The 71,316-nt window shown below is 47.4% G+C and overlaps 3 protein-coding genes and 1 long non-coding RNA gene across 27 annotated transcripts; 2 read left to right on the top strand and 2 right to left on the bottom strand.

Annotated features, from left to right (window-relative positions):
* Nucleotides 1-19,013: 19,013 nt before the first annotated feature.
* On the top strand, nt 19,014-24,451 carry LOC120665806. 24 transcript variants are annotated; one of them, XR_005671350.1, is made up of 7 exons: nt 19,019-19,500; nt 19,828-19,920; nt 21,338-21,417; nt 22,549-22,606; nt 22,690-22,767; nt 22,955-23,772; nt 23,895-24,451. It is a non-coding gene; the product is annotated as an uncharacterized LOC120665806 (long non-coding RNA). The 24 variants fall into 24 exon arrangements; XR_005671341.1 differs by adding an exon at nt 19,689-19,721 and having other exon boundaries at nt 19,017-19,500; nt 22,549-23,772; XR_005671342.1 differs by adding an exon at nt 19,689-19,733 and having other exon boundaries at nt 19,017-19,500; nt 22,549-23,772.
* Nucleotides 24,452-42,488: 18,037 nt separating this feature from the next.
* Nucleotides 42,489-45,788, top strand: LOC120665805 (inactive receptor-like serine/threonine-protein kinase At2g40270). The gene is made up of 6 exons (XM_039945484.1): nt 42,489-42,920; nt 43,085-43,130; nt 43,673-44,208; nt 44,325-44,515; nt 44,662-44,794; nt 44,913-45,788. The coding sequence occupies exons 1-6, from the start codon at nt 42,806-42,808 to the stop codon at nt 45,503-45,505; spliced, it is 1,614 nt and encodes a 537-aa protein (XP_039801418.1). The 5' UTR covers nt 42,489-42,805; the 3' UTR covers nt 45,506-45,788.
* Nucleotides 45,789-46,098: 310 nt separating this feature from the next.
* Nucleotides 46,099-50,990, bottom strand: LOC120665804 (importin subunit beta-1-like). The gene is made up of 3 exons (XM_039945483.1): nt 50,718-50,990; nt 46,753-49,184; nt 46,099-46,674 (listed from the first exon to the last, which is right to left on the bottom strand). Exons 2-3 carry the CDS (start codon nt 49,161-49,163, stop codon nt 46,479-46,481), a joined length of 2,607 nt encoding a protein of 868 aa, XP_039801417.1. The 5' UTR covers nt 49,164-49,184; nt 50,718-50,990; the 3' UTR covers nt 46,099-46,478.
* A 3,633-nt stretch (nt 50,991-54,623) lies between these two features.
* Nucleotides 54,624-58,722, bottom strand: LOC120665803 (pentatricopeptide repeat-containing protein At2g30100, chloroplastic-like). The gene is made up of 2 exons (XM_039945482.1): nt 57,930-58,722; nt 54,624-55,847 (listed from the first exon to the last, which is right to left on the bottom strand). The coding sequence occupies exons 1-2, from the start codon at nt 58,605-58,607 to the stop codon at nt 55,074-55,076; spliced, it is 1,452 nt and encodes a 483-aa protein (XP_039801416.1). The 5' UTR covers nt 58,608-58,722; the 3' UTR covers nt 54,624-55,073.
* Nucleotides 58,723-71,316: the final 12,594 nt, after the last annotated feature.

Here is a 71,316-nt window from a genome sequence, read left to right as displayed (position 1 = left end):
CACCTCTCCAAATCCACCGATCGTACGACGCAGAACCTTTTCTTCTTTACAACACTCTTCCTTGACACGTGCCAAAATCTGGTGTCAACACATGCCCCCCAATTTCGGAGTAAAATGCCCCTTTTACTTTGAAATTAATCTTTGTCATGATTACGCTGCCGAACAGTCTTTTCATTTACTGCCATCTCGCTTCCCGTGCGGGTGGCGAACAAAAATCTCTTCTTTGCTCTTAACCTTTCACCTTCTCATCCACACAACGGGAATCTGCCGATTCATCTTCCGTATTTTTACCCACACACCCCCAAATTAAATCCAGGGGTAAAAAACTGCACCGGCGCACGCAACCAATTCACCTTCCCCCCTCTGGGCTATAAATTACCCCATTGGCGCTATAGTTTCTCCATCGGCCAGAGCTTTCTTTGCCTTCTCCTTCCTCAGACTCTCCCAAAAACCCCAGCCTTTCTCTCTCCCACCGAGTAGATGGCCAGCAACAAGCGTGCCGGCGAGGGTTCCTCTGGCGCTCCTCCACCGCTCCGTCCTCGCCTCGGGTAAGACGATTCTCTTCCTCGCCAATGCTACATCTGAGATCTGTATCTGACCACCTTCTCATCTCTGCAGAGACATTGACGTCGAGCTCCCCGCCAACTTCCAAGACTTGGATGAGGGCACCCAGGGGTTCATTCACCACCTCCTCCGCCAACGCAACGAGGCCCGCCGTGACCTTGACCCGGCGCAGACGGATCAGGTCGTCATCCGTGGCCAGCTCACCAACGCCGACACCAAGGTCGCAAGTAAGTCTTCCTAACCGCGTCATCTTTGGTGATCTTCCCCGAGTTTCTGCTCTAATCTCTTCATCTCCCAAACTTGGAGTCGCAGGTTCAGACCCTTCTGGAAGCTTCCCGAGTCGCCATAGACTCGGTAAACGCAAAGGGGAGCACCGTCGCCGTACGCCTCCGGAACGTCCCAGCCCAGGTCAAGGAGGTCGCTCGCTACGGAGCTCACGAGGGCACCGCCAGAGCCATCGCCGTCGTCTCCACCATGTCCGGGGTGGACTCCCGGTAGTGGGAGCCGGTCTTCCCCGAGTGGGGCGCGCGGCGAGAGGCCTTCGAGGAGCTCGTCGATGATCTCTACTATCCTGCTGATGCCATCATTGGTGACGTTAGCTTGGATGGGGTCGTCGGCAACCTCTTCGGAGCAGAGTCAGACGAGGTTGTAAATGTAACAGCCTATCTGGCTCTTTTGTAAATATAATCAATGGACGGGCCTCCTCCCCTTTCGTTTCCTGCCTTCATTCTGCTTCGATTTAATTTTTGTCTTGCAATCCACGATCATTGCACCGAACAAACCAACACATCTTCACAATCCAAAGTCGAACAGAAAAATCTGAACCAAACTCGAAACACGCGTTTGGATTGTATTTTTGATCTAAGGGCGATATATGTCATATCGGCCATGAAAACACTCAAACGCATTACACTACGATCAAGTCTCTTCTTATTTTTGCACTAAAGGCGATACCTTTTCTGTATCGACTATATTTGAAACCAACCGATTGTTTTGTACAATTGGCTATGCATCTACCCAGACACTCGGGTAATACTTTTTCAAATACTTGCCATTAAGTGCACTAAAAAAGTCTTCTCCTTCCAAAGTCTACAGGATGTATGCATTTCTAGGAACACATTTGCTGATCTTGTATGGCCCTTCCCACGTTGGAGACCATTTGCCGAATTTGGGATCTTTTGTTCCTATCGGCAATACTAGTTTCCACACCAGGTCTCCTTGGTCAAAAGACTTGGCTTTGACTTTCTTATCATACCATCGTCCCACTCTAGCTTTATTAGCCTCGATATTGATGAGAGCATTCAACCGATGCCCAGCCAAATCTTCTAACTCGTCTTTCATCAACGTGACATAATCCTCGGCCGTCAACTGATCTTGAAACATAACCCGTCTGGAACCAAGCCGAGTCTCCCAAGGAAGCACAACTTCATGCCCATAAACCAACTGATACGGAGACACTTTGGTAGCCGCATGGCAAGACATCCTGTAGGCCCATAAAGCTTCATTAAGAGTTGTATGCCACTTCTTTGGCTGCTCTTCGATCTTCCTCTTAATCAAATTAATGATTCCTTTGTTAGAAGTTTCTACCTGACCATTGGCTTGGGCCTAATATGGAGAAGAATTCAACAATCTAATTCCCATACTTGCAGCAAACTCCCCAAACTCCTCTGAAATAAATATGCTGCCTTGATCAGTCGTGATAGTTTGCGGAGTACCAAACCGATAAACAATATGCTCCTTCACAAACTCAATCATCTCTTTGGATGTCACAATCTTCAGAGGAATCGCTTCAACCCACTTGGTAAAATAATATGTCGCTACTAGTATGAATTTATGATTCTTACTGGATGGTGGATAAATCTGTCCGATTAAGTCAATCCCCCATCCCCTGAATGGCCACAGCTTAATAATGGGATTCATAGCCGATGCTTGTGCTCTCTGCACATTATCAAATTTCTGACACCCTTGACAACCTTTATAATAAGTGAAACAATCTTCTAACATGGTTGGCCAAAAGTATCCGTTTCAACTGATCATCCACTTCATCTTATACGCCGATTAATGTGAACCACAGACACCTTCATATATCTCTCCCATCAAGAACTTAGCTTCCTCTTTGTCAAGGCATCTGAGCAAAACTCCATCAATCGTCCGGTAATACAACTCTCCTTCAAGCAATACATATTTAGTTGCCTGAAAACTGATTCTTCGGCTTATTTTCTTGGAGGGATCATCCAGATAATCTATAATTTATTTCCTTCAATCGTCATTAGGTAATTCTAATGCCATCACACCTTCCATCGGCCGATAACCAGAAGCGTGTTATGCCAGCCGATTAGCATCACCATTATAAAGCTTGGGTACATGCTCTATGGTTACTTTTTTGAATTCTCTCAGCAATCGGCAACAATCCTCATGATAAACTCGTAGAATATCATCCTTACATTTATATATGCCGATCAACTGATTAACCACTAACATAGAATCCGCAAATATTTCTACTGCATCGGCCCAAATTTCTTGCAACAACCGAATTCCTTTAAGCAAAGCCTGGTACTCAGCCTGATTATTGGTAGCAATAGCTTCTATTGGAAAAGACAACTCAAACGTTGCCCCCCGAGGCGACACCAAAACAATGCCAATACCAGATCCAACTCCTCATGATGAACCATCAAAGAATAAGGTCTATGGAACTAGATCAACAACTCCCAATTCTGGCCCACAATGTTGAACAACAAAATCGGCCATGACTTGCCCTTTAACCGCTTTAGCCGATTCATATCTCAGATCAAATTTTGACATGGCCAGAATCCATTTTCCAATTCTCCCATTCAAAATCGGCAACGAGAGCATGTATTTAATAACATCATCTTTACTCACCACAACACACTCAGCCGATAACAGATAATGCCTAAGCTTGGTACAAGAAAAGTATAAGCAAAGACATAATCTTTCAACAGGAGAATACCTAGTTTCAGCATCCAAGAGTCTTCTACTGACGAAATATATCACACGTTCTTTTCCCTCTAACTCTTGAATAAGGGCCGATCTGATAGCACGCTCATCAGGCGATAAATATAATTTAAACAGCTTGTGCTTTTCTGGCGGAACCAACACAGGAGGCGATGTTAGATACTGCTTGATTTCATCCAATGCCTTCTGCTGTGTTTCTCCCCACACAAATTTCTGATCGGCCTTCAACTTCAACAAAGGACTGAACGGCTGTATTTTACCGGATAGATTAGCAATAAATCTCCGAATAAAATTAATTTTGCCGATTAGAGATTGAAGTTCAACTTTTGTTTCTGGAGCCACTACATTGTTAATGGCTGTAATAGTCTTCTGACTAATTTCGATTCCTCTTTCATGAACCATAAATCCTAGGAACTGACCAGCCGACACACCAAATGCACACTTATTAGGATTCATCTTCAATCCATGTCTTCTGATACATTCCAAAGCTTTACGTAAGTCGGCCAAATGTTCTTGATACCCCTTGGATTTCACCACAACGTCATCAATGTAAATCTCAACAATCTTGCCGATGATCTCATGGAAAATATAGTTCATGGCTCTCTGGTATGTTGCTCTAGCGTTCTTCAACCCAAAAGTCATGACAATCCACTCGAACAAACCGACATGCCCTGGACATCTGAATGCAGTTTTATGAACATCTTTCTCAGCCATGAATATCTGATTATATCCATCATTTCCATCCATGAAACTGATCACCTTATGTCCTGCAGCAGCATCCACCAACATATCGGCAACTGGCATTGGATAACCATCCATCGGCGTAGCTTTGTTGAGATCCCTGAAGTCAATGCACACACATAACTTCCCATTTTTCTTGTATACAAGAACCACATTGGATATCCACTCAGCATATCTGCACTGCCTGATGAACTTTGTTTCTATTAACTTTGTGATCTCGGCCATTATATCTGGTAAAATCTTAGGGTTGCATAGCCTTGAACCCTGCTGATGTGGCCGATACCCAGGTTTAATAGGTAACCAATGCTCGACAATAGATCGATCCAAACCCGGCATCTCATAATATTCCCAACCAAAACAATTTTTATATTCTTTTAACAGCTTCACCAACTCTTGTTTATACTCTGGGTCTAAATTAGCACTAATAAATGTCGGCCTTGGTCTATCTCCATCTCCAATATCTACTTCCTCCAGCATCGGCCGACGTGAACCCGTGCCCCAACTTTCCTTCATCTTCTAGGAACTCATCCATTAGGAACGGTTAGGGAAACCAACTACTTGGATCGGTAGAAGCATGGTAGCTATGTTAACAGATGCAACCGATGATCCTGATTGCTGACCATCATCGGGCTTTGGCTTGACACGCCAAACCTCTGACATGATCCTTCTCCTGGGAGCCTCCTTTCTCTCCTCTTCCAGTGCCTCTGTCTGATGCAACCTCTGAACTCATCTCTTCTGTGATCTGGTCAAACCTACCGGGCACCATCGAGGCCGATTAATGCTATCATGAACAGTCTCTCTCTAGATACCTACGATGTGGGTATTCATCTGAAACTTGGGCATCAGCAACTCGTTCAACCTGCTCATCGGCAGAAATCCTTCCTCCTGCAGGATCACGCAGCATGGTCCTCTCCCCCAGCCGATCACTAACTGAAACCCTGCCCCCCCCCCCGCCGATCATGTATAGAGATGCATCTATCATCACTTCTTTCTCTGATGATCGGCCCTCGAGACCTCTGGTCAAAATGTGACTTCTTGTGCGATCGGTCTTTACGGTAGAAACCGTTGCACTCTGGACAGTTATCCACTGTCGGCAGAGTTAAGCCTTCTTCCCAATAGTACACAAAGAAAGGACATCTCTAGTGCCCTTCATGCCATCGTGCAGACTCTTCTCTGTACTGTCTCCTTTCTTGATCACGTTGAAACTTGTTCAGCAACATCTGAGACGTGACCTTCTTCCTTGGTGCTGCTGATTCTTCTCTTTGCTGCGGCTCCTTACCCTTGGCTTCATCGGTTGTTATTTGTGCTTTAGGATCAACAGCTCCAGATTCTTTGGCCGATTGCAATGTGAGCACCTTTGTTTGTAGTGCATTCCCCTTCTTTCCAACATCCACCATGTTTGCTGGAAATGGATGCCCATCAATTTTCATTGGCTTTTTAGGCGTCTCGAACTTGAGCCTACCCTGTTCTATAGCCGATTGTATTTGTTGACGAAACACTTTGCACTCATTTGTATCATGAGATGTTGCATTGTGCCACTTGCAGTACTTGATATTCTTCAACTCTTGATCTGTCGGGATCTTATGATATGGCTTCAGCTTTATATGCCCTTCTTACAGCAACAGGTCGAAGATCTTGTCAGCCTTAGTGATATTAAACCCATATTTTTTGGGTTCTTTGTTACCAAAAGGACATGAAATCGGCTTTTTGTTGTCCTGGACCCATTCAGCCGATCCCACCATCTGGTCATCATCTGAATCAGAACTGTCTGAGCAGTCAACAAAATTGACTTTCTTCTGGAAGTTGCTTCTCTTCTGCTCATACGGTCTGGCCTCCCCTATCATCCTGTGAGCCATTTGACTGATGCTGCAGAACTCCTGGGAAGCATACTTTTCCCTGATGTGTGGCAGGAGTCCTTGGAAGGCAACCTCTGCAAGCTGCTGATCAGATAGAACCAGACTAAAGCACCAGTTTTTGACATCCCTGAACCTCTGAATGATAGAGGCGACTGATCCATCATTCCTTTGCCTCAAGTTGGTCAAATCGATCAGTTTCATCTCTTCTATACCAGAGTAGAAAAACTGGTGGAACTATTTCTCCAGATCAGCCCAAAATATAATAGAGTTGGCAGGCAACGTCGTGAACCATGTAAAACCAATCCAGAGAGAGACATAGAGAACAATCGCACCTTCAATGCATCGTTCTGAGCTGCTTCTCCACACTGCATGATGAACCTGTTGATGTGTTCCACTGTGGAGACCTCCCCCTATCCAGAAAAATTGATGAAATCTGGAAGCTTGTACTTGTGGGGCAATGACAGTTGATCATAAGCAGCTGGATACGGAGTTCTGTACATCAGATTCTGCTGCTTTGGCTTCAAACCAAACTGATCTCTCATCACCTCAGCAATCTTGGATGCCCAGTCAATCTGATGACCATCAGCTGATGCTGCCTGTGGCGCTGGCAGAGTTATTGGCAAGGTTGCCGATACTGGCTGGACATTCGGTGTGGCCATCGGCTGAGCAGCCGATGCGGACTGTGCGACTTGCTGAGGGGATTTATTAGACGATAGTTGGTAGAGCACCATCTCATTACCATGACTACTCTGCGCTGACCTCTGACTAGGTTGTTGTTGTGCCACAGGAGGTATATTGGGCACGTTCACGTGACGCACAAATCCAGTCGCAAGATCATGGAAAACCCAGGTGACTCCATTGGCATGGGAAATTCTATTTGCCAGAACTTCTGTAGGAGACTTGGGTTGCAGTATCATCGCCGGATTCTGTTGTTGAGGCGTCGACCATGGGGCCGACACGTTGCTTGGGCTTGCTGGCGAAGGTATTGATGCAGGTGTAACCGACGGCTATGAAGTCGGTGCGGCATCTTGAGGCTGGGCCGGCTGAGGTGCTGACGCATTGACTTGCTGATTCATCGGCTGAGAAGCCGATGTACTTGGCTGCCCTGTTGGAGATGGAATCATGTATTCTGGAGGCATACCAAATCCGGTGGTAGGATCCCAGCAAGTTGGGTATCCTGACATGAAGCTTCCTTGTGCATATGTAGCCATTGACGTGGAGCTGGTGTACACAGGAGGAAACTGAGTTGACGCTACAGTACTAATCGGCTGTGCATCTATGACATTCCCATCTGCCTGAGCTTGGAGGGTCAATCTGCGATGTCCCAGTAGCTGATCTAGTAAGAGAAAAGATCATCTGACTGGCATGTTGATAGACCGGTCCTACAAAACTAGGTGTCCCCCTGTCTTGCAGCGTCTTGAGCACAGCATTGTGAACATGGTTAACCATGATCGGAGCATGATTCACAAAAGCTTGTCCTATCGCTTGATTCATCAGATGTATAACCCTGTCCTCCTTCTGTGACTCATCATAGGGTGGAAGAGTAGGAAAACCATACTTTTTGATTATCTCTCCACTCCTATAGGTACTGAAGGATAAAAGGCACCACTGCTCGTAGGCATCAGTGGCCGCCTTATGTTCTGGTTTTTACTCTTCCTTCAGCTTATCCTTGTCGATCGGGATCTGGTTCTGCGGAGAAACCTTTCCCTTCTCTTCAGTTGACATCTTTATGTTTCTTGTCCCACAGGGCGTGCCAAAAGATGTGTAGACGCGAAACGATCACACACCAAGCCCGAGAGCCCGGTAAGCCAAGCTCGGACTGCACTTGATTCAAACCAAGGCGTGCCAGCAAACCAAGTCGCTCGAATGTGAGGCATCCTTGATCAGCTTGAAAGAACTTGCAGAAAAGAAAAAGGATGGCGAAGTCACCGACGAGAAAGTAAATTGCAAATAGTAAAGTTTATTTGTTTGGATGTGTATCAATCTTTACAATAGACGGGGGGTTCATATTTATACCCACGCTAACACAATCCTAGCCGATCACGGCAAAGCACGATTCTATCTTAAGAAACGAAAAACTATTCTAAAAATAAGATAACTCTTGCCAAACCAAAACCAAAATATCTGGTCAATCTCCTCTTCTTCGGTCAACAAGGTTTTCAACCGTGACATGCAACCACCTCTCCAAATCCACCGATTGTACGACGCAGAACCTTTTCTCCTTTGCAACACTCTTCCTTGACACGTGCCAAAATCTGGTGTCAACAGCCACCGGTGCAACATGCCAGTCTAACCGGTGACAACCACGTCAGCTGTCAGAAGGCCAACGGATAGTGCAGAAGCTGTGAGTGACCGGTTGCACCGGTGCCCTCTCACCGTTCTAACCGGTGCACTGCGCAGAAATTCTCCAACGGCTACAAATGGCTCTATGGAATTGGTTTGCTATATATATGCCATCCCCTGGCCATTTTGGAGTTGCTGGAGTTCAGGAATATCACACCCACACCCAAGAACATCTCCAAGCCATCCATGAGCTTAGTGATTATATCTTTAGTCCTTAGCATACATTTGAGAGTGTTAGTGCTAGGTTAGCTCTTTAGAGAGTGTGAGAGCAAGGCTTTGAGCCTTTGTACTATGGTTCTTTAGTGAACCAACAAGATATCTTGGTGCGCCGGCAACGTCAACGACCCTCCGACTTGGTGTGGAGCGGCATGGACGATCTTGTGCGGGGGACGAGGAGACCCATATCCTTTGTGGAGAAGCTCCTTAATTGAAATCGGGATCAAGGTGACCGTGGTTTTGATCACGGAAGAGATTTCATGTGATGACCACATTGCCAAGGAAAATGATGAGCTCAAGCAAGAAGTAGAAAGGGTCATGAAAAACTTGGCTAGATTGAAGGGTAAGAGCATCGTGAGCAATGTCCAATCTTCTCAAGATAACCGTGAAGACATGGTGAAGAAGTTTGAGAAGGGGTCCACCGTGACTTTCTCAAAGTGCCATCAAAAAGGCCACAAGTCCAACAAGTGCTCTCAACCAAAGAAGAAGCTTTCGGATGAGAAGAACAAGAAGAAACTCACAATCAAAAGTTTTCTCATCTACACCAAGCCAAACCGGAGGAACAAAAGCCGTAGCACTTCCTATGTGATCAAAAAGAAGACAAATGGTGAGGTGGTTGCTCACAAGGTTGGAAAAGCAAGAAAGGAGTTGGAATCACTCCATTTGGGTGCCCAAAGATGTCATCACCAATATAAAGGGGCCTCAAATGGTGTAGATTCCAAAAGAAACTTGAAGCCAAAGAATGGCTTAGGGGGATTTGGAGGCTTGGCTAAATAGAAGATGAGAGATTCAAGCTAAAGAAGCCAAACTTGCATCTTGGACATTTGTTGCCCAAGTCCCTCATAAGATAATGTTAGCTAGATTTCAATTCAATCATCATGTAGCTCCATTGCCAATTCTAGGTTGTTTGCATTGCATCGCCTAGTGTTATATATGGTGGGTTGCTTGCGTCATGCTCTAACCCATGAGCAACTTACATGGTTTGGTAAGTGTGTAGAAAGCTACACAAGGTTATCCTTCATGGTACATGGATTTCATGAGATATGTTTTTCATTTGTGTATCATGAGCACAAGCTATAGGGTAAACTTCTCATTGTTTTCAAAAACAATGTGCATACATTTGATCAGTAATTCAAACACTAAATGCACACATTTAGGGGGAGTTCATCCTTTGGTTTGTGATTTTGAGACTAACATGTTTTCAAGTTTATCTTTTGTAGTCTCTTTCCGGAGTTAACACTCTAAGAGAATATTGTTCACTCTCAATGTGAATTAACTATTCTACAAGAGTGATTAGATAAAGCGGTGTGCTTTCATGCATATTGAGGCATGCTCTATTGAACTTAAATTTCCATATCTAAGTTCATAGGCTATGTGCTCATATATTTGCTTACCATGGTGTACCAAGTGTTCTTCATTTCAAGACTTTCAAATTGGTACATGCAATGTAACTATAACCCCCGGAGTTATACATGGTCTAAAACACCTTCAATTGGTATCTCTGTTAATTCTTTGTTTTTATAGAGCTACCTCCGTGCATGATATGATCTAAGTTTTCTATTTCAAATGTCTAGTTGTGCACTTAATTTTCATATTATCATTTTGTGCACACACTTTGTGGAAAGCTTAGCTCATGTCATGCTAGTTTTGTTTTTTTGTGATCCACCTTAGTAATTGCTCAATTAGTATCTTCATTGATATCATACAATTGGATCATGATTCATGGAACTAACTCCCTAAGCTACTAATTTTTACCTTTGAGTTATATTGTTTTGCAAGACCTTTTTAGGTGATTTGATTCCAAAAGGGGAGAAGTTTGAGTCAAAACAAGAGAAATATGGATAAAAACCTATTGGTTTTGACAAAGGGGGAGAAACGAAGCAAGTGATCAAAGCTAATGATCACAACAAGAAGAATGAAGTGATCAAAGTAAGTGGTGCAATTTGTCAATTTTTGCAAAATTTATGCTTGCTTTGATTGTGTTGTCATCAATCACCAAAAAGGGGAAGATTGTAAGGAACATGGGCCCATTAGGCCATTGTTTGTGATTTTGGTGATTGAGTGACACCGCAATCAATGGGACTAATAGGTTTTTCAAGTGAATATTTATAGATCCCAGGAATGAAGCAAAAAGGCCAAGCAAAACAAAACACGAAGAAAGAACTCAAAGAAATGTCGAATTGGATGAGTTCTACAGAAAACTATAGCACCGGATGAACCGATGACCAAGCACCGGTCTAACCGGAAGACTTCGGATACACCAGAGCTCTATCACCGGTGCAAAGGGCCGTGCAATGCCCAGACAAGTGGAGAAGTCCAAGTCGCACAGGTTACACCGGTGGCGCTAATTTGAGGCATCGGTGCAATCACCATGCCATCACTCAGAGAGCATGTTTGGCGTGTAAGTGAAGATTGTTCAGCACCAGTTACACCGGTAAACTACCGGAGCAAGGCACCGATGCAATTTCACGTCAGGTGCAGAAGATCTCTTCAGGATCGGTTGAACCGGTGAGCCACCGGTGCAACACGCTGGTCTAATCGGTGACAGCCACAACAGCTATCAGAAGGCCAACGGATAGTGTAGAAGCTGTGAGTGACCGGTTGCACCGGTGCCCTCTCACCGGTCTAACCGGTGCACTGCGCAGAAATGCCCCAGCGGCTACAAACGGCCCCAGCGGCTACAGCGGCTACAAACTTGGTGGGCTATATATATGCCATCCCCCGTCCATTTTAGAGTTGCTGGAGTTCAGGAACATCACACCCACACCCAAGAACATCACACCCACACCCAAGAACATCTCCAAGCCATCCATGTGCTTAGTGATCATATCTTTAGTCCTTAGCACACATTTGAGAGTGCTAGCGCTAGGTTAGCTCTTTAGAGAGTGTGAGAGCAAGGCTTTGAGCTTTTGTGATGTGGTTCTTTAGTGAACCAACAAGATATCTTGGTGCGCCGGCCCCTTGGAGCTTTGAGGCTCGCCGGCAACATCAACGACCCTCCGACTTGGTATGGAGCGGCGTGGACGATCTTGTGCGGGGGACGTGGAGACCCCCATCCTTTGTGGAGAAGCTCCTTAGTGGAAATCGGGATCAAGGTGACCGTGATTTTGATCACGGAAGAGACTTGATTACCGAGTAGCGATACTCTTAGTGAGTGCTTCAACAACGTGGATGTAGGTGTGCCTTTGTGGCTAACCGAACCACGAGATAAACACCCGCGTCGAGAGTTTGCTTCCTCCTATCCCGCTCTTTACGTTTCCGCATTTTATACTAGCTTCCTTGTGTGCCTTTAGTTTCATAGAGTAGTATCTTGATAGAAAAGGCTATAGGTTGCTAAACTTTTTTGGGATAGGGGTTTCACACTAGACAAGCCATAGTTGCACATATAGATAGCTTGTTTTAGTTTAATATTGTGTAATTTAGTTGGAGCCATAGGTTAAGGTTTTAAGTTGTCTAATTCACCCCTCCCCCTCTTAGGCTAGAGCACACGATTCGATCTTTCAGCATCAAATGAAACTGCATGAATGATGGGGGCAATTGCATTTGGGGAGCTCGATCCAGACCCCTTCCGGCACAATCGCTGTCTGTTGGCCCAAATTCAGGGCCAACACACGATTGCCCTAACGCGTGCAGTGAGCTAACGCCCATGTTGAAGCACCTCTGCTCAGGCCAGTCGGATCGGTTATAGATACCGATCAGATTGGTTTCACCGGGAAGACCAGCGAAACTCCGACGAACGCTCGCCCGGAAGGTACCCCGTCAGGGCAAACGTGTGCAAGGTTGTTATAGGATCGGCAGGCTACCTAGAATGAATTCAGACATCATTGAGTCGAAGGAAGAACATCAAATAGGGGTTGGAAAAAATAAAAGATGTTAAAAAGTAGTAGATTGTTATATTTTTTATCAATTCGATCCGTCAATCAACCGTGACCCTTAATATTTATAGGGTAGGGAGGACTTGCCCCACAAGAAATCCTTTTACATATCTAAATATATAAAATCCTTAATTGTACTCGGATTCTGCATTGGACCTGTCAGACACACCGGTCAGACCGGCTGTCCTCAGGCGGGCTGTCCGTCTAAAGACCACAGACGGTCCGCAGCTTGTTCGGATGTCTGATCGTCGATTTCAACTATGAATAGGCTAGAATATTCGGATGTCCGAACTTGCGGACAGTCCGCACATAGGACGTGGACGGTCCGCTGTAACACCCTAATTTAAATTTCAGCATTTTATAATAAATATAATTGGTTTTATTTAATTTTCTAAGGTTTATTGTGTTAGACTGGCATTTAATCTAAAATTTTGTTCCTTAAGTAATTAAAATTTTATCATAGGTTTAAATCTTGATGTTGCATTCATGCTGGAGCATCTCTTTTATTTGTTTGAATGTTAGTGTTGAATTCAAATTTGAATTTGAATTCGAATAGTATTAGTTTGGTTTGAATTAGAAAAAAAGAATAGAGGAAGAAACCAAACCCAAACCCAGGAAAACCCAACACAACCCAGTCCGGCCCATCACCCCCCCTTCCCTTTTTCCCGAGCCCAGCACAAGGCAACCCAAACCCCTCCTTCCGCTCGGCCCAGCCAGTCCCCGCGGCCCACGCTCGCGCCAGCGCTTCCCGTTCCCGCGTCACCAGGCCCAGCGAGCCAGCGCCGCTTCCTCCCTGACGGCCCGGCCCCGCACGCCAGCGTCTCCGCCCGCTCAGCGCTCGCTCGCGCGTTCCCCGCCGCCGCATCCCGCTGACAACCGGCCCCGCGACCCAGCCGGCCAACCTGGCAGCCCGGCACCCGCAACGCGCGCTCGTCCGCCTGCGCCCCACTCCTCTCCCTGCGCACCCGGGCCCACCTGTCGGCGCTGCTCACCCGCACCGCGCTCGCCTGCTCCGCCACTGACCGAGCGGCCCCACCCGTCAGCTCCACCTTCCTCGCCGCGCAACGGCCGCGCCGCATCCCCGTGATCTCCGGCGACCTTCCTATTCGGGCGCGCCCCCCCAAGATCCCCGGCGCCCCTTCTTAAACCAGCCCACGGACCCCCTGCACCTCATTCCACCCCACCGCCGCCCCAAAACCCTAGCCGTGCCGCCCGTGTTCCCGGAGCCGGAGCAGAGAACCTGCGCCGCCGTGGACACGCTCTTCCGCCACCGCTCCGCCTCCGCAAGTCGACGCCATGACTTCGCCTTGGAGTCAGGAGCGCCGTCGACTTCTCCTTCCTCGACTTCGACCCCAGCAGCGCCCTCCTCCGCGAACGCCGGTCCCCGCCGCGCCGCCGTACCTCACCCCCAACCCCGCTGCGCTTCATCTCCGCCCGATTCGGGCCATGGTGAGGACCGTCTCCACCTCCTCTCTCTTTTGCGTTAGATACTAGAGCCTGTAGGCCACCCCGAGGACCCTGCGCGCCGCGCCCCGGCGAGGTTCGCCGCCGCACCCATGTCTCGAGCCCCAAATCCTCTTATCTGAGCACACCCATGGATTACCCATGCCGCAATAGAGCTCCACGGCCAAACCCCATCCCAAATAGCCCCCGGAATGCCGGATTGGGCATCTCCGACGAGCCCGCCGCCGCGGGAGCCCTGTTCCCGGCGATTCCCGCCGCCGCCGTAGGCCACGATGGCTCCCCGCCGTCAGATCCGAAGCAAACGCCCAGGATTAGATCCCACGTACCCCTTCGCCCGGGACCGACGGATCGAGATCCAACGGCCTGGATCCAAGGAACCGGTTCGGCCTGTCTTTTTTCTAAAGAGACCCCCGGTTTTGTTAGAATCAACCCGCAGTCCGATCTTATTCAAAAATAATTACGCAGAGGCCCTGTTTTTAGCACTTAGCCCCCTGAGTTCTTTAGAAATAGAACCCGCCATCCTTCCAGGGCTTTTTCACGCGTTAGACCCCAGAACTAACCTTTAATTATGTTTAGGCCCTCGGTTTTAGCAGAAAGGTCCCTGGAACCCTGTTTTTCTTACAAATGAGCCCCTGAACCTTGTTTTAGGCCTAGTTTATGCGTTTTAGCTCCGTTTTTAGCGTTCTTTATGTCCACGCGATCGTTATAACACGTAGAACAGTTTAGGCTTAGTTTTTCTTGCTGTTTTTATGTATTGATGTTCTGTTTCTTAGTTTTTGTTAGTGTTTGCTTGTATGCTTATTATTGTGCATTGTTTTGGCCATGTGTTCGTGAGTAGACGCTGATCCATCTGAGGAGCCCCAGTACCAGTACCCGGAGCAGCCGTCTTCCGAGCACTTTGAGCAGCAGCAGGAGCAGTACGAGGAAGGCAAGTATAACATGAACAACCTATCACTTTTAAATACAATTTCATACTGCATTTTAATACTATATGCCTATAAGGATTTCCTAGCCACTTTATATCCTTTATATATACCTTTGGGTTGCATTTTGGTTAGTTGTGCTAGGTTGCTGCGCTATAACACACTCGGGTCCTTTTTAATTAATTTGATTAATGGTTTACTTGAACTTAATTCTGAGAGTGGCCCTCTGTGTGGATGAGTGGTTCACGTCTCGTTAAAAGATGGTTTTTGTAGAAACATGGTTTAGGGGGCCAGCACGGTGCTTACTGCCTGGTTGGCCACTCTCCATAAGGACCGGTTCATAGAGCGACAACCTGGGACAACAGCGCTACCACAATGCTAGAATGGGATAGACTTGGCTTACTAATTAGGTCTTTTTGATTTGGAGTAACTTACCTGCGGGGCAAGAGTAGTAAGCTTCAATGGTCCCTGCTCCTCCGGCTGGTCTGTGCTTGGTTTGCGCACCTGTGCTTGTACCCCCGTGAGGTGGGCCCCATCGTCGCTGACCTAACTCTCGCGGTTACGTCTTACCAACGAGATTCTTTGTAACGGCCTCGTAGTGAGTCGCTAGTCATCTCACCTAAGGAAGTGTGATGAACCTCTAGCGTAGCTCACGACTTGTGGGTAAAGATGTGCAACCTCTGTAGAGTGTAAAACTGGTATACTAGCCGTGCTCACGGTTATGAGCGGCCCAAATCCTCCTTTTGATTAGTGGGGTTAGCTCCTTCCGACGAGGGGGTGCCTCTCGGGGTTACCTTGGTGGCTTGGTTTCGGTTTGGTTCTCTGTAGTAATATGATTAATTTTGATTAATTACTATGTAACCGGGTTAATGGTAATTCATCAACTCGTAGTAAATAGCTTTAATAAAATTTTGCCAAGACATAAAAGCTAATGCAGTCAGTCAGCCAACCTTAGAGCCTCATAGTTTGTGTTATACTTGTTGAGTACAAGTTGTGTACTCACTCTTGCCTCTTCTCTACTTTTTCCTCTTGGCTACGCTACTGCTGCTCAGTTCCTGCCGACACGAGGGAGTTCGTCCAGCGCTATCAGGACTACGAGGACTTCTAGGTGTTCGTCTCCCAGTCGACGTCCCTGTGGCGCCCTGCTCAGCTTCGGAGAGTTCTTTTATCGTATTTGTACTTCGCTTCCGCTGTATCAGACATTCTTGTCATTAATGTAATAAATAACATTCGTATTCGCTTTATTATGTCTTTTTACGTGATATGTGCTATGATATACTGTTCATTCTGTTGTATATACGTGTGACTTGATCCTGGCACGTATATGATTGCTCGGTTTATGTCCTTTTATAAACCGGGTGTTACATCCGCACCTTCAGAATTAACAGTAGAACCAGGTCAAAATGTTTGGATGCATTTGTCTTGTGGACGGTCCACCTATAAGTACCGGACAGTCCACATGTTTGGATGTCTGGACATGAACGTCACTGTACGCCTGCTAGAACCAGGTTCAAACATCCAAACACCCGACTAGTGGACAGTTTGCTTTCTAACACCGGACGGTCCGCGCCTTCGTATTTTGCTGGGACTAGGTTGGGACATCCGAACATCTGACTGGTAGACGGTCCGCCTGTGAATACGTGATGGTCCGCTCCTTGACTGGTCAGACCGCCTAGGAGTACCGTTCAGACCGGCTTATTTAGCCTAATCTGGTTTGGTGTCAATTTTGGTCATCAACATAGCCCCCCTGTTTTTTTGGCAAAGCTTGCTTACCAAAAAATAAACTTCTGGACCAAAATTGTCTAAGAATGATGGTTGACAATACATCGACCATTTATTTTGTGCTAAGGGTGACAAAAATTATCATCCATGACTTGCTTTAGTTGAATATGAAACAACTTGCTTCGGTCGCCATACTTTTTTTCTGAAATTACTGACTTTGCTGGCACAACCTCTGCTTGTTGCTCCACAGATTCTTTCTTGTGCATCCATTGCAGCTTTCTCTTCCGAGTGCGAGACAAGCCCGAGGGGCACCACCTCGGCTGTAGATACTTGGGATCTTGCTTCATGCTTTTCTCATCTTCCCTGCTGCAACCAATATCTTTTTCTACAAAATTGTTGCTAGCAACAATCGATCTTTGTGATGAACAATAACTTCGAAATATAGAAGGATATTGAATGAAATATGACTGCATATGCATCCTAATATAATCCAAAAGTGTATAATAGCAAGGATACGACCAAACCCAGCGAGCAATCAGCCCATCAAATAAATAAGGTGCAGCAACATAATTACCTTGATCCCTCCCGTAAAGCACCGATTAAATTTGGCTTGGGCCACCCACCTTTGTGTCCCCCGCTGAGATCCAAAACATGTATTGTACCAAGCAAACTGTACACAGGAAAGCAACTCTTTCAAAATCAATGGCTGGCAGACTCCTGATGATGCGATTTTTTATTTTTTTATTTTTCATTTTCGTTTTTTACAAAAATATATTTTCGTTTTCAAAATTTACAGAAATATACCCCGGCCGCCCCGCTGTCGGGTGGCCGGGACCTGGTTGCCCCGCTGTACGGTGGCAGGGGCTTTTCTGCAAAAAATTTCGCGAAGAATTTGTGCTAAGGCCCCTGGAAGACCGGTCGCCCGGCAGCGGGGCGGCCGGCTGCCCCTCCACTATTTAAGGGTTGGCTGCCCCCACCCCTCATTTGCATCACTAAAATTCCAGAAAAAAGAAAAGAGAGTGGGAGGGAGAGAGGCGAAGCCCTGCCGGATTTTCAAACCGGTGACTGCAGGTAACCAAAATTCTTCTACGTTTTACAAACAGTTTATGTTGTAATTATTTTTGTTGACACAGAAGATTAGCAAGCAGTTTAATACAGCTTCCACTATTTCAGGTATCCGCTCCCCCTCATCAACTAAACCTTGCGGCTCAGGTTGAATGACATGCACGTTCTGATCTTCTTTTTCTCTTACCTGATCAGCTATACCTTGCTGCTCAGATTCTATGACATGCATGTTCTGATCTTCATTTTTTTTGTTACATTGATTGGTTCATATGAGATGATGTACTTGTGGACCCTTCACCGAAATGACCTACCTTCTGGTGAATCTGAATTAGCATTGCAAGAGACCATCCACGGTTAAGAGCTGCTTGCATGTAAATCCGTCATTCTTCGCTGTTTGTTATAAGCATCAACTCCCAGAAATCCCCTTCAGTTGCCCAATTCGTCACAGTCTGAACGGTTAGGAAATATGTCTTTGGATTCACATTGAATATCTCGTGAAGCTATTTGCGTATGGAACCAAAACTCCTCTTAAGGGTTTATCTATTCCGCACTCTTTGCATTCAAAAACTGATAGATCTACTCCATACGCATCATGAGAAATATAGTAGTCACCTTAATGAACTTGAAAACGAAGCTTGCTCTACATATCTGGCCACACAATAATGCTATTCATTAAACTGATTGCTAATTTACTGTGTTAATAAAAATAATTACAACATAAACTGTTTGTAAAGCGTAGAAGAATTTTGATTACCTGCAGTCGCCGATTTGAAAATCCGGCAGGGTTTCGTCTCTCTCCCTCCCTCCCTCTTTTTTATTTTTTTCTGGAATTTTAGTGATGCAAATGAGGGGTGGGGGCAGCCAACCCTTAAATAGTGGAGAGACAGCCGGCCGCCCCGCTGCCGGGCGGCTTGGGCCGGCCACCCCGCTGCCGGACGACCGGTCCTCCAGGGGCCTCAGCGCAAATTCTCCGCGAAAATTTTTGCAGAAAAACCCCTGCCGCCCCGCAGCGGAGCGACCAGGTCCCGGCCGCCCGACAGCAGGGCGGCCAGGGTATATTTCGGTAAATTTCGAAAACGAAAATATATTTTTTTAAAACAAAAATGAAAAATATAAAAAATAAAAAAATCGCCCTGATGATTGGCTCATCCCATCCGACGGCCCATCTCCACCGGATCATCCCTCCCTTCGGATCGTTTCGCACGCACGCGCGCGTTCGAACCCAGCCGCCTCTCGCGCGCCGGCTATTTGAAAAAAAATCAAACGAGCCTTAACCCTTCCTCTTCCTCTCCATCGTGCCAGACCGCCGGCCCTAACCGCCGCCGGCGCCGCCCCTCCCCGCCCCCCTCACCTCAGCGCCCCTCCCCTCTGGATCCGGCGAGAACGCGACTCGCAGCACAGGCCGCGCCGGCCGGCCTGTCTCGCGGAGCGGCGGCTCCTCCCCTCCGGATCCGGTGAGGGCCGCGGCGGCGGGGGCGGCGGCTGGGCGAGCAGCGGGGGCCGCTGCTGCAGGACCGGCGGGGCACCCCCCCATCTTGTCTTCCTGTGCGGGTGCCCCTTCTCTCCCTCGCCTCACTCCTCCGTTGGCGCTGGTGAAGCGGCGGGACGCCGGCCTGCCGGCCCCTTCCCTCCAGATTTGATGGTTCGACCTCCACGCCTCCTCGCTAATCTGGATAGGAAGGATGGCCATGCTCCTATGCTGAAGAAGGGAGAACTGCTCGTGCGAATGAGCTTAGCCAGATCCTTGCGTGAATTAAGGTAGTGCTCCTCTTCGGCTCTTCCTGTCCTTTTTCTCTTACTGAATCATCAGTTGTGTATAGAATTAAAATAAGCTATACTGTTAGTACAAAATATGGCAAGGTTGTCCATACATTTAGCAGGGAGATTTTTTATTTGGGTTGTTTTCCTAATCTGAACTATTGTTGTGTCTATTACTGAGATAATAGGAGGATGTATTAGACTATGCACCCGTTCTAGAGGTAAGACCAGAGGTCTGTGCAATTGCCCTTTTTTTCTTATTGAATCCTCAATCATGTATAAAAATAAAACAAGGTTTTAACTGTAATAGAAAATGTTTTTTTGCAGGAGAACACCTCTTGCGTTTTGTGTGGGAGAACACCCGTTGCCCCAAATCTCTGGGGAAGTCAGCGAATCCTCGAAGCAAGAGGTACAGTACTGGTGAGTGAGACTTCCACCCCTCTGATTCATTAATGATATAAATAGCCGGATCCAATAATTCATTATTTCTATCACCATCCTGTGAGGCTATGTCATGTTTGAATTGAGAAATCAGCAGCAAGTTATCATGACGACGTGATCTGGAAAAACAACTCTCCACTGATTGCTTCCTCAACCTCCTCCTTTTTCTCTCAAGTTCTATCATATAAAAAGTTTCTTAATTTTGGATAAGCTACTGAAAACTTATTTGTAGTCGAAATGGGTTAGTCACATGTTTAAAGGAAATGACTGCCAGCCTGCCTGTGCGCCGGTTATTTTCAATGTTCGAGAAAACGTTATTAAACGTACGTTTAATCGTGCCTAAGCGCTAAACGGACCCCTAGCGCGTTGATTAGGCCCTATGCGCCGATAAAAACGCTGGGAGGGCGGGCTGCCGGCGGGAACTTTCGCGCGCGCGGGTAGATAAAGGCGCTGGCGGCTAGCATGGTTCGTAAGGCATCGAGGCACTCCTAGGGGACAAGGCGTCCTTGACGCCATGCCTATTTCCGTGAAGGGAAGGGATGGGGGGAGGGAGAAGAGCCAGGGAGGGTGGGAGAAGAGGAAGAGAGGAATAAGACTGATCACCAACGGCAAGAAGCTGCAGCCCCTACCGGATTCGTCGCCGTTGGGCCATGGCAGCATCGCCTTCAGTCAGTTGCGGCGGCAGTTGATCTGCAGAGGAATTCCGAAGGCATCAATCGATCTGCAGGGGGAGCGCCAGTGGCGGCAGTCGATCTACAGGGTGAGGAGGCGGCATAGCATTTGGGGTGTGGCGCAGGCAGAGAGAGGCATGGCGGCGGCAGGGAGGAGCGGCGGCGCTGCTGCGAGAGAGGAACGGGAAGACGAGCGGCGGCGGAGATGTGGCGCAGGAACACGAAGACTCGAGACTCGATGCTGAGAAGACGTGTAGTGTTCAGGTCAGATGGAGATGAGTAGTTATGGGCTGGGTGGTGGGCTGGGTCTTACCTTCTCCTTCCCTTTTTCTCCTTTTTCTTTTTTCCTTTGTCATTTCTTTACTGTGATATATTGCTCCCACTAGTAAAAAACAAAAAACATGCAAACGTTTAATCGCGTTTAATCTACGTTTACTCAGCCTAGGCGCTAATCAGTGGCCTAGCGCACGCCTAGCGCCTAGCGTTTTCTTGAACCTTGGTTATTTTTCTTTATTGGTGTGAGATGTGACATGTTTCTTTTGTCCTAATGTCATCTGAATTTTTATTCATTGTGTATATTAGCCTTAGTGTAATTTCTTTTCCAAGCATGATAATAAGAATAAGTTCACACCCAAACTAGCCATAGATAATCTTAATGAGCCGAAGCATTAGTTTGCAGGAAAGGATTTTATTGACTATTGATATCCAAACCTTCTGGTTTGCAGGTGTATTAGATTTGGAGGAGCATATGGGTAGTCAAAGCTTTCAACATCTTGCACGCTAATGAACTTGCCGGTGATTTAAGGTATGTCTTTCTCTGTCTAATACATGACCTTTTATTTTCTGGTGCAAGTATTGCACATAAGGTAGAGCAGTAGACATTGCTTTTTTTAGTTCAGTCTGCCCCCCCCCCCCCAATGCTACCACATTAATGCAGACCTTTTATTGATTGGGCTTCCTACTGCTACTCTATGGTTAGTTTTTTTTTTGAGTGCGCTAAACTTTTTTTATTTCTTAAATTGTTAATCCTGTTGTTTACTTTTGATTGTGGAAAGAAGTCGAGAAGGCTATCCATCAGGTTTAAGAGGCTTAGTATGGTTGAGATCCCAAGATATTCTCTCCGTTTGCCTAAAATGCTGCTTGCAAAAATATTCTCTCTGTTTGGCTTGAATACAACATGCAACAAGACTTATTTCATCATTATTAATTGCCTATCATTTTTCAGATTTCAAAAATGTATTAGGAGAGTGTGCGGACTGCCCATAATATGATTTCATGCATTATAGGACAACTTTTGCGATGGTTTTTGGTTGCCAATGTGTATATATCATGCTTGGTTGTTTAAAATGATACCCGTAGAATTAGCACGGGCAAGCAAAAGCAGTCGAACTGAATTTTTTTCCTGGTTTCTGCTTGATCGAGATAGAAGATGGTAGCAGTAAGCAGTGTGCTACTGGATAAGAACAGAGCCAAGCAAAGAGCCAGGTTGCTTCTTGCTATGTGCTACATGGGTCTCTTAGAAAATATCATAATAATGCTTTGACAGAGTAGAGCAGGTGCATTCTCTTATGGGAGTGTCGTTTTAAATATATTAATAGTTGCATAGAGTTTGCAAACCTATGTTTATGAGTTCTTCCTCTGACTCGTTGAATGGATCTGCAATAGGTGTTCTTGATAATAACCCTATGAGTCTATGACATATGTTATGTTTTGGTTGTTTTCATGTGCATGCTTCAAATGACACACATAGCTTATAAGAGCTTTGATGGAGCAATATTTCATTGTTGGTCGGACACTGCTATACCTTGGTAGATAACCAGATTAATCAAGCTATACCTGGAATTATATACTTGTTGATTGTTTATTTTTTAAATTTGACATTTTTTTTTGGCAGAAACTCTTTAGTATTTTGATTTTTCTGTGTTGTCCATGCTAGAAGCATTGTGCTACAAGAAAAGCAAATGCATCTGCCTCAGTACGAATTTTGTTATCAGGTACTCCTCTCACCACCTCCCACCGATGCATGCCAAGTGCTTGATAAAATTACTGGATGATAGGATTGTACTTTGATTGTCAGATTCTGGATGAAATTACCCATGAACAAATTGTCTTTGATTGGTTTTGAGAGAACAGTAAATTTGCACCACTGCTAGAGGTGAAGTTTAAGCTTCTTAATAATCAGTTTATGTATGCAGTTATATTATATTAGAACATATTATTGCATTGAATAGCTTTGTGTTCTTTTCAGTAATGCAATGATGGTCCGCATAATGAAAGAATAGATTAGGCTATCCATGTTCTTTTCGGTAATTGTCTTTGCTAAACATTTTTGTGTGGATTAGTTGTGTATTTCCATGTGCAGCTTACCGAGAAGCGATGCGTCTGGGCAGGAAGTCCCCCGATGATGTGGTGCTCAACAACATGTCTTCCAGGAGTCATGCACGCTTTTTTGCCGACCCAAGACCAATCCTGCCTGCCTCTACCTGCCATTCAGATTGGTTATCCCATCCCATATATTTCATATTTCCTCTTTGATGTCCACCGTTGTCTGTGGTGATCTACCTAAGGCTCTAAGCACTCAAGGCAAGAGAGGTTGGGCTACCATATTTTCACTTCAGAATAAATCAGGTTAGTGGGTTGTATTTCGATTTTCTCATTGTGCTCTAATTTAATATGCATAATAGGTCTCCAAATTTTCACTTCTGAATCTTTGAGGCGCATTGGCTTTTCCAGGCTTTTATGTGTAATTGGACTGAGATGTAGTAAATTGTTGATTTTGTGCTAGAAACACATGGCAAAGACTGAAGAGGAAATGAGTAGAGCAGTAATATTGCTAGATTTAGTCATGATATATATTTAAATACTTCACAGGCAGTTCTCTGAATTATTCTTTCCTTGACATCGTATGGTAAAACTTATCACATGTTGTGCTCACTATTTGAACAAGTGGTTCCAGTACATGTGTTGTTTCCCGTGGCCCAAACCCTAAAACTACCCACATTTTTGGAGATCATGTTTTTAAGCTTCAAGCTGAGCACCTGATGCCTGGTGAAAGTAAGGATAAAGAGAACATGCCTCCTCTTGTGAAAGAGGGTGCCATGAGATTCTGTACTTTTTGCAGTGAGAAGCTGAAATAAGGGAGAGATATCTACATCTATCAGTAAGTGATCAAGTGTGGTAAATGAACCACTGTTACGGGTGTTTTTTTCCGTTTGCTTAATAGACATGTGATTCTTCTGATTGTTGATTAATGTCAGGTATCCTGTGTTTCATAAATTACAGGGGTGACAAAGCCTTTTGCAGCACAGAGTGCAGGGAGAATTTCATGGAAAATGAGATGGAAGAAGGTGAACCCATGATATATCATCCTGCACCTCCGAGCAGCTCACCTTTGGACAATGGTCCTATTTTCCAACTGATCCGTTGAGTGAAAATTAGCAACAACTTGATATGGTCGTATCTGAAGTGCTGTCTGAGGTTAATAAGTTGCAGCCATGGATGTGATCATGTTTGCGGAGTTGTTGCCTGAAGATTTTGTTTGTGCGGCTTACCTCACCTATTGATTTCTTTGTTTTGCGTACTAGGATCCTCAAATTTTTTGGAGGACTTGAAGAATGACTACATCTCTGGTCATATTATTATCTTGATCGGAGAGGGGCGTGTGCGTATGCGTGTCTGAACTTGAGTTTGGCTGTTTGGACCTCATTTTCAGTGGCTGTCGGATGTTCGACGCTTCTGTTACTATCATGTATCTGAACCTATGTTTTCAGTATGTATTTCGGAAAGGAAATGGTAAACTGTGATATCAATAAATAGTCTGCAATTTATCCGTGGCGTTAGCACGGGCACCTTACTAGTATGGGTAAGAATCTGATTGATCTCGACGTCCTGATGATGGCTTCGCAGCTTGCTTCTTTTGTTTTTGGGTAGCTCCCTTCTCATATTTGGCCAGGAGCTCTTTAAAACTTAGCCTTGTTTTGTTCTTAGTTTTGGATGAACTCCCAGGCTCTCTGGATACACAGGTCAGACGGGTCTGAATACCAGTTAGACATGTCGGTGCACCGCTCAGACCAACTTTGGAACCGGTCAGACCGGTTGACTTGCTGTCAGTCTTCTTCTTTTCACCTTTTCCCCCAAGCATTGAAGCCTTTGTTGCAACTTGAGGGGTCTTTTTTTGTGTCACCTTCTCAGGGCTTTCATTACCAATGATTACATTCTTTCCTTTTATCGATTCGGCTTGACTTAGCTGAATTAACACTTTAGGATTTCTCAACTCAAGTGTATGTATAGGAAAAGGATTCTAATCAACCTGCATCGTAAGAAGAACCAATCGTCCTTCATTTGTCGCCGATTGAATTTGCTTGTGGAAAATATTGCAATCATTGGTCGCATGTGAGAAGTTATTATGAAATTTGCAATATACTCACCACTTCAGTTCCTCAAGCACCGGTATGGTATGCGACATCTTGATGCATCCATTTTTATACAACTCATCAAATATTCTATCGCATTTGGATACATCAAAAATAAACTTCTCTTCTTGCTGATTTTTCTGAAACGGCCTAAGAGCAGTACAAGCATAAGATTTGGCTTGGGATGGCCAAATGAACTTAGCAGCATAAACCTCTTTAGACTCATCATCCGGACAATCTGAATTGCACTCAGAGTGTGCGTATTAGAATGGTGGTGTCTATGGCTATCTTGAGACTCATTACTTTGGCTTTTTATAGCCGAAGCCCTTTGATGCATCTGAGTAACAGTAAAGAAATCATAGCTCTCTAATCTTTCTTTGATGTGAGAGCATAAACCACTAAAAGCCAAATACGCAAAATCCTTTTCAGCAATATTTACATTAAAACATCGGGTTTTTTTTGTATCGCGGAATCTCCTTATGTAATCATTAACATATTCATCACGCATATGTTTACCCGATGTCAAGTGAGAAAATTTAAGTTCATTATACCCATAGAAAAAGTGATCATGGAATTTCTGCTCTAATTTTCCCATGAGCTAATAGAATTAAGGGCCAAAGAAGAAAACCATAAGAAAGCGATTCAAGTTAGTGATAAAGAAAATAAGCGCATTTTTAATTCGCTTATAGAACCAGTTTCTCCTAATTGGGCAAGATATTGACTAATTTGTTCAAAAGTGCTTTTACTATCTTCCCCACTGAATTTAATAAACTCAGACACCCTAAAACCAACAGGATACTAAACCGAATCAAAAGAAGTAGGATACAGTTTTTTATATGCACGAGTTTTTTCTCTAACATCTACCACAAAATTTTCTCTAAGCAAGTTAAATCATTCTTATATTTAACAAGTTTTTATCAAAACTACTCAAAGAATTTGGCTGTGTGGGTGTAGATGCATTGTGCTGGTTTAGAGTTGCATGACTGTGAGGACCGGTTGGACCGATTGCAACCGGTCAGACCGACTGGGCTGAATAGATCAGACCGGACGGGGGAGTCGATCTAACCGGTACCTGCCCGCTTTGCCATCTTTGCACATATCGGTTTAACATTTAATCTGACATAGGACCGATAGGTGCCATAGTACTTCTCGGGGGTACTGGTGGTATGTAAGGAGGCACAATAAGCTTGTTCGTCCGGCCGGTGTTGGTGTTGGTGTTGGCACTCCTTAGCCTAAACGAATTACTCCGCAAGCACATAGAGACCGATTGTAGCTTTCACCAGAGAGTATACCTGGGATATCGAATCCAAGGAATGATAAGCTTCGACTAGTGGTCTAGAACGATTCAGCCGGACCCGCCAAGGAGAAGATGTACGAGGGTAGATGGTTTAACTCCGGATAGATTTCCTAATTACTAAGCTATCCTGCTAGATTACTAACTTGATCTGCCTCGGCGGCCTAAGAGAAGGACTCAGACTGGGATGAGAAGGGAGTCCAACGTCCATCGGCAACTACTGCTATGAAAACACCCGAACGTGGTGGTCTACGAGGGACGGACAAGGCTGTCACCACTTTTTTTTAGAAAAAAGATTATAAATCCGGCCTCTATGACCAGGGGCATACACAGCAATTATTACAACATTTGCAAAAACAGAAAATGGCACACCAGTCTCTAGAAAGATAAAGAACTACTGCAAAGGTTGTCACCACTTGCCGCCTACCACTGCAGTATCGTGGGGTGGAACACAACCCAAGAGAGCTACCCAAGCCTGGGCACCATGCCCACAGCTATCGAGCTACTTACTCCTACCGTGTACATAGGCAGAAAGTAACCTCAGATAAGTAGAATTTGCTACTTACGCAGACTCAGGATCCCGCAGATCAAAAGAAGTAACTAAACAAGTAACTCAGGTAAAAAGTAAAACTAGCGAGACATTGAAGATAGACGAGGAACTTATTTGGATATATAAATTCCCCCGAGGTGGCTTACAAAAGTAGGGTAAGGTCGAGAGAACTCGACTCCGCCCCTTTAGCTCGGCTTCCGCCAAAGCTCTCACCTCACACTCTCCCTATTCTAACAAGGAGATGAACTAACTTTGAGACTCTTCTTTCTCCAAGTGGTGTGTGTTATAAGTGAGGGGTGAGAGCCTATTTATAGTAGTTGGAGGTCGGTAATTGGCCGATAGCTGCAAGAATACGCTACCCCTTACTTGGCTTCAAGTCCATGCGAAAGGGCTAGCTCAGAGGCTGATAGGTGGGGCCGGGCGGCCTCCTCTAGGCCGGTCGGCCTGGGGGTGTGGCCACATGGCCACCGCCTTCGCGTGGATGCTCCTGATGCTCTTTGCATGTCGGTGCTTCAGGTACTTGGTCCAGAAACGGTTTTCATGGGCCGGGCGGCCTGTACAAGGCTAGGCGGCCTGTGGCCTGTGGTATCTCGACCCTCTGTTGCACCGTCATGATCCTCAATGGCTGGATGTTGTTTCTGGAGGTGGCCCCGGGCTTGACACGTCTCGTTTTCTGATTGTGGACCCGGATTCCCCTTTTGTGCTTAGGAACTCAAGCCTTCCGGTTCCAAGTTGTGAATTCCAAGTTGATTCATGTTGGATTGGCCTGGATTCTCCCTCAAGATCACTCTAGTAAAGTTTCCGAAATTCCACAATTGATATGCCGGTCGGTCGGACTCAGGCCTTCCGGTCTAAACATTGTCTGTTTTGGCTCAATTTTGAATATATTATTTCTGAGATCAAATATACACCAAAACTTGTGGAACATATTAGATATAATGATTATGGCATGATTATATCCTATGTTTCATGAAACTAGGCGGAGCGTTGGTGGCGAAAATCATCGATATCGACCTCCAACACACCCCCACAGCCAGACTTTGCTTGCCCCGAGCAATAAGGTCGAAAAAGAGTGAAACCTGGTTTCATGAATTTCAAAATATGCATAAGAGTTATTTCTTAGCTTTTTCCTTCTATCCCTTGGATTCCGGGTGGCTAACATCATCACTTTCATCTATTCATCCTCTGAACATGTCACCAAGAATCAATGCAAGCCTTTCTTCTCGGAACTTGGAGGTTTTCAGACTTTTTGAAAATAAGGAAAACTCTTGAAAGCTCAATCCACTCATTCACTCATGGTGTTTGATCCTCACAAGTGTTGACGGTCGTTAATAGCAAAATATGACCGTCAACTATACTCATAAAAGAAGGAAAACTATACCTCTTACTCGCATATTTGTATCACTAACCTAGCTCCACAGTTGTTTTTGAAGATTTATGATTTCAGGAGCACAAATCCAGAATAAGATGAAAACATGACGAATACGCAAACAGAAATCACAGACGATCGTGTCCTGCGTAACATGAGCAAAGGAGGCCCACAAACCAGACCAAACCGACCAACCAAGCCCCGGCACCGACCATCTGACATCAGGACCCACCAGGCAGTGTACCAGAGAAGGACGGTGGCCAGAGGCGGCAAGGGGGGTTCGGCCGACCCCACCTATAAGCCAAACAGACTGGGTTTTGGCAGGAAGCTTGATCTTATCCTCTTGAAGGCGGTTGATGATGTTTCCATATTTATCTTGGCAGGAACCGACCTCAAGGAGCTATATATGGGGCCTCACACCACTCACAACACACACACACCACTTGAAGGCTTCTCTCTCTACACTCTCTTGTGACTTGTACTCCTTAGGGTAGTGGAGCTAGGCTAGTACTTCATCTCCTTAGCGAATCCAATCGTCCTCAGAGTCGGCGAGCAATCCTCGGCCTCTGGTATGGCTTTGTATTCCGACTTTCTTTATGCTATTCATATTGAATTCGTTCTTGGTTATCTTGCTATGTTCGTAGCTTGCTTAGCCTTGATCAGTGCTTTACCAAGTATTCTAGTTGCATGCTTAGACCAGATGATCTGGGTAAGGATATCGGTTCGTTGTGCTTTCGGGCTTGCCTTAGCATCTTACCTGTCCATCCAAAGGGTGGGGGACCCGGGAATGCTAGGGTAGTGACCTCATATGCGGGCATGGTGCCCGGGTATGCGGGATCCTTCGGATATGATGGTGCTCCACGGTGTGACTGGGGTAGACTGCAGGTGGTGACAGTCATGTCGGTCCGCCGGGAAGCTGCTTCTCGGTTAGTGTACTCCCCGACGTTCGGGTACGGTGTAGGAGTTCATGCAAAGATAAAACGGGACTGGATGTTCTCCAGTGCGGGTCATTCTCCTCGATGTCCCTAATTTCCCGGCACCTGCAGCTCTAAGCAATGTGGCTAACGTAACTTATCCACTAACATGAATAGTATACTAGGAATCTTTGCCTATGCTCCCACTAACCTTAGGATTGCTTGTTTATTCTTTATTCATGAGAGTTGGCTGTTATGTGTGTGTCACATTACCCCTAATTATCATTCATTTATCACTTACCCCTATATAGTCAGTGGTCTTCATCTTGCTTCATACGTGTCATGGTTATGCAACTAAGTAAATACACTTTAGACAACCTAGCCATCCCTTGGGAAAATATAAATAACGATACCCTGAATACTTCCGGGTGAAATGCTACAACGGTATATCCGTGCACTTGCGGATCTTTCTGTAAACGTTAAGACATACCAACACCAGCATTTCTGGCGGCGTTGCTAGGAACTAACCACTCCTAGTGGCGACGCCAAGAAATGCCAACAACAAGGCAAGAGCCCTCTTGTGTATGTGTATGGTAGTGTAGGATAACAAAATTATATGCTTATCTTCTTTATTTATGTTGCAAATTCAAACAATATGTCTCTAAATAGCAATGCCATCCATGTACATTGATCATGTGCAAGTGTAAGCAAAGACATATGTCCGTCATTTACATTTTTGCACTTTGTCATCCTTTCCCCTACTTCTCTCTTTTTTTTGAACTAGGATTCATGAGCATGATGACCCACTTTCCTGTATTCTATTTTTCTTTCGGGGGGGGGGGGTGACGAGCTTTTGCATGATCATAATGTTTGTAGGACAGTGTTTGGTGTCGTGTTCGTGAATGATCAAGGTACTGGAAGTGCAAGGCCTACTTGAGAGGCAACATGTTTGAACAGGCTCAAAATGTAGAAGATAGCTATGTGGAATCAAACTGCGTTTCCTCATGTATGTATGTATGTGGCATTGGAAAGAATTGGGGGCATAAATATGAGAGTCCTCCAAAACCACGAATTAGAGCAAGCATGATTTCGGATCAAAGTATCATAAGAGCCAATAGACAAAAGATCATATGATCCTATCAAGATAAGTTCCATAGGCATGTAAGTACTTGCATAAGAAATAAAACTTAGGCACAAATTGAAATTTTCATAAAAAGATTTCATCTTTCTCTAGCTTTCAAGTTCAAAAATTTTATTTGAATCAATCCATAAGTCATTTGAACTAAAACTTCAAAGAAGTGAGCTACAGAGGTCGCAAACCTGCACCACGAGAAAAATCTCGGTGTTTTGCTAAAGGCGGGGCCGGGTGGCCTAGAGTTAGGCCGGGTGGCCTGGCCTTGTGCCAAAATTTGAAGATCCTTTTGCAGGGAGTCCATTGTGCTGCGTGAATCACGTTTCCACTGGATTTTACTGAAGGTCGCAAAATTTGTATGCCGGCCGGCCTGGAGTAGGCCGCTCGGCACTTGCCTGTGGCGAACTGCGCTCAACTTTTTCTGGTGATCTCCCAACGTTACATGAACTTGAATTCCCTGGGTACTCGGTGAAAAGTCAGAATAGAGGTGTGGCTGGCACACAAGTGTGTACCAACCACTAGCATTTCATGGGCAAACTTTATTTTATTCATTCAAACCTAAGAAAACAATCTTTAGGTGCTGCAAGGAATCAAAATTACACCTAAGAAACAAAATTTAGAAAGCAAATTCAGCACCTATTCCCAATCTACCTTATTCTAATCTCCCTAATCTAGATCTAGATCCTTGGGTCCGGGGCTCTATAGAGCTCCTCGTTCCCGGTCGCCTTCGCAAGGCGTTTGATCTTAGAACAAACAGCCTTGCGGAGGGTGTCCATCTTGTCGTCCAGGTCCATATGATCCATCTTGGACTCCACCACACGCTCGTCCATGTTGTTGAGACGAAGATTGAGGGCGGCCAACTGTTCGCGGAGTGCGGCGATGTCATCCTTCTCCTCCTCCTTGCTGCTGTAGGTGCACGCGTGGATCCCGGGAGGGCCCCAGATCAGTGGTGGCGAGATGAATCGCCGAACCAATCCTGGGTTGGAGTCATCAAAATTATATACTATAAATAGTTATATTATGCATAATATAATAATAAAATAACCCAATTTCTAAATACATCTAAATAAATATTTATCTTATGCCTAATAATTTATATAACAATAATATAAACCATAAACTAAATCGGGTCCAAACTACATCTACAAATATTTATCATGTGTAAAAACTAAAAAAGTGCTTACTACATCTACAAATTTAATTTGTTAAAGTATTGGGAAAAAATATTACTAACCTTTTAAAAAATTGAAAAAATTCGCCTCCCCTCCCCTCACTCGGTTGCCATGAACAGTGAGTTCACGGCAGCATGGAGGGGGAAGGGGGCGGGCTATTTATAGTGGCCGCATAAAGGCACTGGTTGGTGCCTAACAACCGGTGCTAAAAGTTAATGATAAGCACCGGTTGAAGGCACCAACCGGTGCCTATATCCAAGGCATGCTCTGGCACCGGGTTATGGTGTGACCCGGTGCCAATGTCTGCACCAAAAGCACCGGTTCGTGCCACCACCCGGTGCCATTGAAGCATGGGCCAATCGGAACCGTCTCATGGTTTGAACTGGTGTATTTGATAATCCATAGGTACATGTTTTTGATGCTGCCCAACCTTCCGGCGCTTGGCGTAGGCCAAGAGTACCGGCTGTTGTTGCAACCGGTGCCGATGCCTTGTATTAGTACCGGTTGCAACATGAGGTGGTACTTTTGGCCTGGACCTTTGGCTCATTTTCCAGTAGTGTCAGCTGACTCCCTCTCACCGCGATCCAACAGCGGGCGCAGCTCCTTCCCGCGACCAACCTTTCGTCAACCACACGGGGGTGTGGCGGACTTGGGCTGGCTGGAGAGTCCTCCGGCGACTTTGACATCACTGCCTGGAGTGCAGCGACCTGCACGACGTACCCACCGGAGGGCGATGGCACGAGGCGCTTCCCGATGGCCTTCCGAGGGGATAGAACCCCCGTAGTCAGCCGTACACGAGTGCGCACACGTGGGTGGCGGTTACCCCTCGGTGCAAGACTCCTGGAGGGCGACGCCGCACAGGACAGAGGCGATTGGCACAAGGGGGAGGCCTGGCGGCCTCCCCTAGGCCGGCCGGCCCAGCACAAATGCCACCGGCCCGACGGCGACGCGAGGGAGTCGGCCATCACTATGGGTTCGATGATCTGCAAGCTGCTGCTCGATCTCTGGCTCTGGGAGGATTTGTTGGGTGCTGGAGGAGTGGAACTATCCATGGCTCCGAATGGAGGTGTTTTGGGGAAGATTGCGAGGCCATGGACGTGATCTCGGCTCAGGAACTTGTGGATAGAGGCTGGGTTGCAGGAGGTGACTGGGGTGTCAATGGAGGTGAGGCCACCCAGTTTAAATCGCCTCCGGTCACTCCAAAACCTCCAGGATATGAACGTTCCAACGGTGAGGAGCGTCAAACGTTCGACGGCATGGCTGAACGAGTCAGGTGGAGGCCGGGCGGCCCGGGTGTGGCCAGCCGGCCCCATACCATGAAGTGTGGGCCCCGGTCTTCTGCAAGGTGCCCCTATGTTGGCGGTCGATATTGTTGATTTTCGGCGCCAACGCTTTGCCTGATTTCATGAAACATAGGACATAATCATGCCATAATCATTATAATGAAACATAGGACATAATCATGTCATAATCATTATATGTAATGAGTTCCACAAGTTTTAGTGTATATTTGATCTCAGGAACAATATATCCAAAATTGAGCCAAAACGGACAATGTCTAGACGGGAAGGCCCGAGTCTGGCCGACCGGCAGATCAACTGTGGAATTTCGGCATGAGACTTTACCAGAGTAATCTTGAGGGAGAATCCAGGCCAATCCAATAGGAATCAACTTAGAATTCACAAGTTGGAACCGGAAGGCTTGAGTCCCTAAGAACAAAAGGGGAATCCGGGGCCACAATCAGAAAACGAGATGTGTCAAACCCGGAACCACCTTCAGGAGCAATATCCAGCCGTTGAGGATTACGACGGTGCAACGGATGGTCGAGATGCCCCAGGGGACAGGCCGCCCAGCCCAAGATAACTGTTTCTGGACCAAGTACCCGAAGCACCAACCTCCAAGATAACTGTTTCTGGACCAAGTACCCGAAGCACCAACCTCCAGAAAGCATCAGGACTGTCCCACGGGAAAGCGGTGCCAGAAGGCAGCAGACCAGGCCGCCCGGCCACACATTCCAGTGTCTGGCCATCAGTCTTCGCGTGGAAGCTAAGCTACCTACCTACCTACCGCGCCCCTGAGCTGGAGTCTCTTCTAAGCAGCGCTTCACATTTTCCTTGGATCTTAGTTTCTTGTTGGTGTTCGGTCTAGATGGAGGTTTAGAGGGTGTTGTTTCTTACTATCGAAGCTTATGCTTTTTTGCTGGTTTTCTTCTATAATGCTAGAGTTTTTAAGGAACTCTCTGAATCTGTAAAACTGGTATCCCCAATACAATCTTTATGCTTTCAGTAAAGCTGCTCTGGTCTAATAAGGAAGTTCTATTTTATTATACAGGTCATGAGCGGATAAACCAAAAGTGCTCAAGTAATCCAATTGTAGAGCTTTGCAAGCAAAAAGAAAAAGCTTTTGGAACTAGGTACAGAATTGCAGGCCCATCAAGCCCAGAAATGACTTGAGCACTCCAAATCTGGCCCTCCTCAGAAATTCTTGTTTGTACCACCAAATCGGGCCCTCCTTAGAATTTTTTTTTTCCTTCAGCTTCTTCTTTTGCTAATCACCGTTTGCGCCACATACAGAAGAATACCACCAAACAACCATCGGCTAGAACTTCTTCGCATTGTTTCATCGATAAGGCTACCATGACCTGCACTCTGCTGATTAGTGTAGCATCATATTTATTTGCATGTAGGAACCACCAATAGGCTTTTGTGTGATCATGTCTGCACTTGCACGTTTAGGAACGAAGTAATGGATCGGAGAAGCACGATGATATGAGCATGATTCCGTTGCATGCATGATTGATCGCAACACAAATCCGAAGCAATGACAGGCGGGCTTATCTTGTACAGTTATACATTATGACGGTTCTTTTTTAGGAATACTTGATGTTTCAGATATAGTTCCAATTGGACAGTGTTTGGTTAGCAACGTGACATGTTTATTGAGGGTAATAGATCATGTTATCAGATTTTTTTCATACATGTTTATGGAGGGTAATAGATCATGTTATCAGATTTTTTTTCATACTGATACAGCCCAGCACAATATTGATACTATCCCCACCCAAGCGTTATCAGATAAGGGCTTTGTCACCGTGTGACTGGTCGATTCTAGGATTCTGTCCGAAACAACTGGTGAAATTTACACATTTCGGTAAGTAATCGAAATAAAATTGAATTTTCCCAAAATTCAGTCGAACTTCAATTTTTATACCATAACTTTGGAGCATACAAGCCCGCATACTCCTCTAGGTATAAAAACGTGAATAAACCTTAAGCAATGGTCTCCTTTAAGCAAAACTCTCCTCCAACATATCCCTAGATCTGAGAGAGGAAGAGGAACAGGATGATAGAAGCAGGATTGAAAGGGACGACGACGCCATCAGCTCGTCTTCATTGGTGCGGACGTGGTGGCCCATCAGCTCCACTTGTCTGGTTTAATTTCGGTGGATTCGTGTTCCTCGCTCTCGGTGAAAGGGCCTCAGAGATTGTTTTCTCTTTCTTTTTTCTCACCCACTTTGATCATGCTTGTACAAATTGATTTTCCAAATAATCAGTTGAATTTCTGTTGACACTGGGATGGAATCATTTTCTTGCTCTGCCGTTTGCATTCCAATTCTTTTTTTTTTTGCAAACCAAATGAAGCAAGAAGCATACTATGAGCTCTACCCGCAGCAACCAAACAAAGAGCGATATCATCGTTACAGGAGCATATACGCCATAATCTGATTCACTTTTCATTTGCATCACAGTTCTACAAACCAAACAGCACCTTATTTTTTTTAACTTTCAGATAGAGAATGTGGAAATCATATGCTTTGAAGGCCAATGTGTTATCAAGCGTTGCCTCACAATCACAACCCGAAGAAGCTGTTAATCTAGCTAACGAGAGATAGAGACATGACATAGATAGGGATGGTGGCTTCTTCAATGTCTCCCATATGGAATGATATGTATGCAAGTGATGTCCAGCACAAATCGTAAAGTAGAGACCTTTAGTTAGCCGCTGAAAATTGGCAACTGTATCATCAATTTTATTCCATTTTGGTCCCCCGACAGAGGAGTGTTGCCAAACAATCAATTCTTTCACGTCAATGCTCAATTCACAAATCGGAGAGGTATCCTTCAAATTTGGCTTGTAAGTTCGAGGAGCAGGGGACACATTCAAATAGAACCCAACAGTTCTTTTGAAAGCAGAGCACGGAACCACAAGAAATACTCGGATCTGTCTAGTTAGCAGGACCGGATCTACGAAAACAGGAGAAAAGCAATAAGTATTATCTCTATCAATTACAATTCTCACAGAGTGAAAAAAATAGCAACTCGTCTACATCTTAACAAGCTCCTACAATAACGTTCTTACTAATGCAAAGCGCAAGATGATACAACCGGTGGCTGGTTCGTGATACTTATTGTGAGGGAGTGGTACTTCAATCACAAAGCTCGAATACCACTTGTTATTTCTTTGTATACACAAAAGTTTTGAGATGATGCTACGCTTAAGCTACAAATAGATGTTTCTTCTACAAAGTTCTTTCTTGTACATCTTTTTGCTAAAGGTTGGCGCCTGCTTGTGGACCTTGCTTATGGCAGTAGCATATATAAGTAAGTGCAAACCACTGGGAAATCTAAGTGAGTTCACACAAAGGTTGGCCTGTGCGGAACAATGCTTACAGACCTGGATTAAACTTTCCTATTAGAGTTGACAACCCAAATTCGCCAAAGTTGACAAAAATGAGATTAGAACATAGCAACTTATTAGGTAGGCTGGTCCTGTCCATCCATCAGATCTAGCGCGTCTTTAAGAATACCGCTGGTAGTAGTAGGCTAGGGCCACAGTGCCGCTGTATTTTGCTAGGCAGTGTCTCTGTGACTGTACTCTGTACTGAAGAATCTGGAAGATGAATGTCTCAAGGTCACTGTCAGAGTTTGAGACAATTGGCAACTCGGCCTCTCCGAAACACATGTAAACTTGTAGTACCTTAATAGAAACAACGCTTAACTGATGAGACGTACGAACACGTTGCTTAGAGAAAACATTCTGATATGCTGCTCAGGAATGATGATAATGACGCATGAATGGAAGGTTAGAGTGCATAATGTCGTGGGGTAGCTAACATGCAAGTGTGCAACATCATCGAGCAATGGTTTGGTGCACCGAACAGTACGTAAAGCAGAGAGAGAGAGAGAGAGAGAGAGAGAGAGAGAGAGAGAGAGAGAGAGAGAGAGAGAGAGAGAGAGAGAGAGAGAGAGAGAGGGCTCCATTTAGGCTGGCAGAAATTAGCAAGTGCATCAACTTGGTTCCCGGTCTCTTCAAGTGCCAGAGGAGCATTGGCAAAGATGTTAATATCATAGCATTAGTTTTCAACTTTTCATCAGAAATTGTAGAGGCTGGTTACAATGGTTGGAAGGTACGATAAATTCGTGTCAAGTGTGGTACACTGTGAAGTTGGCAGCCAACCAAACCATGCATACATCAACATGCATGCATGAGTCCGGCTACAAATAATGGTCCATTGACATAATGAGTTGGTTGCTAATAGGTTGGTAACCTTACACCTTACTCAGGGAAAAGCTTCACGTACGCACTACCCATTTTAAAAATGCAATGCATGCTCGTGATAAATAGCAATTTTACATCCTAGCTAACTGGTTCTATGGATAGGTTGTATATATTGTGTAATAAACCTATTCCTTGTTATTTAGGTCATGTTTCTTCACGAACCCTGTTAATGGTCTATTTGGTAGAGCTCTTCTTGCTTCTGATTCATTATGGGAAATTATTCTATATGTTAAATTTTAATTATCAAGTGATTCCAAGTAGAAAGTGAATAAGGAAAACTAATACTTTTTTTGGAAAAAGTTCAATTCCACTCAACTATAGACAAAGTCTGGATAACCTCCTCAACTATAACTTGGTTCAATTTACCTCCTAAAATATGCTATTTAATTTACTTTACCCCATAATACAATTTATCTTTTTTTGTTTCTCCATACACAACTTGAATTTAAATCCAAATTTTGTAGGGTAGCAGTGGACATCACAATGCATATTTAAAAATGTTATAATTTGTTCCTAGTAAGTTTTCTTATAATTTTGAACTCCAATGATTAATTTATAATTAAATATCTTAACCTATCAAAATAATGATAAAATTATGATGTATTTTTCGAACATGTGTTATGATGTTTACTATTATCTTATAAAAATTTCAACTTACTCCACCTATGCATGGAGAAATAAAAAGGATAAATTGTATTAGGGGGTAATTTGAATCAAATGGCACAGTTTGGGGGTAAAATAAATCAAACAATAGTTTAGGGAGTTATCCAGACTTTGGTTATAATTGAGGGGAGTAATTTAGACTTTTTCCTTCTTTTATTTGCAGCTCCCAACTACTTAGCTTATTTTAAAGGATTACTTCACATAATCAGCCTATAATCACTTCTCTAAAAGAAAGAAAAAGTTTGACAGAGCTACTTCTATATTTAACTTCGAAACTCTGCAAACAGGCCGATAAGGCTTCTACGTACTCCAAAAATACGACTCCATCTTCTAGAGAATCTTTCACATTTTAGCAAAAGTCAGTGCTCAAAATTAATGAGCTAGAAGATGTTGGTTCAAAAAAAAAGTGCTAGAAAATGATGTGCTAGTTTTTTTTTACTTCACTGACTCTCAAGCGATGGAGCAGCCGGAGCATTACCAAACAGGACTTCAGTTTACCTACCCATCTTTGTCCTAGCTAGTGTATTTAGTTAATTTCTTCAGTACTTTAATTATTAGCTAAGTACGAAGTAAACAACCGGGGGTACATTATTAGCTCATACGAAGTCTCACATACCAAAACGTGTGGTAGAAGTAGAACAGTTCCCTGAGATGATATGGGAGGAATTGCAGTATTTTCTTGAGACCAATTGACCAAATTAAAGGCATTAAACCAAATCCATGTATGATGTGTCGATCCAATCCATAAAAGGAGTGTACTAGAAGATAACAACAATTTATTAATTAGGGATGCTGGTCTTGTCCGTCCATCAATGACCTCTTCAGAAACTCTACTGGTGTAGGGGAGGGCCGGGCCACCGTCTTTTAGTCTTTTCTACTTTGGTGGTGTCCGTGCACTGAAGATATTATCATAGTCGACGGTAAAATGGGTCGAAGGTCACCTTCACTAGAAAGACAAGCCAATGATAATGCAAGAGGAAGGCCATTCTACTCTTCCGACTCCCAGAAAGGTTTTCAGTTTTTGAATCACTGTAAAAGAAAACTCTAAAAAGAGATGTCCAGTCGTGGTTAACGAGCTACCCCAGCCATAAAGGTTGCAGGCTTGCATTGCAGCTACGATTGCACAGCGACATGCATGCTCTAGTGCTAGCCAAAGATCCATATATAATTCCTTTCTGATGATGTTCCTTTCTGGTGACGTATATGTTGATCAGAGGACATTCTGATCGGCAAATAAGGTCGAACGCAGCCACACAAAAGGATGAAAGGACACGTACGGTCGAGCTGGTTCGGCTTCAGTTTTCCATTAGGTGAGCAAAAAGCATATGTAGGGGTGTCAATTAGTGATTCTTAGGTGCAATTTCAATCCTCTTTAGTTCAAAATTTTGTACTACTTCGCCAAAATCATATCTCATTTTGAAAAATTAGTACAAAATTTTAAACTATAGAAAATTAGAGGTGCACCTAAGGATTACCAATTTGCACCACTAAGCACACGCCACAAAATAAGTCAATGGACCGGCCGCAACGCCATATGTAGCCTAGCCTCCATCCATCCTCAATCCTAAACACAATTACAATTAAGAAATTAGAGTAGATCTGATAATCAGACCAGGAGCTAACAACAAATAATGGCCATGAGTAATTTATTATTAGCGCCATCTAGCTTCCAGATTAGGGGTGCCAATTGGTATCCATTAGGTGCCCCTCCAACCCTCTCTAGTTTAAAATTTTATACTAAATCTCCAAAATCATATCTCAATTTGAAAAATTAGTATAAAATTTTAACCTAAAGAGGGTTGGAGGTGCACCTATGGGTCACCCATTTGCACCCCTATTCCAGATCGTCTGTGAGCCTCGCTCTTTTGCAGTACCATCAGAGGAAGTGGATGAACAACTAAAAGAGAATATCATACGCGCGCCCATCCGAACTCTTGATCTCATCTGCGGCTCTCCATCTGCTGTCGAATTAACTACTAGGTAACGTGGGCATGCATGTACTGTCACACGCACGCACTGAGTCCTACAGTAGTTATCCAAGTACTCAAATAAGTACCAGCGCAGGTGCTTAAATTATTATTAGCTCGCGCTGGTTGCTTGCGATCGATCCAATTAGGAAGATGAGGCGCCGCGGGTAGGCGAGCGATGGCCATCTAACCAGCGCGCGGCACCACCAGAAAGATCAGGCGCGGGTCGCAACGCGCTACTCAATCTACCCCACCGTCCCTACTTCCGTCCGTCGACGATTGATATCTCCGCTCCGCCAACGAGGGAGACCAATCACCCGTCGACCCATCCCTCTCTCCCCCGGCGGCCCGGCCGGCACAGTCACAACGTGACATCTAGTTGTCTCACTCGCAGACACAGGATGATCGTCCTGCTGTAGTGTCGGCAGCAAGAGAATTAAGGTCGTTCGACTTGGACAGCTTGGGGAACCATGAAAACCTATCAACGCTCTCCCAGTAAGGATCCAATCGTGGCAAGCAAACCTAGGATCGCTCTAGGATCTGCAGGTCCCTAGAATATCTTCAAACACAGTAAAGACTTGGACATTTGATAGATTACTAGATTAGACAACCTCAACCGGTCATGTTCCAATATCCCTCTTATAAAGAGCTACGGTGTCGAGTGGTTTTGCCTCATTTAGAGTTAACTAGACAATTATCCCTGTGCGTTCCTATGAACTGAGTTGGTATATAAGTATCAGATATGTATAGTTGTTCCTTCGTTAATTTGTAGAAATCTACATAATCAAATCGTGGATGGAGGACTGGTCCGACTCGCATACAGGATGGACTAAATCCCACCGTCACTGACACAAGACGAACCACATCAAAATGCATTTATAGGTCCACAATCTATTCAAGTGTGTCATCTAGGTCCAAAATATCTATGACCACCATTGACTGCCTACGTGGACAGCCACGTCCGATCCAACGGGGCCGCCTCCCCCATCCTTTCATCTCCTTTGCTCCCGCACCGCCGGGCCGCTGCAGCCCTGCTGCTCGGCTCCCTCCCCGCGCCTCGGCCATGGACGCCCCTGCTCCCTCCCCGCGCCGGCCATGGGTGCGCCCCTCCTCCCTTCCTCCTCCGACCTCAGCTCCACGCTGCCGCGGCCTCTCCCCTCCTCCCTCGCCGCGTCGCCCCGGTCCTCCTCCTCCTCCCTCGCCACGGAGGCGCCCCACCGCCGGCCGGATCCGCGCGCGGCGCGGCGTTGCCCTGCCCCCGGCAGTGCGGACCGAGCTCGGGCCGTCTCTCTGGCCGCCGGCCATGGCGGGTCATGGCGCGGCCATGGCAACGGCGGCCCCTCCTCCCTCCCTCTCCCTCTCCCTCCCTCCTCCCTCCCTCTCCCTCCCGCTTGAGCTCACGGGGGGGCAGAGCAGGGCGCCGCCGCGGCCCCTGCTCCGTGGCGAGTAGGGCCGGGCATGCGCGGCGGGCGAGCGTCCTCCCTGCTCACGCAGAGCAATGAGCCGCGCCGCCCCTCCCCACCTCGAGCTGGCCCACGCGCTGGCACCGGCGGCGCGGAGGAGGTGCGGAAGACGGCGGTGTCAAGGAGGCGGCGGCGGGCCTCCCTCTGCTCCAGCCCGCCGTGAGAGCAGCGAGGGGGCACGCCCGTCGCAGGCCGCCGAGCCGCGAGGAGGGGCACCGGCCAAGGCAGGAGGTGGCGCCACCGGATCCCCGCCGAGGAGGTAGGAGCGCCGGATCCCGCGGGATCCTGTCCGCGCCGCCCTCCCCGCCGCCCTCTGCGAACGCCATCCGCGCAAGCCGCTCGCTCGAGGAGCCAAGCCGCCGGGGGGCAGGAGAGGGCACCGCGAGCTCCGCCGCCGGGGGCAGGGCTAGCGCCAGCCCGCGCACGCGCGGAGCTCCGCCTCGCCGCCGTGGTCACCCCGCCGCGCACCCGCGCGCCATGGCCGTCGTCCCGCCGCCACGCAGGGGCTCGCGCAGGCCGGGGGAGGAAGAAGAAGGGAGGAGGCCGACATAGGGGCCCCACATGTAAGGATCCACATCACCGCACAGTCAACCTGCCACATCAGCTTCTAGGGTATGGCGTGGCTGAATTAGACCTAGATGACACACTTGAATAGATTGTGGACCTATAAATGCATTTTCGAAGTTCATGGACCTAAACAGAACAGACCAACTAGTTTAAGGACCCCAGTACATTTTACTCCAAAAAATTTGATGAAAACCTTACTCGCTTTAGAAACAGTTGGCTATATATAGATATAGATTTACAAGCAAATTCTGTAAGAATCTCCGAATCCTATTCAAACTCGGGAAGACCAACCGGCCTAGCCCCTATTTGAAACCGGCCTAACCTCTATGCAAAACTATAGCATGGCTGGTTTTGCCCAATGGACTCCAGTCTCATGCCAATTTTGATCGTCAATACATCGTGTGGAGTCTAACATATTTTTTTGTATGCATGGCCCACAACACAAGAGCCATACAATTTCACTGGATAGGAAATAACAAAGACTTTAATCATGAGTACTCATAACTTTTCAAATGTTGTACTAGCTGCTAGATTTCCTTTGGAAAGTTATCTTAAATTCTAAATGGTGTAGCTAGATTTCCTTTGGAAAGTTACAATTCGCTGCATATTTTTTCAAATGACTTTTCAAATGTTTATATGATCCTCTGATCATATCTACCGTTTACTCTTCTGGTGCCATATCTAGTAGTATCTTGTTTTGACCTCGCGACTCTCGAGTCTGGACGAAGCCGTTGCTTCGGGCGCGCCCGTTCACCGGTCGGCACGTCGGGTCGGGGCGTCGGGCCAAGCGGGAATTAATTGCGGCGCGGCGGCCGGTGTGGTGTGGCCCTGCTCTGCTCTTGTGCTCGGGCTCACACTGCGTTTCTGGCTGCTGCGGGTAGTGGCCAGTGGTCACCCCCGAGGCCCCGACCCCAAATCATCTCCACCTCCACCCCCTCGGCCCCTTCTCGTGGCCGTCTACCACCATTGCTTCCTCCTCCACCTCCACGACTGCCACGCTACCCAATCGTCGCTTCCCTTTCTTGATCTCTCGCTGTCTTTGCATGAGCTGCTGAAAGCGTGTGGCCTTTCCACGATTGGTGCGCGAACGCCCGTCCCCGTGTCGGTTCGTGGAGAGTTTCGTCGGCGCCCATGGAGAAGCTGCGCCGCCGGCGGCGGCGGCGGCGGCGGGTGGCGGGTGTCCTGCTGGTGATGGCGCTGATCTCCGTGCTCCCTGATCTCGGCAGCTGCAACGATGCCGGACGAGGTGTGTGACTGCTGGTCTCTCTGCTTCTTCTTTTCTTCTGATTTACTCCTTCGTGCATCGGTTTGCAATGTCAGCAAGGTAATTAGTCATGATTCTTTGATGCTCCGTTCACATCTTGAGAAACTGATACATGCTTCGCCGGTGCTATTTCTAACTGGTTGTAGGAACTCTGAACCCAGAGGAAGGTATCCGCTCCGACTCCGAAGCCTGGTGAGATCTCTCAACCGATCCTGATGAGCCACAATTGTTCTTGTTTTCTTTGGGCCATTCCCTCTTTCCTAAACTGTTTGCGTGCCTCGAATAATTGTTCATGATTGATCTCAGCTTCTAGAGCTTCAGTGACATGCTGGTTTTCTGAAGCCGATAGAATTCGGAAAGGCGGTAGTATCATCTTAGCTTGACTCCATCCATGTAATGTAGTCGATGACACATCTTCAGTACCGAGCCTCCACTTTTCACCTGAAAAGTGAAAACGGTAGACAAAAATCCATGCAGATCACCTACCGTTGTCCACAAATATTTGGCACACCTATCTAGCTACCTTACTGCATCGCGCTGCGCAAATTTTACCACGTAGACTGGTAGATGGACCAAAGCTGAGCTTGGAATCATGCATTGGCTGTCAGAAAAGACAGAAACTGACAGCTGAACCACCAAGCAGCAGCCCCAGATACGATGGTACACCATCTCTTGTCCGATTGTTCTTCGCCTCTTCTGCTCATTCCTTTTATCTCCATTCCAATTATTGGCAGGATAATCCATGGCGACCGTACACGGAAAATTCTGCAGGAGCAGCAGAACAAGTACTGGTCCGGATATTTCGGCAACAAGGCGGCATGGCCGGATTTCACCAACAATAATCCTCCGGCCGGCCGAGGCGGTTTTCAGGGCCCGCCGTCGACGTTCACGCCGCAGTATCCGCAGTGGCCACCGTGGCCGTGGACACCGAAGGTTACGCCGCCGATGAGCTTTCCCCCATCGCCTGCTCCGGCACCTTCCAAGCCTTTGCCGCAGCCCGCGCATGATGGAAATCCTTCACACAGCATTGCACTGCCCCCACAGCTGGCCGGCACCGGTAGTAGGCCGGTGGTTGCCGGAGTTGTGCCTGGAGCGGGGCACTCTGGTCATGTTAGCAGGCCTGCCTATGTCATCGCCGCGGCGGGGGCCTCCCTCCTCGCGGCCGTGTCGGTGGCGCTCTTCGTCCTGTGCTACCGGTCCAGCAAGGTGGTCACCGTCAGGCCGTGGGCGACCGGCCTCAGCGGGCAGCTACAGAAAGCATTCGTCACAGGTGGTCCACTTCATCCCCGACACCATCTAAAGTTGTTAACGACCTGACCGACCTTCATTGGCCGTGCACATTCAGCTTCTTGGAGAGAGGTGCTTGACAGATGTTTCAACCTGCAGGTGTGCCATCGCTGAAGAGATCGGAGCTTGAGCTCGCCTGCGAGGAGTTCAGTAACATCATCGGCTCCTTGTCGGATTACATGGTGTACAAGGGGACGCTGTCAAGCGGCGTCGAGATCGCGGTGGTGTCGACGACCAAGAACTCTGCCAAAGAATGGTCCAAGCACCGCGAAACACAGTTCAGGAAGAAGGTGGGAAATAATGCTACTCTGAAACTGTACTGTCCAATTTGCTCTGAAGATTCACCATAAAACAAACAAATTGACATTATGGCAAGGCCGGGTACTAATGTAAATATTCCCATACTACACTAATGGCAACTTCTGTTTTGCTTCAGATAACAAGCTTGTCCAGAGTCAACCACAAGAACTTCGTGAACCTGCTGGGCTACTGCCAGGAAGAACAGCCCTTCACCAGGATGATGGTGTTCGAGTACGCTCCGAACGGCACACTCTTCGAGCACCTCCACGGTAACGGAGTAGAATCACTGCACTAAAACAGCAACAATTTCAGAATCATTAACAAGCCATATTTGTGCATGAAATTTCACTGTAAAAGTGTCTGACACTGATGGTGTCTGCCCTGCAGTCCGAGAAGACGGCCACCTGGACTGGCCGACGCGCCTGCGGGTGGCTGTGGGCATCGCCTACTGCCTGGAGCACATGCACCAGCTGAGCCCGCCGGAGATCCTGCGCACGCTGGACACGTCCACCATCTGCCTGACCGACGACTTCGCCGCCAAGATCTCCGACGTCTTCTTCTGCGACGAGCCCCGGGACCGGGAGGAAGCGAGCCTGCCGTCCCTGTCCCAGGCGCTGGTGGACAGGGAGAGCGTGGTGTACAGCTACGGGATGGTGCTGCTGGAGACCATGACCGGCCGGTTCACGGCGTCGGGCGGCGGCCTGCTGGAGGGCTGGGCGGCGGGGTACCTGAGAGGGGAGCGGCAGCTTAGGGACGTGATGGACCCCGCGCTGCGGAGGTCCTTCCACGCCGCCACCGTCGACCGGCTGGACGGCGTCATCAGGGGCTGCACCGACCGCGAGCCCAGGCGGCGGCTGACCATGCCGGAGGTCGCCAGGCGGCTGAGGGAGATCACCGCCATGCCGCCCGACGCGGCCACCCCCAAGGTGTCGCCGCTGTGGTGGGCGGAGCTGGAGATCATCTCCACGGAGGTCAACTGAAACTGAGCATGGGAATAGGAATGTTTTCAAGGATTTCATCCAGGTCGTTTAAAATCCTGAAATTCCCAGAGCAGAATCCCGTTCAAATGCACCTGAAACTGTCGTTTAGTTGAGAATACAGGTTGATTTTGTATTTCTTTTTCCGTTTTCTGGTATTCATTTGTCCTGTAAAGTTTCTGTCCATTGTGTACATACGAACAATAGAAGCTACTGCAGCGTGTGGCCGGAGCAGACTTGCGATGTGCTAAAATGATGAAATAAAGGTCGTACATCCATTGCAATTTGTGGCTTTCTGTCCATTGCAGTTTCTGCAATCAACAAAGGCTACGAGTACTACAAATGTGTTGCACTTCATGCAGTAAATTAACAAACATCGGGAGGGGAGAGGTTAAGGTCTACGCATCCAGCAGACCAGCACCGTCCGAGGAAAGGAACACCAAAGAAGTGGCCAAGCCATCGCCGTGTGGCACGATAGTAGCAGCAGGACGTTCGAACGAACGAAAAAAAAAAAGGTAAAAACGTTAGTAACGTCAGATTTGAATTCATTCACATGTAAACTTATCTACCATGAATAACTGACAAATTAACCAACAGGCAACAATATTCAGCATAACCCAACGGTTAGGCTGAGATGGAAATAATTTGGAACAGATGCAGATGACATGAACATCGCACGGCAGACAGCCTAAAACCTTGTCCCAAAACTCAATCTGCCGAGCATGAAAAATGATAATACCAGCAATAGGATAAACGAACCAAGTTTGGCTGTTCAAGACAACCACTGACAGAATCCACCAAGTCTAATTAGACACAACGGCTTGACAGATCAACAACAACGCACAAATGCCTACGACAAGGATCCTAAGCCTGACACTACATATATATTGGTATCCTTTCGTTCACCTGTGGCAAATGGACTTGGCACAGCCACAAAAGAAACCTCCCATAGCCAACATAACAAAACCGTCTCACATTATGAGACCACCGCTTGGTTTATCATCCCCTGAGCCCATGACGCAGTCTCCCGAACTTCATCATCCAAGTCAAGGCACTCCCTCAAGAACTCAACATGAAAGAGGTGGGCCTGGAACAGATCCTTTGAGCTCGCGCCAAGTGTGTCAGCAAGATCCCCGAGGACAGCAACTGCAGCCTTCGTCACACTATCATCCCTAATGGCATTGCACATACAACTGTCAGGAACAGGTAACAAACAATATAATAGAAATTGCAATGTAAATGAAGCGCACCTGCTCCTATCTCTGAAGACAGCTTCAGTGAACTGCAGTAGATGGGTTGCGTATGGGATCATCAGCTGTGCTTTTGGGCCTTTGATACCCTGGAGTATACCAGAGTACGCCTCAAAAATTCCCCTTCTGAGCTGGTTGCCATAATCAACCATATCATCATCACTCTGATCAAGAGTACCAAGGAGTTCAGCAGCTCCCTGAAGCATCGGCATACCATATGGCAGATATTTCTCAAAATTCTCACCAATAGCAAGAGCTATATCTCCAAAGCATGAGAAAATCGGAGGCTTCACAGACCGATTGAGCATAGAGTTTGATAGATCCTTAAGAAGAACAGTCATAATTCGATCACAGAAGGGCAGAATTTTATCTTCCAAGGCACGGCAAATATCACCCACCACTCCTACAGAGATGGAGCACACTTGGTACTCTTCATAATTCTGCAAGCCAGCTTCCAGATACGTGAAGAAGTTAGGCATGTATTTCACAAAATCTGGACCAGTAGCATAGGCAAGAGCGCCAATAGCAAGCATAGCTTCTTCATGCACAGTAGAACTGTGGCAGGCAAAGACCCGCAGAAACAGAGTCATCAGCTGATCAGCAGTCAGGGCAATTATGGACTTAGCATCTGTGCTGCTCAGTTTCTGGATGATGACCTGCAGTACACCACACAGCAAAGCCTGAAGGTCGCTTTGCTTCTCTTTGTCACCAGAAGAAAGTATATGGAGATCAAATGTAAGGTTTAATCTTCTCATGATCTCCTGCAGTAGCTGCCCTATAATGCCTGAAGTTTCAGGTACGTTGCTAACTCTAACAATCTCATTCAGTGCTTCATAAGCAGAAGCACGAAGCCTGAAATGGGTCGTATCAGCACGATCCGCAGCAGAAAGTAGAGCAGCAATGACATTAGGTAGATAAGGTGTGAGCACAGAAGACATGGACTCTGCATCTTCATAACCTTGGGCCAGAAAATAAATAGCTCCACAAACTTTCTCAGCCACATTTGGAACATCTTTACTACTCTCAAGCAACACAGCCATGATACGAGGAAGGTTTGAACTATTTATAATTGGGTTTGCACCAGCAGGAGAATGCAAGAGCTCAAATACCCTCCCAAGCGTCCAAGCAGTAGTATCTTTTACCTGGGTATTTGAATCATTCATTGTGTTGAGCAAGAAACCAAGACCACTCTGGACCAGTGGAGCAAGTTTTTCAACAGATGGGCCTTCAAGGATAGAACCAAATGCAAAGGTAGCTGCCTCACGACAATGCCAATCTGGCTTTGTGATGTTGGCCTCAACAAATGGCATGACAAGAGGGACGATTGCATCACCAACAGTTCTAGCGATGAGTCCAAGGCACGTCCCACCACTCATAGAAATGTTCCAGACATTGTCATCTTGGTCTTGATCTTCCTCTTGCTTCAATAAAGTTTCTAGCAGCATAGGAACCAGTGAAGGAAGGGCCTTTTCAATAAAGCGAAAATGTATAGTAGAGTTGCCATCATCAGATCCTTCATATTCATCTTGGAGAGCAATCTCTTCATCACAAATAGCGCTCCAAAACTCAACAGCTTGAAGTGCAACCGGTTCCTCATCTCCTTTCACTGCATTAGCTGTCAGGTTGAATATGGTTTGCATGTAATAATCTAAGTGTGAATAATATGTGGATGCAATTGCAACAAGGCATTCAAATGCAGCTTGTCTGATTTCCACTTCTTTAGATACAGCAGTGTCACAAATCACCTTCATTATATAATTCCTCTCCATTTCATTTGCAAAGTTACTCTCAGCAAAGTCAAGAGCATTATAGAGGGCTTTAACTGCTGCAAGACGGACTTCAGAGCTGAGCTCTGTCTGGTTCATTCCCTGGACCACAGCAGTCAGAACAGCATTCACTTGATCCTGCTCCAAGTGCTGTGGAGAAATCTCCTCACATACATACCCCAATGCCTCTAGTGTTGCTTGCTTCAAAGGAGCTGATGCACCCGGCAGTGTCATGTTTCCCAATAATTTGGCAATGAGGTCTTGCCATTCTCGACGTGGGATCTCAATTGATGCAACCTTGGCAATAACTTGGGATGAGGTACGCCTTGCATCATGAACCGAAGATCCTAGTGTTCCCAGCAATGACTCCTTGATCTTCGATTTGATAGAAGGATCCACACTGACCCATTGCTGAGTCAATAGCTCCTTTTTCGAAGAATCCTTAGCATCCAAAGAATTCTTAAGGATAATACCTGCAAGCCTTCTAGACTCTGGGGGTTTTTCATCATTTGAGAGTTCCACTGATAAGGAGAGGAGGAAGTTTGGAAGATTCTGCTCCTGGAACTGTGTGAGGTTGGTTTCGGCTACTGTTCGAAGGTTAGCATCAGGAGATTGAGCAGCTAGCAGAATTTGAGTAATATCCATGGCTGTAGGAAATGCCCTATCCTGCATCGAAGGAACAGAATTTGTCAGTCAACAAGTAATCACTGAAAAACCAACAAACAGAATACGTCAACAGTCCAGATTACTAAGGGACCACAGCACTGAGAAACAAGTCATTTAACAAAAGTACTCTATTATTGAGGTATCAAAATTTTAAAAACTATTAAAGCCCATACTCATAAGATAATCAACATATCCTTATGTAGAAATTGATTAGTATCATCAGCAATCCAATATAATAATTAAAACAACTAAAGCAAAATTAGAAGGAAAAAAACATAACACTAATAACTAAATGTAAAGCAGAAAAAACATGATACAACACTGATCAGAAAAGGCTAAAGCAGGGTAAACATTCTCCAAACAACTAAATGATCATGATACAACTCTGCTAACATGAATAAAAAACATGAACCAAAGCTGATTAAACATTTTTTAACCTAATAACAGAAAAGGAAAACTATGGAGCATCACTGCCTATGGATTATGAAGGTACAACTGCACATAACACGAGCAGAAACATGGAAGAAAAGCAACAGCCTAAATATTGCACACACACACAAACCAAAAAAGAAAAGAGCACTGTGGAACAAAGCTATCTGCAATTCAGAAATTACAAAATAAATATATTGTAGGGTGAACAGATCACTACCCTTACAGCATCAGCATCCAATGCAAATAATTTAAATCAGTCAATAGAGAACGGAGAACAAAGATACATATCTGTGGAGCTGTATGAATACACTGATACGCCTAACACAACATGATCATGAAAGCGACTAAAGGGTAGCAACATCGAGATACAGAGTTTGGACTAAAAGACAAAAGACCCTTCACTATGCACATACAACCTGTGTCTCAGTTAAAATCTACAGAACAAACCAGGCAAACTTGACAAATGATGTCAGCTGCTAAGGCACATTATGCACCAAGGAGCATCACAGAACATAAATAAGACCATGCTCACACTGACCCAAGAGCCAAATCGTATATATGAACTACATTAACAACCGTAAAAACTGCCAAAAGGGGACTATTGCAACAACAGAAACATCTGTGCAGAAATGTTTGGATCGGTTCCTCAGTTCCGGGACTCAAACAAATCAGGATGAAGGGGCCCTAAAACCTACGCTATCCCCTTCCCAATACTTAGTGAGCATGTTCATCTACCCAATCCTGATATGGAAAACTTCACCATGCTAGAAAGTATACAGGCAAACATAGAACTCGCAAGCCAGGGGAAAAAAACTACTACGTGAATCAACACCTCAATGGCAGGCGCGGGCTGAAAAGCTGGGCAACGGGGATTCAGTTAAGTCCCAAAACAAAAACAAAAAAAGGAAAAATCGGAGGGGGGGAGGGAGGGGAACCGCTAATAGCACCGCTCCACTCACTCACATAAGTAAATCCGCGACGAACTGGACGGACTGGAGATAAACAAACAGTCGGGTTCAAGCGTCGCAGCGAAGCGACGGTCCCACGGACCGAGACGAGCGATTCATCCGGGCAAAAGAGAGGACAGTTAGGGTTTCTTACCGCCGCGCAGAGAGGAAATCAATCCAGGCCCGGACGAATCCCCGCCGCACTGGAGCACACGAGATCCGGACGGCGTCGCGTCGGGGCGGCGCGGGAGGGAGGCTAGGGTTGGGGACGGGTCGGCGGAGCGGAGGGTGGTTTATGAGATGCTTCCCCGCTCGCCTATTCAAACGAAACGCAACTCCGGCGGGGGGAGGGGGCGCATGAAAAAGAGGAGCGGAGCGGGGGAGGGGAGGGAGCCAGGAGGGGGAGAGGCGGCTAGGGTTTAGGAGGGAGGTGGGCTGCGGGCGGGGCCGCGGCCTGCTTTCGTGCGGGGGTTTTGGGAAAGCGCCCTGTGCACCAGCCAGTTTGACTGAAATTTTCCTTTTCTTTTGTGAGAAAAAAACATCCCGTCCTCTGCTCGTGTGATTCTGTCAAAAAAGAAAGACAATATACAGATGTATTCAATTTTCTGCCCAAAATTTCTTGAAAAATATTTGTGCATCCAACTGTTTGTTTTGTCTAACCATTAGATTCCATACAAATTTTTTATTAGTTTGATTTAATTCCCGTAAGCTATTTAGATTGGTCTAATATAATTTACCCACTAAAATGTTTGCTGAAAATTTCTCCCATGCAAGCTGCCTTTTAAGTTCGAATACCTTTTCTACACAAATATTCACATACATGAGCATACACTCATCCCAATAAATAATTGTAGACTTGCTCAAAAAAAAAAATTGTGGACAAACCCTACTCTTAAGCTAGGTCTTGAGAATCCTAATCCTGATTTAGAATAGGAAAAAGTCCATTTTTGACCCCTCAACTCTTGGATTTGTCCAACTTTAACCCCAACTACAAAATCGGATACAATAGACACCATAAGTTGTAATACCGTGCAACTTTGGCACCTGTGCTCGTTTTCAATGGTTTTGCGCTGACGTGGCGGCGGTTTTGGACACATGGCGCTGACGTGGCGGACTTGGTTCTTTGCTGAGGAGAGAGAGGGAGAGACTTAGAGAGAGAGGGAGCAGAGCCGTTGCCGCCGCAGCCACGTCCGACGCCCGCACGCTCGCGCCACCGCCGTTGAGGCCGGGCGTTGCCGAGCTGCTGCGGCGGCGAGGGAGCTCCTCCTCCTGCGGACCCGTGCATGGGTTCGAGCGCTCGTGGGGAGGACGGGCAGCGGCCGAGGGCGAAAGTCATGGTGGCGGGCCGTGGCCCGCTCGACGGCGAGGCGGCACGGGGCGGCGGCGCGGAGCAGGCGGCTCGGTAGCGCTGCGCAGGGGTGGTGCGCGGCGCACATGCGGCGATGGAGCGCGAGGGTGCGGCGGCAAAGGCAGGCTCGACCGGCGTAGCGGCCATGGCGGGCGGCGGTGCAGCTTGGCGCAAGCAGGGGGGCGGACCGGCAGCGAGGCCGCCTCCACAATCGACCGCGCCGCCATCACCAGTCATGGCCGCTCCTCTGTTCTTCCCCGAGCCAAGACCACCGCCATTGATTAGCCACCCCTGCACTGCAATCGACCGAGTTGAGGCCATCACGAGTTCCACCTACCTCCACCAAACCTTCCCAGCCCCTTTACTCTTCTTCTCTTTGCCCGAGCAGAGCTCCCCACTAGCTCCCATGGCCGCCGCCCCTGTCTATGCTTGTGCAGCAGAGGCCGGGCAGTGTGTGGCACAGGCGTGGTGTGGTGGCATGGATTTGAAGGCGTTGGGCATGCGGCAAGCAGAGGCTGCAGCGGCGAGGCAGGGCCAACGGCAAGCAGAGGCTGCGCGGCGCGGCGAGGCAGCGGCCAGCGGCAGGAGGAGCTCCACAGCGAGCTGCACAGCCTAGGGGCACGTGGGAGGCGAGGAGCTGGGCAACCATAGCTGCCACCGTCGCCGGAATCTCTCGCTCTGCTCTGCTCTGCTTTGCTCTCGTGTAGGTAGGCGGGGGACCGACAGCGGGGAGGGCGGGGCGGCGGTGAGCGCGGCCGGGCGTTGCCGCGGCGCTCCGTGGCGCAACGCAGGGGGGCGCAAAGGTGGCCCACAGCATGCGTGTGACGGCGGCAGGCTGGCCGGCGGCGGCGTGGCCGCGTTCCGGTCACGGCAGTGGTAAACACGTCCATCTAGTGCGAGCACGAGCTACACGAGAGACAAACGATGCTATCTGTGCCATCAATCGAAGAAGAACGAGCCCGGAAGTGAGGTCTCACCGTGGGAGTAGCTCATGGCAGCGTTGGTAACTCAGGACTCATCGTCGGCAAGCGATTTCGAGGCACGACGAGCTGGAGCGAAGCGACGGGGAGGTGCACTGGGTGGTAGACGTAGGGGTGGTAAAGGGCCCAACATTTTGAACTAGAAAATCTAAGGGCCGGGCTCTAATCTTATGTAATTTTGAACTAAAAATTTTAAGGGCCTTATTAGGCTGTGAAGAGGTCACTAGGGCCATGACCCATTACCACCCCTAGGTAGAGGTGCTAAGGCAGAGAGGAACCGGCCTGAAGCGCGGAGACGGCAGCGGATTTGGGGGCACAGTGGCGGCGTGCGACGAAGGAGCGAGGCAGAGCAGATGAGCTGGAGGCCGACCTCGACGCGGCGGCGGCGGCCATGGCCGGGCGCTTTGGGGCCATGGGGGCAGCGAGTGCGGATGGGAGTCGCGGGCGCGGCGGCGGCGCGGGCAATGCAGCGGCGAGCAGGCGTTGGTGGCGTCGGCAGTGAAGAAGGGAGAGAGAATGGGTATGACATGTGGGGCCCGGCCACGTGATGGCTTAGTTGGCAAAAAAAAAAAACAAAACCACTGCCATGTCATCACAATATCACCCAGAAGGGGTCGGAGGGCCAAAGTTGCACGGTATTAATTGTTGGGGTATTCATTGTGCCCGGTTTTGTAGTTGGGGGTTAAAGTTGGACAAACCCAAGAGTTGAGGGGTCAAAAATGGACTTTTCCCTTTAGAATATTACGATTCTATCCTACACCTCCAACACCCAAAAAAATGATCCAGACCCCATCTAAAATCCTAATTTCATTGGATCACGATTTCTAGTATATGATCCCTATTCTGGTAATAGATTTTGTGGCTATTCTATAATTAAGTGATATATGTATCAAAATATTTCTATCAGTTTAATTTAGGTTTTAATTATTTTTATGTTATGTTATATTAAGTAATGTATTAATTAATGCATTTGAAGTGATCAAGCTATGATGAATATGTACACACAAATTTACATACTTAACTCAAATTTAGCAAAAAAAATATTAAATGCATCAAATTTATTATGAATTTTATTAGCCAATATTAAATTCCGTATACTTCTTGTCGACATATTGATATGGAATAATTTAGGATGAACCACTATGGAAAAAAGTGTGCATGTGAGAACTGAAATGTAATGTGAAAACATAACTCAAGAAAATTTTTGCTTCTCAAACTTTGTTAACTCTTAAATAATTAGCTTTGTTTTAGACTATGACCCCAACCATTCAAACAGCCAGCTATCTCTAAATTTTATTAAATATACCACCTCGGTCCTCAACGTGTTTTCATGCCTTGCGATTCATGCAAGGAAAAGTATTGACTATCGTGGCCTGCATAAAGCAACCAAGGTGTCAAAAAGCGATAAAATAGTGATAGGTTTGATTATTTGTACAAGATCGGGCATTGAAGAATTTTTATAATGGGTTGCTGGTGACACATTATTAGATGTGAAAATAAAATGATCACCAGTTAGATCTTGGCTGGCCAAAAAATAAGGGTAAAGGTCAGGTTCATTTCTTCTGAATTTTGTTTTGCATGCTCTGACTAATGAACTTTTGCTGAAGGATAGGTGTTTGGATTGTTTCAAATCAATTTACTTTCAGCTTTTGCTTTCCTCCAGTTCTCATTCCAAAGGCAGCCACAGCACAGTCAAGGGAAAGAGAGGTGTATATCAGTACAACTTCACAAGTGCAGTCGCAATACAAAAGTACATTATCTTTCAACATCAACAGCAAATGATAACAGTAGCACAAAAATTTACATGTACCATATGGTAACAGTAACACAGAAAATTTACATGTACCATATGTACTCTGCTCAGTAGTACAACATAGCCCTGCTTCCAACAAACAGCTAGTCGATAGCTCCGTTTCAGTCAAAAACATACAGGGAACCGTAATTATGTACCGATTGGTTCACCATAGTACTCTGTTCAGTAGTACAACATAGCCCTGCTTACAACAAACAGCTAGACGACAGCTCCATATCAGTCAAAAATATACAGGGAACTGTAATTATGTACTAATTGGTTCATCATAGTCAGAGCTTCTCCGCCATGTTCGCCAGGGACTTGAAAGCATGTGAATCACCCATGCACCTGCTACGTGTGGATATATGATGGAAAGGCCTGATCAGAGGCCTAAAGCATGTGCATCATCCACAATTTGAATTTGTGGACATAAAGATACACTATACAAGGTCCGATCAGATCTGTCTCGGAAAGTCTCTTGCAGAGTTTCATGTATGATTCTAGGCTGCCAGATTCCTGTACGTTTCTCCGCAGTGCAGTTAATACAGCAGCTCTATCCAGGTAATCTGGAAATAAGCCCATGTCGAGCATCTGCATGAGTGTCTCCGAGGCATCTAGAATGAAGCCACCTTTGACATAGCCTCGCAGGAGCCATGACATTGACTTCTTTCTTCTTCCGGCGCTACTTGACTCGACTCCTGCAAGCAATCGGCGTACAGCAGCAGCTTCCCCTTGAGATGCACAAATTGCCAATACAACATCATAGAGCTGCGTATCAGGTTCTCTACCAAGAAGCTTCATTTCCCAAAGTTGGTGCTCAGCTTCTAAGCCACAACCAGCACAAGTATACAATGAGAGGAGCCTCTCATGCACAAGTCCTAGAACTTCGCTACTGCCTTCCTCTACTGCCCAGTTTGACAAAAGAACACCATCACTTAACAATTCTGATTGATACTTTTCAATACTTTGCATGCTCTCAGCATCCAGTTTAGAAATAGAGCCATCCTTCACCGATGAATTTAGTTTCCGCAGAGCCTTTGAGAATTCCTTTTGCTCTTTAACCAAGGCAGTTAACCCAATTAGATAACTATACACCTCAGGCTTCAGGCCACTCTCCTTAAATTCAGTGACCAACTTGACAGCATCCCTGTAGTCCCCATCCATCTGTCAGATGAAAAGTAACAAAAAAAAAGGTTAGAAACTGGAATTAATAGACATCATATTGATATGAGATAACATGGATTGGTGTTTTATTTGCAGCTAAAATATGTTGGGACAAATGAATGCCAAATATGTCTGAGTAATCATACTAACTTTGAGTAGCATCAGTTATCTGAAGTTTGAATGATACACTACGAATGCCATCAATCAATATGCTCTGATTTTTAGCAGCCTCAATCATCTCAACCTTGATAGTTGATACTAATGCCATCAAATTTCATGTATACACAGTCCAGATGGAAAAAGAAATTTGTCTTACTGAACGACAAGCAATCCATTACACTAAGAAAATAGCCAAAAACATAGCAGAATATGCTCTAAGGTGACTGTATAACATTCTAATAGCAAGATGTTTCTGTAATTGCAATTCATTCTCTGTCTTCTTTGTATTTATCAGTAAATTCAAGGACTGTGAGAAGAAGGATACAATAGAAAATGCTGCTGGCAAGTTCAAAATATGTATACAGCAATCTTGGAGAGCCTTCTGGAACAAGTTACCACTGGCTTCCTTCGTATGGATAGCTAAAGTTGATTTATCTCAGATTTGTTGGCACTTGTACAGAAAAAAAAAGGATAGATATATACTACAAGCTGTAGCATGCAGCTACAAAAGAAAGGACTTGAGCTTGCTGCTTTATACATAGGTACATACTAGTATCCAACAGTAGGAACAACACAACAGAGACCATCAGTGAGAACATAGAGCAAAAGCATCGGTATACCTATTCCATAAATAGTTTCAGAAAATGTTCTAAAAGATAGGGGAAAAGGAGGCCAAAGTTTTCTAAGCCTAATGTAGGATCTTAGGTTTATGAAAATTGCACTTGCAAAATTTTGACATTCCCCCAAGTATTTGGCTATAGCTTGGCTTGATTCTTTCCCTAGCAACATGGACACATGGTAATGGGCACATATTCACACACAAGTAACCACAAAAAATTGAACTTGGCCATTTTTTTTTATCAAAGATCCCTGATATGTACAATCAAGCCCTACATAGCTCCCCAAACTTTATATCAATTCAGTTCATGACAAGGGTGTTTTTAGTTTGATCCGCTACCACAACATTCCCGTAGAATATCTGGCCATGCCAAGTTTAACTGAATAACTATCCTAGTACAGACTACAGAGTATGCCAAATATGAAAACCAATACTCTGCATGTCAGGATGTAGGTTTTGGCAACTGGTATTTAGCAAAAAGAAAGAATAGAAGAAAAAACTCAGCAGGAATCCTAGATTCTAGAACAAAACGAAATTCCATGGAGCACTCCAAACAATAGCTAAATCATTGAAAACTGGCATAGGCCTCTGAAGCCACAAACCAAATACTAAACCCCAAATTTCTGATGCTTAAATGAAAATCATGCTCCAAATGATTAATCGTTTATCTATAGTAAAGAGAATGGAGTACACGTGTAGATTGATAAACTAATTACTAGTTGAACAGACAGAGAAGTCTAACCTACATGTCAACAAATCAGCAATGTGATCCAAGCTGACTATTTTATAGCACCACTCATGTGCTTGCAACTACAGTGATAAAATCAGTTTAGTACAACATGAATATCCTAACAAGATTTAATAAGATCACGCTATGACATGATTGAGTTTGCTGCAAACAAAGATCACTTTAAGATTTGAAAAGCAATAGTGCAATACACGTGCATAGTAATCTACAAACCGTCAGAGACTCAAATACAAAGGTCTAAATGATGTTATCCCAACAACTCATCAAAAATTACAGCTGTTATCCCAACAACCCATCAAAATCCCAAACTACTATGACATGCAGAACAGGCGAACTGATTAGAAATCAAAACTGAAGGATGCAATAAGCAGAAATCACGTTGAACTTCAAAACATCATAAGCAGTAAAAAATTAGAACATTTAAGCACACAATTCGAAGCAAAAATGATCCAAGAGTAGTATAAGCAGTAACCTAGGACCAACAATTGCATAAAGTTAGTGTTCGAGACAAAAAGTAAAGCCCAAATTAATAAAACGGATAAAAACTGCAAGTTACCATCATCTTCCAGGCGAGGTAGCCGACGGGCCCTCCCCGCTCGCCCTCCCCGTCGGCAGAGCCGTGCTCCCCTCCCGCGCCGACTCCGAGCCCCCCTCTCCTGAGCACGTCCCTGACGAACTCGACCGCGTGCTCCCTCTCCCCGCGGTCCCAGTACAGCGCGACGGCCTTCTCGATGAGGCTGAAGCCGGGCCTCAGCCCGACGCAGTCCATCTCCCCGAGCAGCGCGGCGACGTCGGCCACGTCCCCGCCGGCCCCCACGAGGCGCTCGATCCAGCCGCATGCGATGGCGACCATGAGCTCCATGGTCTCGCCGTCGACGCGGTTGGCGCGGCGGAGCCAGTCGAAGACCTCGAGCGCACAGTAGGCGTCGCGCCCCTCCTGGGCGAAGTAGACCAGCACGAGCTGCAGCTCCCGCGGCGACAGCGCGGCCAGCGGGGCCTCGTCGGCGGCCGCGGAGGCCGGCTCGCGCTCCAGGTGCTCGATGGCGGCGGCGAGGAGCCCGTCGGGGGCCGCGGCGGAGAGGGGCGGCGCCGCGTGGTCGAGACGCAGCGAGCGCGGGGGTGGTGGGGGGCGCGGGGAGACGGAGGACCCGGGGGGGCGGCGAGAGGAGGAGGAGCGGGTGGACTGTGTGAAGGTGGCGACGGCGGCCGCGGTGGCGTGGGAAGAGAGCGCCATGGATTGCGGTGAGGGGTGCGGTTGGGCTAGGGTTGGGAGGAGGGCATGGTAGTGCGGCGGAGGATTTGGAGGCTTGGTTGTTGTGGTTGATGTGTGAGGAGGAGAAGGAGAAACGTGGCCTGGACGAAAGAGGGGATGGTGGATCGGCGATGGCGACCTGCGGCGGAGGGGAAGTAGAGAAAAGGTAAAATGTTTTACCTACGTACTCTTATGTTAAGTATTTTTATCTCTATATTTTTTAAAAATAAATTTATATTTATATATCCTCGCGTTTAGTTTTTTTACTCCTATACCTTTCCGTACATGTTCTGTTAAGATTTAACGTAGAAAAGCTCTGACAGATAGGACTCATCATTGAAAATGACTCTATTGCCCCTGTCTATCCATTTTTTTGAAAAGATAGCAGGAGCACTGCTATGTCATTTAAGAAGAAGAATCATTCGTACATAACGCGCCGAAGCATACACCACCACACAAACAAACGCACACCACACACGCTACACCACCACCACCTGGGAGAGGAGTTGAAATCAAACCGTCGAAAATTGCGCCGTCGTCACCAACGATGTGCCACGTCAAAGCCGCATCCCGCTGCAAGCCCGAGCGGCTACCCGCACTCCTCCACCATGGGACTATCAACCTCAAGACGCACGGACAAAGATCGTCGATCCCTCTGCTCCAGCGATGCATCAGCAAAACTCTCTCGTCGTAGCACCAATGAACACCACTGATCCTGGCCACTCTGCGTGGGGACCTCGCCTCACCCACTGGCTCACACTCCTCCGCCAAAAACTCAGATATCTGAAGCCGCAAAGAGAGCATCACCTCCGCCCAGCCGTCACCGAGCTCACCACTGCACCTTGCTCGCCAGCTCAAGTTCTCCAGCACCCATGGTCCCTCTGCACCTTCCTGCCAACATGTACCGCGCGTACAACCTGTAGCACACAAGCGAGACTACCAACCAAACCACCACCACCACTACCACAAGCCGTTCTGGGTCTCCAGATGCGACGCCTCTAACGAGGGCATGACGCCAAGGCGCCGCCGTCGCACGTCCATACATGGATAGGGTTTTCACCCTGAGAGTCCTGCGATACAGAGAACATAGTGCTTCGCCATGGTGCCCCCAGCAGGGAAACGACGGCCCAAGGGCGCCGCCACCATGTCCACCGACGACGTGTAAATGAAGGCTTTCGCCCGATTCAGCACCATGTCTGCCGCACACACATGGCCATGGCAGTAGACTGCTCCCCGTCGCTTCTGCACCGCCTCTACCGGAAGAAGCCCGGCGCTACTCAAAACCACCACCTCGGTGCCACCAACAAGCACCAGCCAGGCCCCCAGCCCCACCACCATGGTGGTGCTGGACCAGTATCGTCGACGAGGAAAGGAGAGGGGGAGCACCATCCTCTCACGTCAGCATCCGTCGCCCGCGCACTGCTCACCACCGGCCCCACCAAATCCTGGCCGTCATGGCCGAGAACGACAGAAAAACCGGCAGCCCGGCCACAGCCACCGCCGAGTCCATGGCGCCGGCCGCAGCCGCCATCCCGCACCCCGCACCGGCCCCGCAGCCGCCGACCCGCGGCAACCCCAGACATCGCCGGCACCACCCGTGCTTGCCGAAGCCGCCGCCGCCGCAACTATGCGCCAGCCGCCGCTCCCCCCACACCAACGCGCGCCCTCGCCACGCAGCCACAGGAGCAACGCCGCCGCGTGCCAGCCGCCGCCCGGACGCGCCAGGCCATGAGCCACACTGCCGCCACCGCTCCCCGCCCCGCCGAGCCCCAGATCAAGCCGCAGGCCACCGGGAATGGCCACCGCCGCCGCAGAACTAGCCGCGGGCCGCCGGGAACGGCCACCGCCGCCGCAGAACTGGCCGCCACCATGAGAGGACAAGGGGGAGGGAAAGATAGAGGGAGAGAGGTTGGAACCCCGCCGCCGCCTTCCTCACGGCCGGCCGGACTTCCGGTGGCCACTCGGGCGGCGGCGAGGCGCGGGAGCCGGGATTGGGAGGGGCGGCGGCGCACAGGCGAGAGTTCCGCCCGAGCCGCCCTTGGAAGGCGACGCGGGGGACGGCCCTACCACTCCCCCTATCCATCCATTCATCCCTGCGACCGACTCTATCTCTTGTGCCCGCCTGGAAGCCGCCCGTCGCAGCTGGGCACTCAATGCCGCGCCCTCAGCCGACACGCAGGGCCACGCCGCCCTCTGCCGGCACGCGGGGCCTGCGCTCGGGCCCTGGCCGCTGCGGGGTGCCGCGTCCGCCGCCCTAGCCTGTACTGTGCACCTGAGCCTGCGTGTCGACCGGCGCCCGCGCCGCGTCGCCGCCCTAGCGTCGACCGCCGCCTGCGCGCGCGTCGCCTCGCGTGCGCCGCCGCCCACGCCGGCGCGTTGGTTTTCGCGTGCTGCTGCCTGGCATCGTCCTCCTCGAGCAGACGCAGCCGCTCGGCCCGCGCGCCGCTAGGCGTCGATGAGCGCCTGCGGAAAGCAACAGTGCAAGATTCGGAAATGGCGTGCGGCTCTTACGTGTTTCCCGCTGAGGTAGTGGAGCATGATGGCGAGCTGGCCAAAGGGAAGGAGCACGTTGATCCTGGCTTGGAAGATGACGATGTGCATGCTGGTGAGCGCCCTCCCCTACCTGCTCCCGGGTGAGAGCAACTCGGCCACCGCGGCGAGCGAGCTGATGTGCTCGAAGTCCAGCGTGTGCATCTTCTGGGGCGGCGGCACCGGCGAACCCGCCGGCGATGACAGCTCCAGCTCGTCCACCTCCGCGAACCCCAGAGCCGGCTTCTCCGCCCCCATCATCGGCGAGCTGCCGCCCAAATCGAAGGGCCGCGCCAGTGGATCCGCGCAATGCAGAGCCGGCCGGGCTCCCTCTCCCAAGAGCGAAGGGACACGAGCACCGGGTGAAGGCGGATCGACCAAGCTGGCAAGGCCAAATGCTGAGGGAGGAATAGGAGGAAGAAGAGCGCGATTGAGTTGGGACTCGAACGCGCGCGTCTGAATTGGTGATCGAATCTCGCGGCCACGGAGAAATGCGCTCGGCGGGGGTGCGAGCTCGCCTGGCCGCGTGCGGGCAGGCTCTGGCGAGCTCGGCCCGCCTCAAGCAGGCGGAAGCGCCGAGCTTCGGCGCGGTGTCCGTGCGAGTGCTCCGCCGGCTACATGCCACTCCGCTGACGGGCGCCGCCGCCGCCGCCAGGAGCTGCGGCCACCGGGCGCCGCGGCCGCCGGGCGCCGCCGCCCTTGCGTGAGGCCGCTGCCTCGGGCACCGTCGCCGCCAGGCGCGGCGGGGACACGGCGCCGTACGAGCTGCGCACCAACGCCCTCCTCACGCTCCGGACCATGCTGCACCTCGAGGCGCTCGTCGAGGGCCACTTCCGCTCTCGCGGGAGGCTCATGCAGACAGAGTGCTCCGTCGGCTCGCTCGGCGTACATAAGGGCAAAATGGTCTTTTCCCAACTCTGTTAACCTCCGTTTGTGCTCATTCCGTCCAGAAGGGTATAGGGTTAAACAAAAACGCGAGGGTATAAAGGTGCGAATTCATTTTTCAGGGATACGGAGGTCAAGAGTACTTAACATAAGGGTATCTAGGTAAAGGATTCAAAATATTTTGGATTTGGGGTGGGGACTGGGGTCTGGGGACGGGGGAGTGGATGACGGACTTGATCGCCCGCGGTGAATACTAGAGCACTAGTGTTTTGCGCGCGCCCATGTGCGCGGACAAGCACAGAATTTAAGAAATAAATGTGTTGAAACTGGAAGTATGAAAAAGTAGCAATTACTTCCTCCATTCAAAAAATAAGTGATCTTAAATATTCTAGACTAAATTAACAAAAAAAGAAAGTAACTATATTTACTCCTATTTATTACCCATATTTGAGCTAATAATTGATTATGGTTTGCACATGCACTTTCTAATTAGAATAAAATGACTTATTTTTTGTATAAATTTGGATTCCAAAGTGACTTGTTTTTTTTAGGTAGAGGTTCTATAATGTATATTATAACCATGGATCTGATTGGACCGACTAAATCATGTACGTATAGATATGTCTTCGGTTGATAGGCCGTAGCATGGGAAAGAAGCGCAGAGCAAGAATAAGTCGCAGCAATCTCCCATACAAGAAACGGCCGCAATACTGCACGAAAATCTCAAGTAAAAGAAACAAATTTAAGGGGGTGTTTAGTTGGTGAAAAAATTTTGACCAAAAAATTTTGCGAAGAGAATCTTACCATTTAGGAGTGGTAAATGTAGATTAATTATAAAATTAATTACATATCTCGTCTAGAAATCGTAAGACGAATCTAATGAGGGTAATTTGAGGGTAAGTAATCCATGAATCACATATGGTTATGTAGCATTAATGTTGCAAATTATGGATTAAGTAGCTAGGCTCATTAAATTTGTTTTGCAATTTACAGCCTATCCGCCTATAATTAATATTTCATGCATATAAGATTCTCTTTGATGTGATGGGTGAAAAATTTTGGATGGGGAACTAAACAGGGCAACAAGAGAAGAAGAAGGTGGAAGGATATAATGCAATAGAGACTTAACCTAGAAGGAAAAGAACGGCCAAAGAGAATCCGTCAATCAGTGCCAGATAGAATTTAGAGCCCATTTAGTTCCCAAAAATTTTTGGGTAAATTTTTTTTGCAATGTTTACAACATTAATTAGGAGTGTTAAATATAGACTAAGCACAAAACTAATTATACGGATGGACCGGAAATCGCGAGGCGAATCTATTAAGCCTAATTAATCCATCATTAGATATTATTTACTGTAGCTCGATATTGTCAAATCATTGCATAACTAGGTTTATTAGATTCGTTTCGCGATTTTACGCAGGGGTTATGGAATGAGTTTTGTCAGTTATCCATATTTAATACTCCTAATTAGCTGTGAAACGTTCGAAGTTACTGTAGCATAGGTATTATTTACTGTAGCATGATATTGTCAAATCATTGCACAATTAGGTTCATTAGATTCATCTCGCGATTTTACGCAGAAGTTATGAAATGAGTTTTGTCAGTAATCCACATTTAATACTCCTAATGAGTTGTCAAATGTTCGAAGTTACTGTAGCGTAGGAAAAATATTTGGAAACGACACAAGCCAACAGATGGGCATCGGAGGGCCCGGTGATTTTCCGATGATGTGTACCGGCCGGGCGGGCGCCTCCCCCGCCGCGATTGTTATTGTAGATTTCCGCAAGGTTTTCAAGGGTGTCCAAGAGCCTAGCTAGATCAATAAAAAGGAAAAATTATCATCCATCTGAATCTCTATATTGCTCTGCTTAGACTATCCGCACTCATGGTACTCTAAATACATCCTTTAAAGAAATATTCTATCCTAGTCATCAATATTCTCTACTCTATACTCAGTTCTTCCGCATCCATTTATCCTCTATATCCTCCTCTACACCAACTACCCATCACGAGACTCACGTCTCAGATTTTTTGTCACTTCACTTCTACCCTTCCTCCCCTTCTCTCTTCCCACCTGTTTCTCCTCCGCTCCTCCTCCCCCTCCTCTCGCGCGCACCCTGCCTCCTCGCGGCCACCCATGGAGCTCGCCGGCGCCCCAAGGATCTCGCGGCTGCCGCACTCGCCGCCGACCTTGAAGCTCATGGTGCTCGCGGCTGCCGCACTCGCCGCCGGCGGGGGTGCTCGCCGCCATGCCGCGCGGGCGGCCTCCTACCTCCGCCTGCCCCTCTCTACTTCAGCGCGGTAGGACGGCGGATCTGGGGCGGAGCGGCGCTCGGCTAGGCAGGTCGGAGCGGTGCGAGGCCGCCGCGCAGCGGGACGCCGGAGTGCCCACGAATCTGGGCAGCGGTCGAACCACCAGCGGGCCTCCAGCGTCGACCTCCGCCGCGCACCATCCTCCCTCCCTTCGACGGCATCGAGCTCTGCCCTCCCTCGAGCTCGGCTCTCCCCGGCGCGGTCGGTGGCGCCCCTCGAGCGGATCCGGCGCGGTCGGCAGTGCCCCTCGAGCGGATTCAGGGCCGGACGGCGGCGAACGTGCTCGAGCTCCTCGCGAATCCGGGTCCGGACCCGGCGCGGTCGGCGGTGCTCGAGTTTGGCTCTCCCCGGGGCTGCTCCAGATCAGCCGCTCCTCCTCCCTCCCCATCCGCGCTGCTTGCCGGCTGCTCCACGCTGGTGGTTGAGCATGGTGCTCGAGACTGCGGCCCTGCTCTCTCTCTCTCTCTCCATCTGGCTGCTGCTCCGCCATCGATCTCTCTTGTGCTGCCGCCGGGATCCGCCCTCCCCCCTCTCTCTCTCTCTAGATCCTCTGCCGCCGCGCCGCCATGGCCACCGACGACACCCTCTCTCTCCCTGCTCGCCGGCCAGTGGTTGGGATGGCGCACAGGTGCCCGGGCCCCATGCCACGTTGGTGCGTAGCATTCCTCGCTATCTCCCCTTGATTTGGCGTATGGACGCGCGAACGGGATGATAGCGTTTGGCTTACAGTTCCCCCGTGCAGCTAATTTTTCTGTAAAGTTGTACTGAAGGATGCAGTGCCGGATGGAGTGGCGTCCCCGGTGCGGACAGCCTTAGGGCTTCTCCAGTAGCGAGTCGAACCATCCTCTGAAAAAGTAGCCACGTAAGCATTCGTTCGAGTCGAATTCTGGACCAAACCAAACTATGGCCCTACACTCCAATAAACAATGGATAAGAGAGCAGGCTTTCTCTTCTAAAAGCTGCAGACACCCGAGGAGCAAGACATGGCAGGTGGGACTGATCCATTTTTTTTCATTTTCGAGGAGTCGACTCCCAACGAAGGTTCGACTTCTCTCTCCTTGAAGATTCGCTTTCTCCAGCGGTAAATTCGACTCATGCATGCGCCAACTCGAATGAGGATTCGCTTTCAACTTCTCACAGGAGAAGCTCATGGTATCTATCTCATCATCCTGCATCCCTAGATCATCAACAATGTTCGCTCCGCTCAGTATATCTCCCTCCCGAACCTTCGCACCCTTCGTTCCCGCGCCGACCCCAGCCCCACACCCTCGCACCGCGGCTATTGAAGGTCCTCTGCGATCGTGGATTGGAGCCCAAGCGCAACGCGTCACACTTGTCCACCGCCAATAAGGACAGCATGCAGGGGCGGTGGGACAGGGAAGGGGCGGCTGACTGGCTTGGGGATGGCAGGGACGCGCCATAGGAATGGGCGGACAGGGACGGGAAAAGAAGAGTCTGATGGCTCGTCTGTTGGATAGTACAGACATATGGCTTGGGGATGGCAGGGACGCGCCATAGGGATGGGCGACAGGGACGAGAAAAGAAGAGTCTGATGGCTCATCTGTTGGATAGTACAGACATATAGAGAGTGAAGGTTGGCTAAATAGATAGCTAAAATAGCAATATGAAGAGTGGAATTCAGCTAATTCTAGTTGTAGCAACCGGACTACGAATCTAGGACAAAGATCCCGGATTTTAGTCACAAGGACTAAAAGGTATGTGACCTCACATACACAACACATGTGACTATATATAAGGTGATTTCCTTTTGAACTAACCCGTGGAGGAGTCTTTAGTCTGGGTTGGTACCACTGGTTTCACTCTTTAGTTCGGGTTAGCGCCACCAATTGGGACTAAAGATGGACTTTTAGTTCCGATTAGTGGCTCTAATCGGGACTAAAGAGCCCTTCTGTCCCCTAGCTGTTGGACCGGAACTAATACCTAGATTAGTCCCGAGTCCAATTGTGGTGGGACAAGTAGTAAGGACCAAAAACCTGTTCAATAGTAGTGGCTGTTTGTAGTAATAAAGTTTAGTACTTTCATCCATTAGTACTTGGATTAAACATGGCTTAAGAAAGGCTTCTAGCGCGGATTGACCTATGAAGACAAATCCTCGGAGCCAAGCAGAGATCTAAGCTTAGGCCCTGTGTGTTGCCCTGATTTATTTGAAGTCACCCCTCTTTAAGTCCGTTTAAGTCACTTGAGATCCAAATAGACCTGATTTATAGGGACTAAAATGGATTGGAAGGACTTAAATCAATAAATCACTCAAGAGTAACTTAAAGGGATTTATTTGGCCTCTTTCCCCCTACCCTCGCGCCACCCCTACATGATTAGCATTCATTAGAGGCACAATAATCTTTATTTTATAACATTAAAATAGTTTAGTCACTACCATCATGCAAAAACTGACTTAAAGAAAGTGATTTAAAATAAGTCACTAACATATGACTTATGGTAACCAGGCCTTAGCCAACAAGCGGGCGTCCCATGAACCATCCTCGGAGCACAGAGCCGAGCGAGCGTATGTTGTCGCAAGGGTTGATTCCCTTCCGTGGACACGTGACACCAACCGAGGGTGGGTCGGCATTGGAGATATTTGGAATATTTAAGTATTTGCCATCTTTACCGGTTATACTCCTTCAATTGCTATCCTTGTTTTGGCTTCTATATATTTGTCACTACTCTTTGCACGAATCTACATATTTACCATTTCGTCTGACGTGGCACGCCAAGTCAGCTGGCCAGCGTGGAGGGTATCGGTGTTTTACCGTCACGTCTACCTAAGGATGCACTTAGGTAGATGGATGACCGTGGGAAGGTACTGAGATCAAGAACACGATGGTGCAAGCAACAGAAGGAGTTAGACAGGTTCGAGCCGCAAGAGTTGTGTAATACGTGTCCTGTGTGATTTGTATTGCTTAGGAGGAATTTTTTGGTGTCCCTAGATGATCGATGGGTTGTAGGGGTCTCTGCTCACCCTTCTATAGGTCGGGGGAGTAGGGTTACATGGAAACCATAGGCCGGTTCAATATCTAGAATCCATGCTGAGTACTTCTCGGGTGGTTTTCATCCGATCCGACTAGTACAATATATGATTCGGGTAGTTACATGGTGTATCTGTACATGATATTTGCTACCCTACATCACATACAGGATTGTGCCACGTCAGGTATCCTATGGCCCCGGGTCTGACAAGCCCCGAGCTCTACATAGCCAAGTGGTCGCATATCTTCGAGTACTCCTAAAGCTGACGTCGAGTGGTTCATGAACTTTGCGTGGATAGTGTTTTTCGAGTACTTCTTGAGTTGCATCGAGGCTACGTGGTGCTCCTACTCGAGTGACGCTCTCGGGTGAAAAATCTTCAGATATAGAGTGCGATGAACAATCGCACTCCACATAGAGTAGCTCCTGAGCCTTAGGTTGAATTAAAAAATTCAGGCTGAGGGTCCATCTTAAAGTCTTGGACTTTATCAAATGTTTTTTAAAATATTTTTGAAAAACAATTCCTTTTGCCATGTACTAAATAGCCCCCGAGCCTTGCATCCAAATTCCAAAATTTGGATAGAAGGATCTAAGACATCGTGGCATATATGGGGTCGCAATGTGCTTTGGGTCATCCTTTCTTATTTCAGAATAGAATCCTTGAGTCAATGACCCATCCCATACCGAAACATGCAATGTACCGTTAGGTATTCTATTTATTTACGGGACTGCCATTGATTAGGTTTATAAAACCAGATCTGATAACCCTACGTCCTTACCTTAGCCGCCGCCATTGCCCTCTGCTTTTTGCCTTCCTACCCCCTCAACCCTCTGCAGTCAATTTTGCACATTTCTGTGTTTGTGCATTTTTAGAAGCTTTTCTAGGGATTGAACCTCATTTCGTGTTCTTCTGGAGTTTGTATATCCTGACCATAGTCACAAAGTTCCTGGGTCGACCGGGTCGAGGAACGAAGTCGAGGGTCGTCACTTTATAAAATTGTGGTACGAAGGGGGTATACCTCTATGGAACGATAAATTATTATGTGGAATGCGACCCTGATTCATCCGGGTAGATATCTTCGGGTCGATGCGTCTTTAAAAGGACAAAAAGTCAAAAACTATATATATGTGCTGCTAATGAAGAAATTAATCTGCACAAGCATATAAGAAATGTATAAAAAGAGTACATTTAGACCATAGTACACATACTCGGCTCATTATCTAACAAAACCACACCAATCTACTGTCATTAACCTTCTTATCCCAATTAAATCTGCTAGTAATGGGGCTGTGACCCCTCTCAAACCGGGATGCGATCCAACTTTGAATGAGACACTGACCCTCTTCGACCTCGACCCTCGAATCGGAACGGCGTTCCCGGGTCGTGGGACGAGGCATTGACTCCGAATCCTGTGACTATGATCCTGACTCCATTGCCATCCACTGACAAAATGGGTAGAATGGGATGCACGCATTTGCAATTGCGCCCAGAAGTAGTCGGGAAATATCTGGAATGGACTCCGATACATGTAGATCCGAACTGGAAGGGTAGTTGGTTTTATATTAGTAATCCTACTCCTGCACTTCCCAATTTTTTTGCTGAGCCACCAGTGTTTGTTCGCGAGTGGTTTTTGAAATACAATTCTAGCTATAAGGATCAGGTGAGGGAGTTGCTAGAGCGCATAGTCCTTCTTCGAAAAATAAGAGTGATTGCTGCCTCAGTCCTCCTCAACTATACTCAGCGCAGAATCCAGCTTTTGTAGAGGCGTCGAAACTTTGGTTTTCAGTATCTAGGTACTGAAGACATTGACCGGTTGTCTGCAAAACCGATGGAAAGGACTATGGGGCTGAGGATAATCCAGTGCATATTTCCTAGCCAGCTCAGCGTCCCATACGTGCCCACTGTTTTTCAGGCGACAAACCCTCCGTATGACGTGAGATAGTGCTTTTCCGACTACTTCTTGTAGCCTGCATTGTTTTCTCGAGTAGTTTCATCATGATCTTCTTATTTTGTGAAGGCGGATGTGGGGGTGTACAAGAGCGATGCTCCGATTCCTGGCTTTGTGACCACGAAGAGCCAAAATATTTTTCACCAGCTTGTGGTTACCCGGGTGGAGGATGCCCCCATATTGAAGAGGACCCATTGACCTCGTCGGACTCATCCACAGATGATGATCGCCAGCCACACGAATGCTGTGGGTAGAGGTTAGTTCCTCATGCTAAAGTGTGATTATACCTTGTCACGAGTGTGTTATGGTTGAATACAATATTGTAGGGTGGTTGTTGGCGGTCGATATCGATGATTTTCGCCGCCAACGCTCCGCCTGATTTCATGAAATATAGAACATAATCATGCCATAACCACTATATCTAATGAGTTTCATAAGTTTTGGTGTATATTTGATCTCAGGAACAACATATCCAAAATTGAGCTAAAACTGACACTATTTGGACCGGAAGGCCTGAGTCCGGCCGACCGGCATATCAACTGTGGAATTTCGGCTTGAAACTTTATCAGAGTAATATTGAGAGAGAATCCAGGCCAATCCAATAGGAAACAACTTAGAATTCACAAGTTGGAACCGGAAGGCTTTAGTTCCTAAGCACCAAAGGGGAATCCGGGGCCACAATCAGAGAACGAGACGTGTCGAGCCCGAAACCACCTCCAGGAGCAACATCCAGCCGTTGAGGAGCATGATGGTGCAACAGATGGTCGAGATGTCAGGGGGGGAGGCCGCCCGGCCTAAGATTCCAGCATCTAGACCAAGTAACCGCTTCACCGACTTAAGGAGGCAATCAGGAGACGTCCAGTTGAAGGCGGTGGACAAGTGGCGCTAGAGCCAGGCCGGCCGGCCGGCCGGCCTAGGCCAGGCCGCTCGGCCCCACTCTGCAGCGCCTGAAGCTCCCCTTTCGCATCTAAGCCAAGCAAGGGGTCGCGTGTTCTTGCAGTGAACCGTCAGTTACTGATCTCTAATTGCAATAAATAGGCCCCTCATCCTCACTTGTAACACACACCACTTGGAGCTAGAGAGTCTCAAAGTTAGTTCATCTCTTAGTTTGAATAGGGAGACTGTGTGGTGAGAGCTTAGGCGGAAGCCGTGCTAAAGGGGCGGAGTCGAGTTCTCTCGACCTTACCCTACTTTGTACCCACCTCGGGGGAATTTATATAATCAAGTAAGTTCCTAGTTTATCTTTAGTATCTTACTAGTTTTACTTTTTACTTAAGTTACTTGTTTAGTTACTTTCTTTGATTTGCGGGATCCTGAGTCTGTGTAAGTAGCAAGTTCTATTTATTTGAGGTTACTTTCTGCCTTAGTATACGGTAGGAGTAAGTAGCTCGATAGCTGCGGGCGTGGTGCCCAGTCTTGGTTAGCTATCTCAGATTGTGTTCCACCCCACGGTACTACAGTGGTAGGCGGCAAGTGGTGACAGCCTTATCCATCCGTCGTAGTCCACCATGTACGGGTGTTTTCATAGCAGTAGTTGCCGACGGACGTTGGACTTCCTTCTCACCACAGTCCGAGTCCTTGTCTTAGGCCGTCGAAATAGATCAAGTTAGTAATCTAGCAGAATAGCTTAGTAATTAGGAAATCTATCTAGAGGTAAACCCTCAGACCCTCGTACCTCTTCTCATTAGCGGGTCCGGCTAAATCGTTCTAGACCAGTAGTCGAAGCTTATCGTTCCTTGGATTCGATATCTCAGGTATACTCCCTGGTGAAAATTAGAATCGGTTTTTATGTACTTGTGGAATAATTCATTTAGGCTAAGGAGTGCCAATAATTGCTGCCCCTTCTAATGCCCCTGGTGCAGCCGTGGACCAAGTAGCGGGAGGCTGTTGGGGTACACCGAGTACCTTCAGTCCTGCCCCCGAGTCCTACAAGTCCCACGACTGGTCCTGGACCAGGACGAAGGGTGCTGCAAGTGCCAAGGAAGCTCATCGTCAAGAGGCCAAAGATGTAAGTATCTTACTTGACAGT

The sequence above is a fragment of the Panicum virgatum genome, chromosome 3N, assembly GCF_016808335.1.
Source record: "Panicum virgatum strain AP13 chromosome 3N, P.virgatum_v5, whole genome shotgun sequence".
In the NCBI taxonomy this organism is placed as follows: Eukaryota; Viridiplantae; Streptophyta; class Magnoliopsida; order Poales; family Poaceae; genus Panicum; species Panicum virgatum.
This window is presented reverse-complemented; position numbering and strand designations above follow the sequence as displayed.

Bases quoted from the DNA above. Each gene is read 5' to 3' on its own strand.
- LOC120665805 (XM_039945484.1), top strand. From the start codon at position 42,806: ATGGAGAAGCTGCGCCGCCGGCGGCGGCGGCGGCGGCGGGTGGCGGGT. The intron at 42,921-43,084 runs GTGTGTGACTGC...AACTGGTTGTAG, and splicing joins CTGCAACGATGCCGGACGAG to GAACTCTGAACCCAGAGGAA. The intron at 44,209-44,324 runs GTGGTCCACTTC...TTCAACCTGCAG, and splicing joins ACAGAAAGCATTCGTCACAG to GTGTGCCATCGCTGAAGAGA.
- LOC120665803 (XM_039945482.1), bottom strand. From the start codon at position 58,607: ATGGCGCTCTCTTCCCACGCCACCGCGGCCGCCGTCGCCACCTTCACA. The intron at 55,848-57,929 runs GTAACTTGCAGT...TTCATCTGACAG, and splicing joins ACCTCGCCTGGAAGATGATG to ATGGATGGGGACTACAGGGA.
- LOC120665804 (XM_039945483.1), bottom strand. From the start codon at position 49,163: ATGGATATTACTCAAATTCTGCTAGCTGCTCAATCTCCTGATGCTAAC. The intron at 46,675-46,752 runs GTGCGCTTCATT...CAATGCCATTAG, and splicing joins GTCTTCAGAGATAGGAGCAG to GGATGATAGTGTGACGAAGG.